Source organism: Gastrolobium bilobum, unplaced genomic scaffold, assembly GCF_033153095.1.
Source record: "Gastrolobium bilobum isolate Gb01-03AN ecotype WA unplaced genomic scaffold, APGP_CSIRO_Gbil_v1 utg13952, whole genome shotgun sequence".
Classification (NCBI taxonomy): Eukaryota; Viridiplantae; Streptophyta; class Magnoliopsida; order Fabales; family Fabaceae; genus Gastrolobium; species Gastrolobium bilobum.
The window spans coordinates 328186-400114 of NW_026898355.1; the positions used below are offsets into that span (position 1 = coordinate 328186).

General features: G+C 33.6%; 6 protein-coding genes and 1 pseudogene across 10 annotated transcripts; 4 read left to right on the forward strand and 3 right to left on the reverse strand.

Annotated features, from left to right (window-relative positions):
• The first annotated feature begins 5452 nt into the window (after positions 1–5452).
• Positions 5453–6384, forward strand: LOC133315196 (cyclin-dependent protein kinase inhibitor SMR6-like). The gene has a single exon (XM_061516774.1). The coding sequence runs from the start codon at positions 5824–5826 to the stop codon at positions 6154–6156; it is 333 nt and encodes a 110-aa protein (XP_061372758.1). The 5' UTR covers positions 5453–5823; the 3' UTR covers positions 6157–6384.
• An 8338-nt stretch (positions 6385–14722) lies between these two features.
• Positions 14723–17640, forward strand: LOC133315195 (F-box protein At1g70590). The gene is made up of 4 exons (XM_061516773.1): positions 14723–15374; positions 15847–15980; positions 16184–16366; positions 17061–17640. Exons 1-4 carry the CDS (start codon positions 14852–14854, stop codon positions 17223–17225), a joined length of 1005 nt encoding a protein of 334 aa, XP_061372757.1. The 5' UTR covers positions 14723–14851; the 3' UTR covers positions 17226–17640.
• A 3620-nt stretch (positions 17641–21260) lies between these two features.
• LOC133315187 (uncharacterized) lies at positions 21261–24034 on the reverse strand. Of its 2 annotated transcripts, XM_061516764.1 has the most exons (2): positions 23100–24034; positions 21261–22865 (listed from the first exon to the last, which is right to left on the reverse strand). In XM_061516764.1, the coding sequence occupies exons 1-2, from the start codon at positions 23784–23786 to the stop codon at positions 21966–21968; spliced, it is 1587 nt and encodes a 528-aa protein (XP_061372748.1). In that variant the 5' UTR covers positions 23787–24034; the 3' UTR covers positions 21261–21965. The 2 variants fall into 2 exon arrangements, with proteins under 2 accessions (XP_061372748.1, XP_061372747.1); XM_061516763.1 differs by having other exon boundaries at positions 21261–24034.
• A 4594-nt stretch (positions 24035–28628) lies between these two features.
• On the reverse strand, positions 28629–35998 carry LOC133315174 (amine oxidase [copper-containing] zeta, peroxisomal-like). 2 transcript variants are annotated; one of them, XM_061516744.1, is made up of 12 exons: positions 35597–35998; positions 34404–34504; positions 33955–34260; positions 33005–33117; positions 32576–32906; positions 32276–32491; positions 31937–32173; positions 31263–31448; positions 30601–30741; positions 29498–29766; positions 29246–29327; positions 28629–28943 (listed from the first exon to the last, which is right to left on the reverse strand). In XM_061516744.1, exons 1-12 carry the CDS (start codon positions 35790–35792, stop codon positions 28821–28823), a joined length of 2301 nt encoding a protein of 766 aa, XP_061372728.1. In that variant the 5' UTR covers positions 35793–35998; the 3' UTR covers positions 28629–28820. The 2 variants fall into 2 exon arrangements, with proteins under 2 accessions (XP_061372728.1, XP_061372727.1); XM_061516743.1 differs by having other exon boundaries at positions 34404–34513.
• A 5775-nt stretch (positions 35999–41773) lies between these two features.
• Positions 41774–42298, forward strand: LOC133315203 (metal tolerance protein 1-like; annotated as a pseudogene).
• A 1200-nt stretch (positions 42299–43498) lies between these two features.
• Positions 43499–44187, reverse strand: LOC133315184 (large ribosomal subunit protein uL15x-like). 2 transcript variants are annotated; one of them, XM_061516758.1, is made up of 3 exons: positions 44019–44187; positions 43885–43961; positions 43499–43800 (listed from the first exon to the last, which is right to left on the reverse strand). In XM_061516758.1, the coding sequence occupies exons 1-3, from the start codon at positions 44125–44127 to the stop codon at positions 43681–43683; spliced, it is 306 nt and encodes a 101-aa protein (XP_061372742.1). In that variant the 5' UTR covers positions 44128–44187; the 3' UTR covers positions 43499–43680. The 2 variants fall into 2 exon arrangements, with proteins under 2 accessions (XP_061372742.1, XP_061372741.1); XM_061516757.1 differs by having other exon boundaries at positions 43499–44183.
• A 912-nt stretch (positions 44188–45099) lies between these two features.
• LOC133315179 (ABC transporter B family member 26, chloroplastic) lies at positions 45100–52241 on the forward strand. Of its 2 annotated transcripts, none has more exons than XM_061516752.1 (18): positions 45100–45656; positions 45807–45934; positions 46319–46361; positions 46576–46620; positions 46718–46840; positions 46925–47028; positions 47406–47460; positions 47547–47617; positions 47712–47814; positions 47999–48209; positions 48910–48983; positions 49564–49620; positions 49710–49784; positions 50548–50622; positions 50702–50983; positions 51093–51157; positions 51233–51293; positions 51782–52241. In XM_061516752.1, exons 1-18 carry the CDS (start codon positions 45210–45212, stop codon positions 51860–51862), a joined length of 2100 nt encoding a protein of 699 aa, XP_061372736.1. In that variant the 5' UTR covers positions 45100–45209; the 3' UTR covers positions 51863–52241. The 2 variants fall into 2 exon arrangements, with proteins under 2 accessions (XP_061372736.1, XP_061372737.1); XM_061516753.1 differs by having other exon boundaries at positions 45451–45656; positions 45807–45945.
• The last annotated feature ends 19688 nt before the right edge of the window (positions 52242–71929 follow it).

A 71929-nucleotide genomic window follows, 5' to 3' on the forward strand; every position in this document is an offset into this window, starting at 1 on the left:
GTCGTCTTATTTTGTGCTTGCTTCCGTGCCCTAGCTTGGACATTGTTAAATTCAAGTATCAAAGAATAGATAGCTATGATTGCATCAAGAAGTTGCAAAAATGTGTTGGAATCTGTTTTTATTTTTATTTTTGTTTCTTTTGAAATTGGACTAAAATCCTTGCGTTTTCTTATTTCAAATTGTGAGGATATTTGTTCATATTTTAATCCAGATGGTGTTTGGGATAAAAAGCCCTTCCTTTCACAAGTTGTAAAGCTATGGGAATCAAGATGTAAAGATATTAAGATATGGAATATAGGACATTTAAAAGTAACTTTGATGCTTACAGCTGTTGCGGTTTGTTTTTACTCCTTTCCAACCCATATCGTTTGATTTTTACATAAAATTCATTAGTTTGTTCATTATTTTTAATGAATGTCTAAAATAGACTCAAAAGTCTTTTGCTTGTTTGTAATTGTTGGAAAGCAAGAAAAGAAAATAAGGGGCTGTTTGGTAGAAGGATTTTGTTAGGATTCTTGGAAAATTGAAAATGGTAATCTTATTTATCTACGTTTGGTACAAGTTTTTTAAAATAAATCTGAGAATCTGATTTTCCCGTGATTTTATTTTGTGTGTAATTTTTTTTGAAAAAATCATCCAGGAATACTATTCAAGAGGTGGTATTTTATGATTTTTATGAAAAGGAAAAATTTAATAGAACTATATATAGTATCAAGCAAATTAACTCAATATTTTCAGGAATATGTTAGTCTACCAAATAACTTTTTGATAACATTTTCAGAAAATTTATTTTCTCATCATATTTTTAGAAATCGTGATTCTCAGATAAAAAAACTTTTTCTTCTCTACCAAACACCCCTGGAGAATGAAAAAGAGTGATTATGCAATGACCACATATCTATGATCTATCCATAATAAGGCTGCAAATCTGTTACCAAGCACTCTGATATTCTGGATAATAAAAATTTATATATTTTTTACTTAATTAATTTAAATTTATAGACTGTTGAATTGTCGGTCAAATCCAGTTTTGACAGGTAGCACACTGATTAAAACCTCTGCAGATATTAAGAATCTTGACTCGACGACACAAAGTATTTCGGAATTGTTTGATGTATATATCAAATCGCGATAAATGGCCGCCTCGCTTCCGCTAATTTTTTATTATTATTATTTTTATATTGCAGGTATATATCAAACTCTTAGGGATTACAATATATCGAATATTAATGTATCGAAGGAGGGAGACATCATCTCTTAAATTTTAAATTTTTTATTCACTCATACTTTGAGTTTATATATAAGAATCAAGAAAAATAATTATCTCATGTTAACATGAGATAAACAAATCCCAAGAATCAAAACCAAGAGAGAGAATTACATTAAGTCTAATTTGTAAATAAAATCTTAAATTGTCGCATATTAAAGATTTTTATTTTAAATTTAAACTAAATAAACATAATACATGAATATCTATGTTTTATTTCAATTATTTCTGGTTCACCTTAAAGAAAATAATTATAGAAAATATTTTTTAATTGGGATAATATTTGAATATTAATTTTATAAAAATATGAGAATAACTTGGTTAAAGACAAAAAAAAAAAAAAAAAAAACTTAACCCTTACCTTAATTTTCTTTACAACTTGTATATGTATATACTTCAACAATGAAAAAATTATTTTCCTATCGACCTTCTATCTTTTATTGATTTAATATTTTTCTTGGTGAAAAATAAATTTATTTTCTATACATATATAAAAGTATTGTATGAAAATTGTGTGAGTCTATATAAGAAAAGAGAGAGAATGTATCCAAAAAAAAGAATGAAAAAAGAATAAAAAAATATGGATCACACACACTTTTAACTTTTATAAATGTATAAAAAATAAATTTATAAATTTATCTTCTATGACATGAAAAATATTACTCTTATCTTTTATGTGTCATTTTCACTGTGTAAAAGACGAAGTTTTGAAAAATCATATTAATTAGTCACGTCAATCAATTACATCAACTGTGTTAAGGTCTTAAGGGTGTTGTCAACAAAATCAGCTATTTCGTTAGCAGAATACTAGTATCGTGCCAGGAATTGCTTTCATACCACTATCTATTGTCATTGTTAAGGCGTTGAAAATGATATCACTAAAAAAAAATAAAACTCAAAACTCCCTTTATAATTTCAACTACTAGCATAAATATTTTTATAGTAAAATAATTATATTTGCACAAATTTTATACTTATATATATATATATATATCTATCATAGATCATCAAGTAAATTATTAAATGTCATCTTGATTCCAATAATGAAGGTGAATTGTTTGCACAAATTTTTGAATGGTCCAAATTATTTAACTATAGAATCTTTTGAGAGTTTTGTTAATATAAATCAACTAAGAGGCGCATGTATGAGATAAACTAGATATCTAGAGAGGTCCTTCTAATGAAGGTGATGTTGTTCTCGGTCATGTACATGGCGGAGAGAGAGGGTGTCTGATAGCCTGTATCGAGAGCTTAAACACATAGAAAGTGAGGGTGAACGAGCAATAGATGAATGAACGAAAGGTTCACTCCAATAATAATGCTCAACATGTGCTACATATATAGCTGGTTAGAAAATATTGTGTAAATGTATTGTTTTGTAGTGGAAAGTGAATATTATTGAGCTGATTGTCCCAATAATCCTGTCTAGTAAAGTAGTAAAGTAGTAAAGTCGTCTGATCATAAAATGAAACAATATTCTTTTCCCCTACAATTTTATGCTTTAAAAAAAATCGTGGAGCTTACATCAATTAATGTCTTTAATAGTGGAGTTTGAAAATGAAATGCTGAGAGCAAATGCGACCATATTATAAGTGACAAATCATAATGGAGACGCAGAAACATCAATCGCTAATACAAGAGTTTGATTGCATACGGAAATTCTTTGAAAAACGTTTGATTTCATTTTCAAAATAAAAGCCATGAATTCAAAAAAAGAGACCCGCGATTAAATGAAAAATAAAAGGTGTTTTATTTAACAAAAAGGAGGAGCATAGAAAGAATAACATGATAATATTACGAGAAAATATACTCTTATGTTATAGGAGAGTGTTTTTATCTTCTACACATACATTGATTATAGGAAAATATACTCTCATGTCATAGGAGAGTGTTTTTATCTTCTACACATACATTGATTTCTGTTTTACTTTTTCTTTTTTTTTCTTTTTTTATAAATGAGTGATCCCAAACATAATTATCTCTATAACACAAGAGAGATCGCATAAAATCAATAAAGCGCTAATATTATTGGTGATCCCGAAACCCTGAATTCTGGCTCTAAAGCCCATTTATTCTCTCTTATGTCCTGCCCTATGTTCAGCTATTGTCACGGGCACCCACATTTCCCTTTCTCTTATTTTCTGTCTCTCAGAAGTCTTATTTAATGGTCTGGCTTATGTCACCCCCTTCCTCGCTCGGGGGTTCTCTTTTATCTCTCCTCTTGGTTTAGTAGATGATATTTAATAAGAAAATTATTACAAATATCTAATTATTATAATTATAGGAAAGAAAAATAAAAATTAACTAAGAAATACAATATATATAGTATTAAAAAACACAATATATATATATATGTATGTAATTAATACAAATATAATGTAATTTTTAATTGTATTATACTATTATAAATAGTTTAATATAAAAAATTTCTAACTTAATTTATGCATAAAATTAATAACTTTATAATTTATGTGAATTTGTTATAGGGCATTATACTTCTCTTGCCACAGGAAATATCACTTTTCCTGTTGCAAGCACAATTTTTTACGTGGAGTCCATTTGTAGTTAAAAAAAACATTTCTACTATTGCGTGTATGCAAAAAGAGGGTGAGTCTCTAGAAACACGTGGAACTTAACGCCCTTTGTTATATCATAATTTACATAATTGTAATAATACAATGACTATAAATATGTGTGGTTATTTAATAATAATATCATATTTGTTGTTATAGTACAAAAATTATTCATATGAGTTAATAATGAGATCAAAATATAAGAAATAGTTAAGTGTTTATTAAAAAAATGAAAAGAGAAATTTTACAATTCATGATAGTTAAATTTCAAGTCATAAATTTAAAATTACATAATAGCTAAAAGTTGATGTCTAAAGAATAACACTACACGTAGCATTTCATGTCTATATAATGTTTATTATGAGTTCACTTTTTCTGCAGTTACTTCAGATAAGTTATCTACAGTAAGCTCAATACGACGTTGTTTTGGGGCAGAAATCATGGTATCTTTGCCATTTCAATTTATTTTAGCGTTATAATAGTCTTTGTATTTATAATTTTTTAAGATTTCAATACCAAAACGATGTCATTTTGAAAAAAATGTAGATAACTTATCTGCAGTAAATGCAGAAATATTTTTCCCTTTAATTAATGGGGAATGAGTTTATCCTGTTGTAGGATAAATCATTCCCCTCTTATACTCAAATCGAATATCTCGTTCTCTCCTCCATCTTTTTTTTTTCAAAGCCAATGGAAGTGTTTGCGATCTGGATTGGATCGATTTTGAAGCAAAAATAATCTGTTTTAGTACTTTCAGTTTGATTATTTAATCATCCATTCGGTTTGGATTTTGTAAAATCCGATCCAATCTAATTTTATTCGGTTTGAATTAGATCAGTTTTTAATTTTTCGAAAAACTTAAAATTTCAATCATACAAATCACTAGTTATATCAAAATAAAGTCATTCAAAGTTATAAATTAGCGAAAAATTCAAGTCTTCAAACTAAAATAAGTTTTAAAACTCATTAAGAGTTAAAACTCCGGATTAGTCTCATAGCCGGCTCAAAGAGTTGAAGCTCGTGGGGATACCGGAGGGAGCCAACTCGTCTCAAAGAGATAATTAGGGTTGGGTAACTCAAAAAAAGAAGAGTTAAAATAGATTAATAAATAATAAAAATATATAATTTTTATCAATTAAATCAAAAATCGATCCAATCCAATTAAAATAAATAAGCTATTTTTTTTAAATTTTTGATTATTTAATTATTGATTTTTCAATTCGATCACCAAAATTTAAATCGCTTTAAATCAAGGGAAAATATACTCTTATGTTGTAGGAGAGAATTTTTCTCTCATACACATACATCAATTTCTGTGTTACTTTTTTTTTTTCATAATAAGTGAATCTCACACATAATTATTTCTATTGCATAAGAAAATTCTCTCCTATTGTATGAGATTAATAAAACCGTTAAATCAATTAATGAACACGTCAAGTAAATCTCAGATGCTGTGCAGCATGACACAACGATGTCTCCTGTCAAGTAACTTGTATTCTCCTTAATTAAAACTCAACATTTTATTCTCTACGCACTTCCATTATGAATCTGCGAAGTACATGCGTCTTAGTACAATGCACCAAGTATTTTACACGCGCACCAAATGTCCTACAAAAGTCACCAAATTCTCCCACTTCATTTTTTCTTTGTCCCCTTACCTTCAACAAGCTTCAAAGAAACTCTTTCACTGAACCTGATCCAAAGCTCTTTACTTAATTTGTTCCTTCATCTTTCTCAGTGCAAACTTTTTTCCTTCAATTTCTGTCTTTATTCTTCATTCTCGCTCTCTTTTCCTCCACCCTTTTCACCAGTCACCACTTTCCTACTGGTTTCATTCGATTCCCCAGCCAGTTTACACCCAAAAGAATAGAGAACAAAGAAAAAGGAAAAATCAAACCATCTTTATTCCCTTATTCTTATTCCCTGCTATAGCTATACATAAATACATACATATTTCCCTAAAACACTTTTTGGTGGTTAAATATGGGGTTTTCTGAGAAGGCACAAGTGGAAGGAGGCTTAGAGTCAGATAGTAGAAAATGGGTCATCGCCGGAATAGCTTTAAGAGCGCCATTGAAGCCAATATATACCATCCCTGTTGAGAAAGAACAACAAGACGAAAGTGACATGGAGGAGGAGTGTTCCACAACGCCAAAAGGGGAACAAGCAAGGATTCCCACAACGTTGACGTGCCCACGAGCTCCTAGGAAACGAAAGCCTTCTTTGAAGTGCAACTATAGTGGTGGAGCTAGAGAGTTCTTCACTCCACCAGACTTAGAAACTGTGTTTATACGCCATGTTGAAAGGGCTAATTGATCATAGAGGTGGGAAATAACCACCTTCACCCTTAATTAGCTAGTTAGAGCTACCTAGCTAGTATTTGGTTCTCTTATGTAACCCTTTTTTTTTTTTTTTTTTAAGTTTTATATAAGTTGTTTTCTCTGTTAATCTAGCTAGAGTTTAATTAATTCAGTAGTTTAGAGATTAGGGTATTTGTATAAAGAGCAGTATAAATCAATAAAAATGACTTCTTTGCTTGCATGCTTGATCTTGTTTGCTGCGTGATTCTCTGCTTCGTTTCATATGGTATAGATTATGTGCGAATTTATTAACTAGTACTCCATTGATTCATGTATTTGTAAAAAACTGAACTAGCTTCCTGTATCTGTGTGGGCCTATATGTGTGCAACTGTTCATGACCATGCGCAGGAATGAGAAATTATAGGTAAAAAATCCGAGCTAAGAAGCTACATGTGTGCATGTGAGTTTCAAAATGCAAAGTAAAAGTGAAATCCTTTTCAAATTGAGGTAGGCAGATGCTGCACGGATGCTTCTCATCGTTGATTGACTGAGACCAAAGCCCCACTTGGTCGTGTAGCTATAGCCTCATCAGTAACTTTCATAGTATGTTGTCATCTTCTCTTTTTAGAGTTCAGGGTCTAACATGTAGTGCCCCACATCTCAATTTAATAGCCTTTTCCTCAACATTTAGTAGTGCACCAACAACTAACAAGTAAAATCTATAAATCTAGAGGTTTTTTTTTTCTTCTTTGTTGTTATACAATTTTTTCTTTTTCTTTTTCTAAAAAAAAAAGAACTCGAGTTTTTAAAAAAATGTATATTTTCTTAAAAATAGTTAAACTCTTTCGTAAAATTAACTTACATAATTGTTTATTGTAAGTTTCCCAAACTAAATATTTCTCATATAAAAAATGGGTTTTATAAGAGTTATGTTGTAGGAAAAGTGATTGTGTAATGTTATAGAGATTCGTTTTGCGTGCCTTAATTTTTTATTTATTTTTTTGTTTTAAAAAGTGTGGACCCCACAAAATATTGTGAGGGTAGAAAAGTTTGTTGTGTTATGTTAAAAGATAAAATGAAAACCCTTAAAAAATATTCAGAAGTGACGTGCATAAATATATGTGCAAATGACTCCCCACCCACCTCGGACTGGTTGTTGAGAGTGGGAAGGTTCTCTTTAAATTCTTTTTTGATATTAGCTCACGGAGTCATGTGGTAAAGCGACAAATCACGTGCCGGGGGAGATTAGAATCCTATGCTAGTTGAATGGCTCCCATTTTTGCATTTCTAATTAATAATGCTAAACTTTTGAAGGTCAATAATTGGTTGATTGTACATTGTCATAGTTATCTTCTCTTGTTCTAGTACTATCAAACAATGAATGTTCTTACAGACATGGCAAAACTTTCAATAGTTTACTTAGTAGGAATGTGCAAAAAAGGACGAAGCAAATCTTACAATATGGGGGTCAGGGGGAGTTCATCTAGTATTGTGAATTAATAAACAATGATTCTAGGGATCGGAGCCTGTGATTGAGGGAATGGCATTGGAACACGTCTAAAGATGACTTGAGAAAGAAAAAGAGTAGACTGCAGAATTTGCTTGGCTTGCAGTGCGTCATAGTGGATTAGATTACTTATACTAATCCTTAGTTGAATCTCATTATTGGAGACCACATGTAGAATAGCAAAGTTGTTTGGCATGTAACCACACTTGTGTATTAATTTTAGCAATTCGTTTATATATTTTTATTGGTTTTTTCATGTGGAGACAAGGAACAAAAAATTTATGTATTATATATACCTGTTTTTTTTTTTTCATTTCAAAATGAACTAGAAAAGATTTAAAGTGGTTGGTGGTTCTACAGCCAAGAATCACCTTACCATAATGCCATTATAATAATCGTCATTCAAAAAGCTTAGTATTTGAGTATCTAGTGACAGTGAGGTGTGGCCTGTTTGAGATTTTGACACATTAATGTAAAATAATTTTTCATATCATATTATGGGGCTTCACAGAACCAAAATGTTTGCTGAGTTAAATAAGTACTAATTAACAGTAATCAACAATCGGATAAGTAATCCTGATATTAATACTTGATTGGAAGAAGGATGCAAATAGAAAATGACAGCATTGTGACGTAGTATTGACTGCTGGATCAGTTGAATCACTGTTTAGTGCTGTTAGATTGTTCCGAGCATAACTTCCTTTGTCTGTAGATTTATATACCCATGGATTGCATGCTGCATTGCTGCATACTGCCAAGGCCATGGGTCTTATTCTTATAGGCTACCGACATTGGAAGGAGGAATTTATAATCATTATTATATGTAATTATTTCACGATAGGATATCGATTATGAAATGAAGATTTGTGGAGGTTAAAAGTAAAAATAAGCCTGGAATGCATATCTAACAACTACATATAATTTCAGTGTACAACATTTACTGAAGTTACATATGTACATTCCTTTCTAGCTGTTATAAAACCTATCAACAATAGAATTTGTATATCCTTAATTCTCTCATTAATAGTGTGGTACAATGACTACATGTTGATGTTGTCCTGTGCTTGTAGATTTTAAAGATGTTTTAAAACTAAAAAATATAATCCCTATCTAAAAGGATTGAAAAATTATTTTTATATTTATATTCTGAAATAAACATCAAAACAGAAATATCAGAACCTATGTGGTACTCTAAGTCTGATGCAATTTATTGTAGAAAACACATCAAATTAAGAAACAAATTAAGATCGGAACTCCAGAAGGACTGAACATATTGAAAACTACTGAACAAAGAAAATGCGGATAATTTTTGGAGAAATTAAACTACTGAAAATCACATAAGGGTGTATTTACTCTTGATTTTTACTTTTTGAATTAAAAACACATGTGCTTAAATTAAAGAAGAGTGAATAGACTATGAGTTTTATGTTTATTATTTTACATAACATAACTTCACTTTCCTGCACACACATTAAAGAGGTAGGGTCCACATATTTTTTTTTTTCTTTAATCATTCCACTTCCTCTCTTTCCATTATTATGTGTGTTGGAAATTACACTTATATTATGTAGCATAACATTAATAAAACTCATAGAATATTTATGTAGTTTAGAGATAAACTCACTTACAATCAATTTTTTTTTCCGAATGTGTACCAAATTTGGTTACTAACCATACACTATAAAAGCAATATGTGTACTGTGCAACAGCAGTGCTAAATGCAGTACACAGAAAATATCACTTCAGTGCTGTTACCTCAAAAACTTATATAGTCCCTTTAGAGTAACCGAACTTAATGTACATTGTGAATGTCATGTCATTACTCTTTGTAAATAAATCTTTGGGAAGGTCACAACTGGTAGAGTTTCATCAATATGGCAAGTGCCAAATTTGGTGAAAATTAAAAGCTTGGAGATGTTGACCGTCTCCTTCTACAAATGTAACTTTGTAGATCCAGGGGTCTTTAATTAGTTAGCTACGGATCCAGTTCTGGTTTTGTAGAGGTTCGAAGACACAGAAGCATAGGTCATAAGGGATAGCATTCTAGTTTTGTGCATAAACACAAACATAGAGAGAAGACACAGATCAATAGCTCAGGGTAACGTAGTCACTTTCCAGATAGAAGTTCTTAAATTTTTATTATTATTTAAATTCTCTTTTGGCTAATTGAAGTGTAAAATGTGAACCTCGGAATACATTCGTTTTCCCCTTAAATGCATACATATACATGTATCACACTCATTTTTGTCATGCTAGCTTAACATGCACTTAAGCGACGTTTAGTAGTGGAGAAATTCTTTTTATCAGAAAAATACAATTACTAGGAATATGATAGGAAAATGAATTTGATAGGAACGTTAAAAAAAGTTATTTGGTACACTGAAATTTTATCGGAGAAATTAGGTTAAATTTTTTGAGTTTATGTTGGGTGAAGGTAAAATATTGATGGAAAAATAGGTTAAAAATACTAAAATAACCCTTTTATACTTTTTGAATGTGAATAATCCTTGTATAAAGTATCAGTGAGTGCGTCTTCGACGTTTCTACCAACGTCAATATTCAAGTTTTCATATCTCCGTATTTCTCTATGTCTCTCCTTTCTCCGTCTATATATTTTGGAGAAAGAATTTATCATTGCATGAGGTGGTTGTAGATAAAGAGATAACTTTTGCAAATCACCTTAATCCACCTTGCAGGATGCAGATTAGGTGTTGGAGAAAAGAGTACGATCTTGTTTTTAACATAGAAAGGTATTGTTTTTACCACCTTCAATCGAAGACTCTGAGGTGGATAGATTGTAATTTTCATTGGATTCCACTGAATATGAGGTTAAACATACTGTTCTTCAGAAGAGGGTATTTTTATTTGCAATTTCTTGCTCTTCTTGCTATTTAGCCGGTGAACTACAAATACTATCTTCCAAGTGGTATTTGAGAGCAATGTTTTTTTATCCCATTTTACAAACATTTCTCAAATGCTGGGCAAATAAGTTTGCTGAGAAAATATTTGAATATTCTGTACCAAACATGGATTACACAAAATACCAAAGTCAGATGCATGGGTATTTTTTGTGAACTCTTATACCAAACACTACTTAAGGGTGCACGAGAAAATATAAACATATAATAAATACAAAAATTTATATCATTACAAAAAAAAATTGATCATAGAATTCTTATATTTTAATTTGGTTATACATCTTCTTAAATCCAGTTAACTTTGTATAAATTTGAGACGAAATATAATTACGATATTTTATCTCTAAACAATGTCACTATACAGCCTGAGTCTTATGACAGGTACACCTGAAGAAATAAATATTTATTATTATATGGAATGACATATATATTGTTAAGTAATTACATCAGTAAATATATAATTTTGTAATTACGAATATAGTGAGAAAAAATGAAAACATAAAAGTAATAAAATATAATTTTTGATTTCAATATAGTTATATTAAAGATGTATTTTTGCTTTAAGATGAACATTAAAGATGTAAATTAGATATAAAAAAATTTGTGTTTCTCATTTTTGTAATATTATAAAAAGTTTTTGTTGATTTTAAAATTAAAACTAATTAATAGACTTATTTGGAAAGAAAATAAATAATAAATAATAATTAGAATTCGATCAAATTTTATTTTTTCCGGAGAAAAATACAATTCAAAAAAATATAATAAACATATATAAATATAATAAATGTTTAACTAATATCTATATAAAATTAAGAGAAATAAATATATAATAAGTATAATTTAGATTTGAGTTAGATTTTTTTAAATGTGAAAATCGAGAGTGCTGAATATATAATTTTTTTTAAAAAGATACGAGATATTTTATGACTTAAATGAAATCAAATTAAATATGAGTGAAATTTGAATTGAAATTCAACATTGATAAATTATAATTAGAATGCGTGAAAATAAGCCTACATTGTGTGAGAGAGAAATTAGAAAAATAATTTTATATAACTAACGTATAATATCGAATTCACTTGTATATACTTTCTTTTATATAATATTTATAAATTGTTATTATTTACCTGTGTCTAAACCAAAAGGCTAGAGCTGCATGCCCTTGTCATTTTGGGCCCAACCAGGCCTACATCGAAGGCACTTAGCTGGGCCAGCCAATACACAGTTTTAAAAAACAAAAAAATGAAAGAAAATTTGTTCAAGAGCCATTAAGCGAAGCTAATTGACTTAAGTGAAAGCTGACGCAATTGTAATGGTGAAAAGTGAAAGGTGATGCAATTGTTAGTCAGAGGTGGCAAAATGGACGGGCTCGATTGCCTCACCCAGACAAAAAATGAACCAGCCCATCCCGTTACGTTTTTGAAAGTGGACTGAAAAACTCGATCCGTCCTTTCTTGTTTGGGGGCAAGGTGAGTTGGCCCACCAGCTCGAGTTTATTTTACACTGATCCACCTTGCCCCCACCTATATTCACCATCAACCCGTCAAAAAATGAGTCTGCCCCACCTCGCATTTGAGATGAGTTGTAAAACTCAGCTCACCCTGCTCCGTTTGACGAATGGAGCGGGTTAACTCGCCGAACCGAACCCATTTGCTGGCCCTATTGTTAACAATAGTAAGAATTCCCACCAGGGCAACTGGAGTTGCTTGCCAAAGTCTTCGTGAGCTACTAAGGCCACAATAATCACCAAAATGAAAATGGAGACAATCATTGAAGGACTTGTTCATAGTTTTTCTTCATAATTCTTTTATGCACGTCTAGAAGTTAGTCCTCTAACTATAATTGCCATTACTATCCATGCATTGTTACAACGCTTGTTTATTACCTAAGGGGGTGTTTGTTTCAGGTTTTTGTCACACTATCCCGAGGAAGTGATGCTGAGATTCTAGGAACTCCACGTTTGTTTGAGCAATTTCCATTTTTTTCCCTATCTTTCGTTGTTGCCCATCTATCTTGCATTGTGTGTGATTTATCTCAAAATCACTGTTACAGAATGCTTCCTGGAAGGTGGTATTGTGTGTAAAAATCGGAGAAGTTGAAAAAGTGGCAAAAGTAATATAATGGGTGACTGTATTGCCCCTCACACTTGGTGAAATGTATTTGTTCCTAAACCCATATCTGTCAAACTGGTTTTGAATGCAGGAATATGGTCAAGCTAATATTGATGCAGTCCAGAAGACTTGCAGGTGCGTGATGTTGGAGAGAATTTAGTCAAGTTCACTGTGTCTACTCAAAACCATAGCAACTGTGCCCAATTTGTTCCACCTGTAATGTGCAGTCTGAAGATGTCAAATGATGCTAAAGGTAGAGATTTTACTCAACCATAGACATTTATATGTTATTCCCAAAGGTTCCACATATATCATTTGTTGAATCTGCTCATAAATATTTGGTAGGCAATTAATAATAGCATAACATGGATCCTTCATAAAAGGTGGTACTTGTTATATTAGCTTGAACATGGACAGAACACTGCCTTGAATTGCCAAACAAGCTAATGACATTTATGAACATGGATCGTCCATCTTGGTTTGCAACAAACCCTGTAACTATACAACGAGGGAGACAGAGACGACACCCAAAGACGAAGACAACCGTTTGGACAATCGTTGGTATAAAGGACAATTTAAAAAAAAAAGGATAGTTTCGTAACTTCAATTACTTTCCCATTAATATGAAATATTCAACCAAACACTTCATTATGTTATTTCACTTAATTTTCTCAGTAATATTTTATTCAACCAAACAACTTTTTTTACATTTTCCTACCAAACTCACTTTTCAACTATTTCCCTATCAATTACATTTTCCTAGTATTCAAAAAATTTCTCCTCAACCAAACACCTCCTAAAGACCAATCAGGATGACAGTAAAACTTTGGAAAAGTAACTTTTTAGGTAGTGTTTGGTTGAAGGTTTATTTTGGGATTGATGGAAAAGTGTAAGTGGATATTGAAAAATATCACGTTTGGTTCAGGTTTTTTCAAAAAATACTAAGCAAATAGGATAGATGGAAAAATGAATTTTGTGTTGACTTTTGGATGAAATTCACTGTTACAAAATACCACTTGAGATGTGGTATTTTGAGATAACTGGGGAAGTGAAAAAACAGGTGCAAAGTTTCTCCCTAACATAGATTTTGCATATTTAAATAAATTTCCCTGGTAATATTTCGGTCAACCAAACAATTTTTTTTACATTTTCCTACTAAATTCACTTTCCGACCATTTCTCTAGTAAAAAAAATTTCTCCCGAACCAAACACTACCCCAACCATGCAAGTACTAGTTCAAGAAATACGTGTCCAAAATTTCGCAGCTCTTTTTAATATGAGAGTAAATAACCCTCAAGTAAAAATTCCAATATTCACTAAGGTGTCTTGAGGTACAAGTACAACCGTACAAGTAGCTATCTTTTAAGCTTACGGGTGTTTGTTTTAGGATTTTGTTAAATAATCCTTGGAAAGTGATGGCTGCATTATCATTAATTCATGTTTGGTTAACTGATTTTATGATTTTTACCCAGCTTTTCTTGTTCCCTATCTATCTTAATTGCACGCTTTTTGTCTAAAAATCACTGTTACATTTTCTTTCCTTGAAGGTGGTATTATTTCTAAAAACCGGATAAGTTGCAAAACTGGCAAAAGTTTTATAAATCGGTGAGCGTAGAGTTGGCAAAAGTTACAAATGTGATATTATTTTTAAAATGATAGTTTCGTAATTTGAATTAGTTTTCCATCAATATTTTCTATTCAACCAAATACACTCTTCAGGAATTTCATATAATTTTTCTGGTAAAATTTTACTCAACCAAACAATTTTTTTTACATTTTTCTACCAATTTCACTTTTTAACCATTTTTTTATTAATTATATTTTTTTAGTATTCAAAAAATTTATCCTCAACTAAACAACGGTCAAGGGCAAAGAACAATACTTCTTACCTCACACTTACCTATAGGAATATAATATTATTATTTTAAAAAATTGGCAGAAACAAAATAAATTTGAGATAATGCGTGTGAGGATCTTTATTTCATTAATCAAATCAACTATAGTTTGAAAGAGACTAAATGAACCTTTTTTTTAATGGATGTAATGTAAAGTTAAGGTAAATGATGACTCAACGACCGAATTACCGATAGTATCCACCGACGTCGTCTCTCTCACCCCTTCTCTCTCTCTCACTTTCACTCCCTACGGTTCAACTGCTACAGTTACCGAAGCAGATGAAGCACACAACATGGCCTCGTAGCTCCTCTTCCTCTCCCTTCTCCTCTCTTCATTTCCGAAACCTAACCGTTTCCGAATTCTCCGCCGCTTATTCCGCTCGCTCCGTTCGCCTCTGTTCCCGGCCTCCGCCGTCAACGTCCGGCGGAGGAGATTTCTCGGCCCTCCCCTACGATGTTCTGACGAAGATCGCCGCCTCCTTCGACCAGCCGAACCTTCGAGCGGCGTCCCTGGTGTGCCGGTCATGGGGGGAGGCGCTCCGGCCGCTGAGGGAGGCGATGTTGCTGCTGACGTGGGGGAAACGGTTCAAGCATGGCCGGCGAGGGGTCCGTCCGAATGCAGAGAAGGCTTTGGAGTCGTTCTTGAAAGCCGCCGCTCGTGGCTCCGCCTTGGCTATGGTGGACGCCGGCCTGATTTACTGGGAGAGGGGGGAGAAACAGAAGGCCGTGGATTTGTATTTGAAGGCTGCGGAACTTGGAAACCCTTCTGCACAGTGCAATTTGGGTATTTCATATCTGCAAGGTTTTCTTCGAACCCTTTCTATTTGTAGCTTCCATCTTTTGCAGCTGATCTTGTTGTTTCCGTTTTTATATACATGAAAGCATGTTGTGTTTTCACTTCTATTTACTTCTTATGGAAAATAATTAAATCTTCCTAACCACATGCACGTTTTGGATTTTGTGTGTGTGCTGCTTGGTATCCGGACTTAGGTTGTGTCCAAGTACATTGTAATAGTGTCTGTGTTCTTGATGCATAGTGCATACAGTATAAAAATCAATTTTTTTTATTTTCTAACAGTCTTTTTGTCTGCAAAATCTTCTTGGAAATTCATGGCTCTCTTTCTTCTGTGGTGTTCTGGGTAGATGGTGGCTGGAAATGAATTTTTTTTTTTTAATTTAAATTTTAAAAAATGAAATATAGGGTATGAAATTTTAATGAATATATCTTTAGAATGGCAAAGAACATTTTGATAAGGTGTACCTTTGCTATGCAGCTGAACCTCCGAACACTGAGGAAGCTTTGAAATGGTTGTATAAAGCTTCCATTAGTGGCAATGTTCGTGCCCAGTACCAGCTTGCACATTGCCTGCATCGTGGTGGTGGGATCAATAGCAACATAAAAGAAGCTGTTGGTGCTCTATCCTTTTTCTGTCCTCTTAACTTTTAATTATGAAATGGAACTTTTTCTGTCATGGAGGGTTTAGAAGCTGGGAAATCTGCTTGATTCGTTGTTTGGGAATTGTTTTATGATGTTGGATATTTTTGGTTCCTTTATTTTCATGAATATTCTGCTATTTGCTTTGAAGTTTTAACAAGTTTTCCTTGGAACAGGCTAATTGGTATCTGAAAGCTGCAGAAGGTGGGTATGTGCGTGCTATGTACAATATCTCTTTATGCTACTCCTATGGGGAAGGACTGACACGAAGTCATCGACTAGCAAGAAAATGGATGAAGCGGGCTGCAGATCATGGTCATAGTAAAGCTCAATTTGAGCATGGACTTGCTCTATTTTCTGTAAGTATTTATATACCCCTTTATGCTAGACCTTTGTACTTTGAATGTGTACCAAAGAATAAATTAAACACTGAAATGTCTGTGAACTTTTCTCGCTTTGTGAAAACTGGATGTCATGGCACTTTTTTGGAATCTGTGGTCTTTGCTGCACTATTTGTTGCTCAAGCTTGTTAATTAGAGACTGAAGTCATTTGCTAGACGTCTCTTGTATGACTTTCTCATCTCATCTATTTTGGTTCTCCTCAGTGTTACTTGGTTACATTGATCTCTATTTTCCGAACTGCTGTTCAGCTAGTATTCAAGTGTTATACGATAGATATGGACTTACGCACTGAATCATGCAAAATGTGATTTTGCATCCTCACTGCTAATTCTTATATGCTTTGAGGTTCTATTACAGTTCGGCATTCTGACATTTGTTCTTTCAGTGGGAGTTCCGATTTCTGTTTCATGATCAGTAGCCTCAATTTTTGTATTTGTTGATTTCATTTTTGTGATCTTATCCGGAATATATTTACACTATTGGAATAGCAGTCAGCAATGACTAAAAATATTGGTAGCTTATGGTAATAATGATAATTAACAACTAGCAAGTTCTAATATTTTGTCTGATATGGTGGATAATATTTGAATTTTTTTCCCCTAAAAAATTAGATTATAATGCCTTTCTAATAGAGGTATTATATCTGTACAGGAGGGAGACATGATGAAGGCTATGGTATACTTGGAACTTGCTACTCGTGCTGGTGAAAAAGGTGCTGCTCATGTCAAGAATGTAGTTGTTCATCGGCTTTCAGCAGCTTCGCGTGATCATGCCATGCATCTAGCTGAGAGTTGGCGTGCTTTGCCATCACGTTGAGCCAGACTTTATCTGGTTTGTCCGCAAGATGTTGCGTTGCCTTGACCCCTTGCATCTTTAGGGTGAAGTTAACAAAGAAAGCCTAAAGCATAAGACCAAGGAAAGCAGGAGTTGACCAATCGACTTCCCCTCTGCCTACTAATCCTGACCATTGTGGTCTTTATGCGTAATCTCTAACTTTCTAGTTCGTGCTCCAAGAAATGCATAGTATATTTCTAGGTATGTAAAAGCCCAAAACAAAACTAAGATGAATCCTTTTATATGCCATCCATTGACAAGTTAAAAGATCCTCTTCATTTCCCCGTAGAAATGTGCAGGATAGAATGTGATGGGCCTTTTTCATAAATGGCTGTATGGAAGATTGCAACTTCATATTACCCTTAGGGGGTGTTTGGTTCAAGTTTTTGGAGAGGATTACCGGTAATCCTTCTTTGGTAAATGTAATTACCACGTTTGGTAGAAGGAATAAATTACGATTCCCGGATATTCAAGGATTACCGGTAATTTGATTTATAAAGAAAAGTCACTATTCAGATTACCAAAAATAATATGGTAATTCGGAATACCAATCAGAATACCAAGTAAAGGGAAAGCACAACAATAAATTTTGAGACAAAAATACCCCAATAAACATAAAAATCTAAACCCAATCTATCAATTACAAAAGTAAAAATAGTTTGGGGTTATTTTTGTAAAATAACCTCATATTCCAAGTCATATTTCGTTCTAAACCAAATATGGAATCAGTAATTTTTACCCAGTATTCCCGGTAATATTTTGGCGAACCAAACACATCTTTCGTAAGATTCCAAGTAAACTCAATTTCTACTGAATTTTCATTAATCATGATTCCCGGTCACCAAAAAATTTCTCCGGTACCAAACACATCCTTAGATTATATAGGAAGAATGATCGTGAAGTAGCAAGCTGACGTCTGTAACTTTACGAGAGGATCAATTAACCTCTACCGTGGTTCAATAGCTACTCTGCAACTAACCATGTTTAGTTTTTTAGTTGTATGTTTGGCACTACAATTAGGACATATATGTCCTCTCTAGTATACATGAAATAAGAAGTGTATGTATCTGTATGTCCCTTCCCCGAAAGTTTCCTATAGCTTGGTGCATAGATGAGTTCGAGATTTGAATGCGGAAAATTTCAAGGTTTGGGGATCTGTTGTTTGCTCAGAAGTTTCGTATGGGCAGGTGCAGTGGTCAGCTATGTAGCATCGATACTGACACGTGATACGACATGACACTCCGATACGTTAATTTTAAAAACTGTTAGATTTCGATACGTTAGGACACGTTTTGATATTTAATAATATTTTTAATTTATGTAGTTTATATTATATTTAATATTCAATAATTTAACAAAAAAATAAAGTTAAACTTATAATACTTATCAATTTTGCAAAGAAATATAAAATATCTTAAATATTTATATTAAACTCGATAAAACAGTAATTGTAATCTAACAAATTTAATAGTTGAAACTAAAAACGCAACTCAACATAATTTTTGAACCATTTTTTGAGTTTTTATAACGCGTGTTGGAGTACAGAGAGTGTCGAGAAGTGTCGGTGTTTCATAGGTGGTCAGTGAGTCAAGAATGTGAAGAAAAATAGACGGGTCTTTTTGCCATCTAAATTGCCTTTGCTTGTTGAAGTAGACCAATAATGGGTAGATGAAGTGGAAAAAGCTTTAACAGGGGAGAATGGTCTGAAGATTGCAAGCATAGTTATCGCTTAGTCGATGCGTCAAATTAGAACAGAATGGTAGAATGTTCTTTCTACCCAAAATTCAAATCTATGCTTTTCATGAGACGGGTAGAGCTTCCATGGAATATCAAGGCATGCCGTAACAGCCAGACATTTGGAAAGGAACGCACGGAAATTGCATTTAAGTGTAGAAGAAAAATGGAATTATTTCCGAGTGCAATTATCCTTTACATCTCCAACATCTTATCCATGAAAGACAATCGACTTTCGTATTAGACTAGTTCGTATAACTAGGAACTATATTCAACACATTGCAGGAAAAGACATACAAGAAGGAAGGAAAACTCTATTTGCAACGTAGCAAATAGGGCCTCTCATCATAACCGGTTTAAATAACATTCAGGAAAAGGAGTACCTTGCATGTTCAATCGCCATCTCTTGTGCGACATATATCCTGCACCTTCTTTCCTGTGTAATATTACCTAAGCGATGCAGACAAGTTCTTTCAATTTGGAGCTTTTTACAGCAGAAGACAGCATAAGCACACAAAAGCTCTCTGCAACATAACAAAGAGCACCTATTAACGAGTTTATAAAATCCACAAAGTTAATCAGGCCATCAACTCAAAACTATGTCCTTAATAGTCTTAGACTCATTGCTGCAGGGACTCAACAAGATCAACAGTCGCGTGTTTGAAGAATCAGGAGAATGGTAACAGAATATCATATAGTTAAAATAGAATTAAAATAAATATGTATTTTAAGACAGTGTTAACTATATTAATTGATCTGGTAAGTGTAATTTTAGTGAGAATCACCCTATTATGTAACGGTGACTAAGTATTTTAACTACTTTTCTAGACATTAACTGTAAGAAATAACTTTATATAAATTTCACCGGTTAAAAAATTAACATGTACAAATACATCAATTGAAGTGACACGTAAGATTTACTTGAAAAATTCAACGGATAAGATATTATTATTATCAAATAAAGTTACTACTATATTTTAACCGTTGATTTTGTCAATCAATGGTTATTATTTATTGTGAATTAATAATTAATTAATGAGTTTAATTTGTGAAAATGATAACCATTAATTGACTGACATCAACGGTTAAGATATGGTAGTAATATTATTTGATTGTAACAATATCCTATCCCAAAATTCAATTGGAAAAAAAATTCAAAGAGCAAAATTATAGAAGATTTTCATTAAATAAAAGAAATTACAATTTTTCTCTAAAATATAAAGAAAGAATAAAATCACTTTTTCTTATATTAAAAGAATATATCTTACTCAAGATAAGAGAAATTTTCTTCTCTATTTTGGAATGTTTTGAACAAATGAGAAATTGATTCTATTTATTGATTAAAGGAATTGAATTATTCCGCATTCTTTTCTTGTGCATGCCGTGTATGCACAATGTCTTGTGCTATTTTTTCTTCAAATGAATCATCACTTTGAAAATTAAGCCACCAAATGGCTTTATATTGTCACTGCGTACGTCAAAAAGGAGAAATTTCGTAGACTTAGAGTTAGATGTTACAAAAGTTCAATTATTTTGAGGTTTGGAATGAACAGTGTCAAAGGTATTTGAAATTAAGAAAGAGAAAATTAGCAAATGTTCCTTCGCTGATACTTTTTTGGAAGCATAATTTTGGATGAATTTTTTTTTTCAAAAAAAAAAATTCAAAATTCTTGCTATAAATGTTTATGAAGTCATAAAATAAGACAAAATTTTATTTTTTTAAGCAAAATTCTTTGGTTTCTAAAAAAATAAGTCAAAAGTCAATTTTTTTTTAATCCAAATTTATCTCAACATCAACTAATCCCATCACCTCCTCCACCCAATCATCCCACCATTGCAACGGCAACCACCAAATTTTACATATTATTTATTTTCACACGTTCTTTTTAATAATTTTATGAGTTAATGGTTTCTTATATGAGAGGATTTTCTTGATGACACAATAAGTAGGTGGGGCCCACTGAAAACATGTAGGCCCACCTGCAAGAGAAGAAATCTTATCCTGTAACATAAAAAACCATTACCCCTAATTTTATACAATTTTTTTATTAAATTTTAATATCCAAATAATATTTTTTTAGTTTAAAGTGCATTTTACATAATATATCCAAATGCAAAAAATAGCTTAATCTTTTAAAAAAAAATAATTCTAAAAAGGCAAAGAATAATTTTTTTTTTCTCCCAAAAGTCCATCTAAATAAGCCACTTAAAAAAGTGCTTTTACCCATGTCATACAACAATTATAGCATATCTCATGAAAACAAACCCAACTAGTCCGGGCCTGCTGCAAATTAACTCCGTCATATCTGGCCTTTCCCAAGTTAAGTTCACTCTGCATAAATCACATGATGAGATACAGCACCATACAACAAATGGACATAAAGGGCAATGATTGATTCCTGTTATCGATTATAAGAAGCATAATAACGATGCTTACCCCATTATCATCTTCATTGGTCAAACAAGCTATCACAAAAAATAAGTTCTTTCTGTTAACATAAAATTGGAAGTGATGAACAAAGCACATTTCAGTTAACAAAATATCACAAACCTCGAACTGGTAAAGAGACTTCCAACAGCGGAACCACTGGACATTCTATGAAGCAATCAAACCTCAACCAATTCTATCCTACTATAAGAATTTGCATTATCAAAAGGCAATGTAGAGAACATATTTGATGAGGAGAACATATTTGATGAACAAAATAAGTACACAAACAACAAATTCAAATGACTAAGAAGAGTTGATTATCCAATATGAATTAATCTCTGCAAACCGCCACCCCAGTGGCTACTTTTCATGAAGTAAAAAATAAAAGAGAAGAGACAGTCTTAGTTGAAAAACTAATGTATTTACTTGAAGTATACTTTGTTCCTATGTATAACCAACCCCCGTATTCCCCAAAGGTTCTGCCAGATGCAACTAACTCAGCAGTATACCGATGAACCCATAAAAACACTGGGTACACAAGCTAGCTGAATTTGTGGTCAAGGAAAATATGACATCCTTTGAGAATTCATTCCTGCATGATACAAATTGAGGTGGACTATAGCCCTGGACACCAATTCTCTTATATGCTGAGGAAGAACTGTTCTATCTGCACCCTCTAGAGCCGTCAACACCCTTGCTTGTTCCAAGGACTCACTATTGCCAGCATGCAATGCAAGGTAGCAAAGGAGAGTTATCCCATGAAGCGACAGGGTAACTTCATTACTCCTTAGCAGTCTCATCAGTGCGGGGACTCCATTGAATTCAATTATTGCCTTAGAATGCTCTGCATACAGGAAATTATCTGGAGAAGCAAACTTGCAAAGAGCACTGGTTGCTTCTTCTGCTACATCCATGTTTCTATTACTCAGCTGTGTTACTAGAGGTTCGATTACTCTCGTCTCTCTAGCAGGAAATGTCCTAGCTAATGAACCAATGGACTTAATTGCTGGAATTTGCAAAGCCGGGCTGTCCACCTCTTTAATTATCCTCAAGAGCTGTTCCACAACAGCTTTAGCAGCAGGAGAGTTAGTCTTAAATGCTGCGCGGCGAAGGTCAGCATTGGATTCTGCTGCAGCTGTTATCTCCATTATCGTCATCAAGCAATTGCACTGCAGCTCTCCTTGTTCCTTCTCAACAATCTTAGCCAAACAAAGCATCCCTTTGGTCTCAGTTATCTTCCTACTGTTGGACACACTTCCTCTGGCAAGCATCCACAAAGCCTCAGCACAACTAATCTTCAGCTGAAGCTTCACTGCAGGATCCTCATTCTCCCTCTCTTTCCTATGGTTCCCTCCCCGGCTACTTCCCTCCATACTGAAATACAAATTGGAGTACGAATCCGCTAAGGAACGATTACTTGATCTACCTGATGACCTCTTCCCCAATTCCTTATTAATCTGAACAATGGAATGAATACTCTGCTTACCCAATTCATCCACAAAAGTATCAAATGACAAGAGTGTTACAAGTGGCCTGATCGCGTTCTCCCTAGCGAAATCTTCCTGTGCGACAGGGTCATGTTTAGCCATCCTGGCCACCAAATTAGCAGCCAGGGTCTGAACCCTCATGGGGGAGTCACCAAGCACTTGCACAACAAGAGGAACCCCAAGCTCATTCACAATCACCCTAACTCTCTCTAAATCATTTGCTAAATGACACAAAGCACTAGCAGCTGCAATCTGACCAACAGGTGAGGTGCCTTCCTTGAAAAGCTTCAACAATGGAGGCACCCCACCTTCCTCAACAATGATCTTCTTATTCCTATCATTATCTTGTGCTAAAGAAGCAAGTTCATTTGCAGCTTCAATTCTATCATTCAATTGACCCATTTGAATGGAAGCAATAAAAGACCATACCCAAGAGAGAATAGGGTCGTTGCTGGCAATCGGAGGGAGGGAAAGAACAATCCCGCCATCGGCGTCGAAGATGCTGAGGAGCCACTTCATGTCGCCAACGGAGGCGTCGAGGTAATTGAAGACCTTGCGGAAATCGGCGGCGCTGACGATGGTGAAGACACGGCGGAGTATGCTCCGGCGCTTGCACTTGCGGACGACGGTGAGGGCGCGCTCGAGATTCTTAGCTGTCTCGGAGGCGACGCGCCGGATGGGGCGTTCGTAGAGGGTTTGCGCCGGCGAGGCGGTGGCGGCGAAGCGCACGAGGGTTCGGATCATTTGGAGGAGTCGATCGACCTGCTTCCACACTTCGGAGCACTCGAATTTGAAAGACTCGGCCACCTCAACCGCCGAGCGAACTCGCTCCGCCACCAGAATCGGGTACGATAACTCGTCCTCGATTCGCTTCTCTTCCGACGACGCCATCTACGCCGCGCCGAGTCAGAACGCATCCAGTGAGTCCAGCCACCGAGTCAGAAAAACCCCAACCGAAAGCAAAGAATCTTAGGTTGTTGGATTGAGGAAGTTGAGTTCGTGATGTTCGATGATGGATTGCAAGAAAATTGTGTACTTTTTGCAGACGAGTCAACTGAGTCTACGCCGAGTTGCGAAACTGAACGTGCGTTTTTATTATTGTCCTTGTTCTTCTGCCACGCATGTTTTTATGTTTGTTTGTCCCAACTTCAAACGTTAGCAATTAATAACGTAAGTAACTTCTTCTTCTTTTCTTTTATCAAATTAGAACTAATATATATGTGCACATCATTTTGTTATTCCTTTAAATATTGGAAATCAAATTACGCTTTAAATATACTTTAAACTAAATAAATATATATTTTAAGGGGTTTGCATTTGTCATTTAACATGACACAACATTTTGTGGAGCCCACACTTTTTGAAGAAAAAAAAAGAAGAAAAAATTACGGCACACAAAATGAATCTTTATAATATTACACAATCATTTTTTTTACAACATAACTCTTATAAAACTCATATTTTAAATATCAAATTATCATATTAATGTCCCATATACTTGGTTATAAGATTAATTTAAGTATTTATCTTTAATTTATTTATTTTATGAACGAGAAATATAACATGAATTCCGCAGGGAATTACAACGCAAGCAATTGAATTGTTTGTAGGATGAATTGATGATTAGAGGAGCCTTAGGATTTAATTAGTGTAAGAGGGGATTTGATTTTATTAATTAGAGGTTTTGGAGGGCGGAGTGAAGTCAAATTGACTCGTACGCAACGTAACTTAACTGTGCTTACGATGCTTGTCATTCTGTCAAGCACTATACTGTTCATCGCACTCTCTCCCGACGTGCGTGATATTCAACACTTTTCGTGTTTCTTTTCTATTTTTCCTTTAACACAGTTTTAATCATTGGCATATTTAGCGTGAAGTATAAAGTTTGATAGTATAAGTTTATACTATACGTTATGATATTTTCAGTTATCTGGTGTAATCATCGTATAGTATAAACTTATACAGCAAGATCCCTTTATATATCAAAATGATGTATAACTTAATCAGATATAAAAGGAGTGGATTAGATCTGATAAGGGATTGATGTATTAATATTGCTTGTACATTTCCCAAAAATTAATATATCATTTCAATATTTATATATTAAAATAATTTTTTTAATATATTAGTTTTTAAAATATTATAAGATATTATCTTATACAATACCCTACAAAACATTAAATAATATTAAAATTTAATCAAATCTTATACGATCTTCTAACACGTTATCCTATACTACGGAGATACCCTTAATTTATCCTAATTTATCCCTTATTATATAATATAGTACTATTTGTCACCGGGGTATGCAGAACAGACTTAGGTTCTTTTTGCCAAAGTCGATTGATAATATATTAATATTTCAGCATTTTTGCATTTTTTTTCGGGTAAATACTTTTAAAAGGGGATATACTCATGTTATTTTAAATAAATTAATAATTTTTTCGATTTATATTTAAATCGAAAAAATTTCTCAATAACTTCTCACTCTCCCGTCATGATTTTTTATTGTGTTAATATTTATCTTATATTAAAATATAATAATTTTAATTAAAATAACATAAATTTATATCCTTTAAAAAGGTAAATAATTTTTTTTCATTGTTAGAATTATGGAGGTTTCTTTAATTCTCTTGCTTTATCCTTTAATTATTAGTAGTTAGTTGTTTATGATTTTTCTCATTTACATGAAATATAAGGAATAAAAATATTTGTATATTAAATTTTAATTAAATGAAATATTTGACTAAATATTAACTACTAATTATTAAAGATATAATACTTTATTAAAAATAAAAGATACCAAAAAAATCTCTTATAATCATATTATATATAACTATGAAACAAAACAAATGCAATTTATAAGATGCACCATGAAAAAAAACTGAAAAATTAAGTAATTTATTTCTAAAGTAAAAAATGAACCAGGAGAGCAAATATAATGATTTCATTCTTTGTAGGTTATTTTATTTTTCAAAATATTATAACGGAAAAAATGATATAATTGTATTTAATTTTATATTATTGTATCAATAATAATTTTTTTTTTTTACAATTTTTGTGTTAGGATATGAAAATGATGAACATTTAATAGGAAATGTTTTTCTCATATTGCATGAGACAAACACAAAAAGTGAATGAGATCCACTTTTTTCTTTCTCTCTCCTCTTTTTAATGGGTCCCACCCACTTTTGTATGTGTTGCATGAGACAATGCAACGTGAAAAAAACATTTCTCATATTTAATTACTTTATTATTAATATAAAATAAGTTATACCCACAAAATGTATGAACAACATATTTGGCGCTTGGTAATTTTAGATAATACTTGTCAGAAATTTCACTGCCTGACAAACTGTCAAATTTGGGTATGCTTCCCGTCCTAATTCTATACATTCATCATTGAATTGGTTGGAACTTGGAAGGAAAGATAGAATGGGAGGGTAAGGCGAGGCAAAACTCAGTAATAATATGCACAAAGTTAAATAACTAAAGAGTACTTAACGTCCGAATGGAAATATTGAACTCTGTTCACAGCACGCAAAGCACAACTAGTCCAAGAAACTCTCAGAAGTTTGAATCTCCACACTTCCCAATCCTATTATCCTAGTTGAAAAATCAAACTTTGTCTAACTATGACCTAAGAAGAAAAAACAAGGAAATAGAAAAGAAAATTAGACATATTGACTGTTCAAACGTGCATATTACGGGCAGAATTGAAGTCTGAAATCGTATTGTAACTTGGAAACCACGTTTGAATATACAAGATGACTTGTCATACCTAATTCGCTCCTTCCTAGCTTGTAGTAATATAATAATGAGTCAAGCCCCTTGATTCAAATAATACAAGTTATTCCTTCTCTCATGTTGATTTCACTTTCTCTTTCTTTTCTTTTTATTTACTCTTACTACTTATCATTATCAACCTTTGTCCTTACACAAATATAATGGGATAATTTAAAGAAAATATATCATGTTCCATCTTATTGTGTATACTTCAATAATTAAGCTGCTTTAAGCTCTGACAATATATAAACTTGTAACTACTGAATTAATTTATGATGTGTTCGATCTTTTCCCGTGTCATCTTTAGGAAGAATTTAAAGTCTTAATCCTGAAATCCATCTCGAATCAGACTAATCACAAAGCGATGAAATGATTGAAATAATCTAAAAAAAAAAGCATATGAAACATTATGGCATTGGTCCACAAACTGAGACAAACGAACTGCTGCAAAATGAACAAGAATATTAGAGGCACAAACACAGCCCAAAGGCTGGCTCAAATTAATTGTAGGTGTAGAGGACAGGACAGGACAGGGCACATTCTTGGCAGTTGGTTCACCCTGCTATCCTGTGCAAGCAACCCTTGAGACAACAGAACAAATTGTTAATGCCACAAAACTACAATAGAACAAAATGGAAAAATAATTTAACCATCTCTCTCTCTCTCTCTAGAAGCTTCCATCCCTCACAACTTGGCATGCGACTGAAAATAACAAGCCAAATCCACATGTGGCCCCCCATCTTCGCTGGCTTTTGTTGAACCAAGAAAAATCTTGGAGAAATTACATGTAATTTAAATCTCATTTCGCTTTTAAAACTTGAAACACACTTTTTCTCGTTCTTTTTTTTGGTTTAGAAAACATACTTCTTTAATTTATAATTTACATAATGAACAATAATCTCTTCTATTAACATTAAAAAGTATTTTTTGGTACAACATTGAAAAACATAATTAATTTTAATAATACTTGGTTTAAGTAATTTATTCGAGATTTTAATATAACTGCTAATAGATTGAGACAACTTATTATTTACGAGATAAAGTTTATGATGGCTAACTAACATCTCAAATTAATGCAGCTGCAGAGGCCGTCAAATCAAACTAAAATATTTGCCATATCAAATTCATTTTTCTACTAAATTAGCCTGTTAGGAGTGTAAATAGATTAGGTTGGTCTGACCTATATTAGATCAGGTTTGATCTATTAGAAATAGTAAAATAGAACAGACTTAGGCTTTTAAAAAAAATTATTTAAAAAACAGACTATAAGTTTTTTTGTACATGTCGGGCCTATAAGCCTACAGGCCGGCTATATCATATTATTTATTTTAAATAAAATTATTAAAATAATAATTTTAAATAATAATATTAATTATTTTTTAAATTTTTAAATGTTTAATAAACTTAAATAAACTAACCTACTTAGGTCAAGATTTTTATTTTTTAAATATAAATCAGACCAGATTTGTAAGTTGAGTCCTACACAAGCTAATAGATCAGGCTAAACTCAATATTTTTTACACAAACATAGCCTATTTAAGCCAAAATCTAACCTAACCTATTTACACCTCTACTTAAAGTAGTACACGTGTGTTCTCTCATTGGATGACCCTCGACCTTGAGCCATCATGTCTTAATTTTGGGATAAAAACATATTTATTAAAATGTGTTAAATTTTATTTTCTTAAAACTTGAATTTTAGGTACATTTTTTAAAGATTAGAAATTTAAATAAAAAACTACAGTAAATAAATTAATAAAGTAATTTATTTAAGCCTAAAAATACATTTAAAAATTAGAAGATCATAAATCCAAGTTGGGACGGGATCATCTAGGTTCAACTTACAACTTGGATCTCCAATCACAACAGCTATACTATTAGAATTTAGCAAAATAAAAACTCGTTAAGTATTTTAATTCTGCAAAGTGCAAACAACATAATACATGCAAATTTTATATTCCAACAATACAGACATTATTCCCCACTTTCTGTCGATAGTAATATCATATCAATTTAGAGAAACCGATAAAGTATTATTTTGGATTCATTTAAATTAGCAAGCAGTAATTTTAAGTAAATTGATGCACTCACTTAAGTATTTGATAAAAATAATTAAATATTTCTATAATTTTGGTTGTTTCAGAGCTTGGCAATCAGCCCATTCTGAATAGGCTTAGAAGGCAACCCATTATCCTTATCATCCAAATCACTTGCACTTGGGGGAACATCTACAGCTGGGGAGCAATTGAAAAACCCATGTGGCTGCATCATGAATAACACAACTGAATGAATTCCAACACTATGAACATAAAATTACTATCAGTTTGTTTGCAAGCAAACTACTTCGTTGGTTCCATAGATGCTACTGAAAACTGTTAACAAAGACTTGTGCCTAATTTTCTAACACAACATGGCTTATCAAATTCGAAGATGAACTTCAATTTTAGATGTTGTATGAGCATATAAGCTCTCAAGTTTTGTGTGCTATGTATATCAATATGAATCTCATTTGAAATTTGCATAGAAAGAATTGAAATGAAATAAGCTAATGTTGAGTGAAATACCATAAGCATAAAACCAATGCGTTCCACTGGCATTACAGGCCAGTCTTCCAATCGTGGAATGTGTGTCACTCCAAATACGTACCTGGAACATTTTAACAAATCAGATAACATGCACAAAAGAGAATAATCATCAGGCTACTTATGATATATTCCACTTCATATTCAAGTGTGAAATGGAAAAGCAAGTCTATAATTAAGAACATGTGCAAAGTATATATCATCTATCATAGAAATAAAATCAAGTGAACTAACCAAAGAACTATGTCAGCTTCCTCCAGTGATCTATTTTGCTTAACCCAAGTAACCAAACCCTCTCCAACACGTGGATTTTGATTAGGGAACTCTCCTCCAGGATGCATTTCATCATGTGCATAAGGAGTGACCCAAATATTGTGCTTCAAGAAAGCTGCTCTCCTCAGAAACTTGGCCTCTGAACCAGCTAAGGGTAAACAATTTGAACCAGGTACTAACTTGTAACCTGTTAGCTGCCCAGTTCGGTTCACAGTCCTTGTGTTCCTAACCTAAAAAAGGAAATTCCCTTATGTAACTCAGGTTACAAGCTATTAAAAGAGTGTTTTCAAACAAGTAAACAATCCCAAATTTTGAAAATATAACTGCAGAAACAGTGAATATGCGGCTAGCCGGCACCAATATGCACTTCGAAAACTTGAAAATTGAGAAGATAGAAGAAAGAGATTATGAACTAGCAAATATACACACATTCTCGTGACAAATCAGATTAATGGTTACTATATATAGTAACAATCAGGATTGATATTGACCTACTAGGAAACTTTGGTCCAGCTAACTGCTATAGTTTGTTGACAATACACTAAGGAGCCCCGGGATAGTAGTACCTTGCAATTAGAGGTGGCAAAGCGGGCTGCCCGCCCCGCCCCAGCCCGCCAAAAGCCCGCCAAAAAGCGGGGCGGGCTGCCTGCCAAGCCCGTCACATTTTACACTAAAAATTAAAAAAAAAAAAAAAAAAAATCAGCCCGGGCGGGCTGGCGGGCAGCGGATTTAGAAAACTCAGCCCGCCGGGCTCGGCCCATTTTGCCAGCTCTACTTGCAATCATGCAATCTCACAATGAAAAACATAAATCGTAGATTTTGTTGATTTAGGTAAATAAATTGAATATAAGTATGTAGTATAAACATTATGCATCATCATTTGTAATTTACAGAAAGGCAGAAGCATAAAAACAGCAGCCAAATTTGAAATTTTCATCGATTGTCCCTCCTACCACAATAACTACAGTGGACAGGAGTAGAAAATTTTTACTTTTGTCTCGGTTTTGTTTCTTTTTCTTTTCGTTTTTTAGGTTTTTTTTTATAATCAAGTGGAAAGAACTTACAATCCAATGCCGAGCAGATAAAGGGTTACAATCACGCATTGCTTCCAATTCTGATTTAAGCAGTTTTTCCTCAGCATAAAATGCATTGTTGTGAACATTATTCTTTCCTGGCTCTTCAACTTTGACATCCACCTCAACAACCTGGGTATGGAGAGGGAGAACTCTTTTACTACTTTGTCATATTATTAGTGAACATATAATGACAATGAACTTTGTAACTTAATAATGGAAGTGTACGACTTTTTTATATAAAAAAGGAACCTAGAATGAACTACTAAGATAAAAAACCAGAAGTTCAACATGACATATTCACAGGAAAACCAAAGAAAAGAAACTTCGTACAGCCGTGGGTGGCTATGTCAAAGATCATGTTATTTAGTTAATATGACATTATGAAAAGAGATACTGCTATGTACTCTTAATATTTGGCATTCTTCAAAACACAATTCATTCTGATGCTTATCTTTCCGTAACAAAATACAAGCCATCTAATTGTAGATTTTCATGCAATTATTTTTTTTTTTCTAGAAAGCAAGATTTGAGATGGGCAAGAATATTACACTGGCTCTAAAGATCAAAGTATGAGTCAACCAAAATATTTCTTTGGGCCTTGGCAATGAAGACCTTGCCTTGCCCACTGAAAAATATAGCTATACACTCACCTGATTAAATGCTTCACCAGGCTTGCAGTCAACTGCCATGTCCATACGAGCAACAAAAAAGTGTTGGTGGACAGGCGCATATAATCCAGGTGCAATAGTTGTGCCATATTTTCGAGTTTCACCTGGTTGCAGTGCTCCTAAGCTGAGAATTCCCGTGAGCTTAACCTCAGCTTCTATTTTTCCATCCTGAAAGAAGGAAAGAGCAAATACAAAATTAGAGAGACAATCAACTAGCATTCTTAAGTTTGAACATTGTAATCCACCAAAAAGCCATATGAATGCCTGGAGAGAGGTAGGAAAAACAAACGAGAATATCAGATTACTTGAGCAAGCAAAAGATAGCAATGAAAACCAGAACAAACATGCTTGAAGTAAAATAATAGATTACATAACCATGTAGTTAAGATGAAATATTTGAACTGCAGTATAATATAATAATGCAAGAAATGCCACCAATCTTCCTTTCTTTCTGGTTCAGCTGCAAGGATATACAGCAGGACCCTCTCTTTGAATCCATCCCAATACTCTCTACTCAAACTTAAAACCTGAGACACCTCCTTGTATGTATTTAAAATTTCAAAGGAGGTATTTTTCACTAGACCTCAACCACGGATATGATTCTACCAACCTCACTACACAGACTCAGATATAAATGAATCCAGACATTAACTTGCCTGATAGAAGTGCCAAAAAAAACCATACTCATAGTTAGCCACAGTGCATATAAAAGACGCTGTCAGCCTTCTAGACCGTCGAACTTCAGCCAAACCTGTTCTCCAATCTTGATGCTTCCACAAAATACCGTGATCCTCTTCATGCAAGCAAACACAATTCTCTATTGTTTCAACACCTCCATTAAAGTTTGTGAAGTGAGCATCAAAGTACTTGATATGCCCTAAACAATCACAACCCTGCAATAATGACACCTTGCAAAACAACTTTAGTTTCATATGCATTGAGAAAGAAGAACAATTTATGACAAAAAAGACTGGATTAAAAGTAAATGCCTTGACCTTCTTGAGAGAATGAGCATTTTTGCCCAGGCCATCTTCTCCAGCATCGAAAGCATTCTTCCTATAGTGAGGATCATTTGGATCTCCATATGGGACCACCATCTCAACAAAACTCAACCTGTGGGCCACTGGCCTTCGCCCTCGACTTCCATCAATATAGGCTACTGAATAAATAACCAAACCCTCCCTAGGAGTGAAACCAATACGGAAGTTCCACTGCAAAAAAGCATGTACTTTTACAAGTTTACAATATGGCTTGTATGAATTAGTTTTAGAAAAAGTACAAATACAAACAATCACCTTCTGCCATTGAATGAAGTGCCCATTGACCCGAAAACTTGGACCTTCAGGCTGAATAATCTGTAAGGGTTTCACATCACTTCTATCAACTCCTCCCCGGGATTCACCAGAAGTATAATTTCTTAGTGGATCAGCAGGTGGAAGGGGGATCAGTTTACGGTCTTCAAACTCAAGAACAACCATATTTTGCATGTCAACAAGTATTTGGATTCCTTCAACAGGACGGGCATAGCCATTTTCCATAGGGCAGTCACTCTCAGTTCTACAAAAGATTAGTGGTTTAGCAAGCCTGCGGCTAGGAACATCAGCTTCACTGTGATATCCAGCACACCTGTAAGTTTCAGCATCTTCCGTATTAAAGAGAGTAAGGCATTTATGAAATAAATTCTCATAAAATGTCATTCAAATCATCTCAAAGGAACAGCTAACCAGGCATCCACCATCACAAGATCCATGTCCTCAATCCCTCTTCTCTTCATTGCTTCTCGAAATGGAGGAAAGTCCTTCACGACAGCTTCACATTCAGCATACTCCACAGCATCCTGTATGTGTAGAGTGGATAACACAACCCTATGTTGATTGGAAACTAATGTAGATAAGGACTAACACGTGAGTGTGGTAGTTGCAGTAATTATCATATTTGGGTTATAGTTCTTAATACATTTATTTATCTGCATGCATGTGTACAACAAATCTGTTAGAATATTAACATTTATATTATAAAATCATTTATGATAGAATATACAGTCACTCTGTTTATGATGATTAGATTAAAATAATCAATTACTGATTATTAGGATAGAGATTAGTTTTTTTCAGTGGAGATTACTCTCGAATTGAGTGTAAATCAATCAATATTCGAACATGTGTATAGCCTAACACACAAGTTCTCTCAATAATTCGCCCTTTCAATGACATCATTTTGGATACGAGATGCGGAATGATGACAAATTTTGAATTTAGTTATGTTAGTGCAAAAAAGAAAACAAAAATCATTCAAAGAATTACTTAATAAAGAACCATCAGTGTTGGGCTGTTGGCACTGATTCCAATTCTCTAAGCTCTCTACATCAGTATTACCAAAGTCATTTAAATTCTGAAAGGTAAACAGACTCGCACCATGAAGTAATGTAAAACTAAAACATATTGGGCCAGTGGCTTCTGAAGATCAATAAAGAACCATTACTATTTGTTGTTCACTTCAATTCTAAAAGCTTTTCATGCAAGTTTTAGCAAAGCCATTTCACACACAGTGTCTCATAAAAATTTTGCAAAAAGAAAAAGGTTGTAGTTATCATCAATCTTGGGGACAAGGGAGACTCTACAAATCCTAATAAGCAGCATGATTTTAAGAAAGTATAAAATCAAATAGTATTTACCATTGGTGGCTGAACATTTGGAACAACTTTAGAAGAAATTACTTTGCCCCTATGCTGGCCACCTCGAGTTGCTGCATGAACTTCTCTAAGTTCAACAACCCAAATGCTTGTCTCATTAGACCTTTTGTTGTAAACAACCAGTCGTGCTTTCCTTAGGGGAAGTTTAGTTGGAATCACAGGTCCTCCTTTAGTCCTGGGAAGCAATGATGGCTGGAAAGGAGGGAAGAAATATGCATCTGCTAATGCAACAACTTGCTTATCTGGTTCTACCAAGACTACTTCAACAAACCGCATGCTATCCCTTACCTAACAAGATAGTCAAATAACTTCATTAACATGCAAACACAAGGATTTAGAGAGGTTACTTGCAATATTTAACATAATTTAACCATTACTTGTGATAAATTTAATCTTAATCTACACCAAAAAAAGACAATTGAGCAATCTACCTCAGGGGTTGCCCCAGCTGCCCGAACAGTTGCTACAGCTACTGATATTTCAGCAGCAGATAGTGGATCCAAAGGGTGGCAGGTTTGAGCTTTCGTCATGACTGGAATACCTATTCCCGTAAGTGAGCAAAAAATAATATTGATAGAAGAAAAAATTTCATTGAAGACAAAAGAGAAGAATAACTAGGGCAAGAAACGAAGTATGCAATGTTTGAGATATAAAATCAATCTTGTTCCTTCACATAACCCAAACAGATTGAGTTTTAACGTGAAGGCACAAGATTGGTATTATATCTCTAACATGCAGCAAGGCTTCGTAATCTCTCTGCAAATCCAAGTTAGCAACACCCTTGAAGCAGCCTTGAGCAGAATACCTCAAAGAAGCCAAAAACACGACTCTACCCCGTATCAAACAAAGAACCAACCTTAAAAATATAAATGTAAAACTGCTCTTTGTGACTGAAAGGTCATGAGTTTAAATCCAAGAAATAATTTCTTAGCAAAGATTTAAGGGTAAGGCTGTATATAAGAATTACTCTTACAGCTACCCTTACTAGTCGGAGTTTAATGGGAGTGGTTTTTTAATCAATTAAAAGCAGAACAGGCAGTTTATTCAACTAAGTCCTCCTGAATGAAAAGTTAAAAGCTCTGACTATCCTCCGACCAAGTATATGGAAATGTTAAACAAGAAAAAAGGCATGGAGTTGACACCAAAAATGCAAAAAAAGAAAACATAAGTACACTGAGACCCTTGAAAAGGGAACATGTAGTGTGTATTTTATCAAGTATGCTGATCTGTTTTGTAGCTGAAAATACAAAGTAAAACTTACAGTCAAATTTACAAAAAAATTTGTCTGAATCTGCTAATTAAAATATAGGAAGACAAATACATAAAACTTCAAATAAATAAATTAACTCAATAGTACTTCAATATGAAAATTACTTTTTCATTCTTTTTGCTAGAAGAGCGTTACTTACAATCATGGATCAGCAATCAAAGTTATTTATTCATCTTATAATTATCATATATTATTATCATTGATCAGCAATCCCAGAAAAAGATCAAGTCAGACAACAAACCAAGCACATCGAATAGCTCCTTAGTAAAAAAAAAAAAGAGAAAAAAAGAAGAAGAAACAAACAAATAAACGTGACACGAAAATCAGCACCAGAAAACTTGAAAGAGCAGAAACCTTTGGTAGTAGAGGTGGTTTTGGAAGGAGGATCAGGGAAGGAGTCGACGGCGGAAATCAAGGTGGCGACGGAGGCTCTGTTTCGGATCGGATCCCCATGCGGGTCGGGCCAAGTAGTAGAAGCTGGTGGAGCTGCGGATGAAGAAGCAGTGGGGTTGTTATTGTTTGGCGCCGTTTTTTCCTTAGCTGTGGCCATTGTAAAGGATTAGCGAGCTCACCGTAGAAAACTCCACTGTAGTATTCCACTGACATACAGCAATGCTTCTCTGTCTCTCTCACTCACTACACGACACCGTTGCTTCCACTCTCCGCCGCCACCCCAGAAAGAAGAAGAAGAAGAAGAAGAAGAAGAAGAAGAGCCTTCAGTGGTGTATAGGGTAGAAAAGGTGGATAGAGATCCCTTTTTAACGCAATGAAGAGGGATCACAATTCACAAGGAAGTTGCTTTTCCGTGAAGATTGAAAGCGATAAAAAAAAGTGGGTACGGTAAAGTTATCGTTTTGTGTATGGCTTTTGCTTCTTCTTTTTTTCCACCGTCTTTCTTCGCTGTCAGTGATAGAGAACGGCCACTATGCTGTTTCGGACATTGTTGGCAAAAAAAAACGAAGGTGACAGAATGACAAACACGACAAAATCCAAGGAAAGTGGAACGCGTAACAAGGTGCAACAGTGCAAGTTAAAAGTTGATTTCATGTGTACTTTAAAAATAAAAAGTTGATTTCATTTGTACAAAAATAAATAAATTTGATTTCATTTTATGTTCTATTCATATAAAAAAATGGGAAATGTATGTATCATGTAACATGATTTAAAGTTGTTTTCCTACCCAAACAAAAACAGACGGGACCCACAATTTTTTCTTTTCTCACTCTTAAACTCACTTTCTCTTTCTTCCTTTATATTTGTGCTCGACCAAACATTGTTTTTCATATAACATTAAAGCAGTAGAACCTATAAAAAATTTGTGTCGAGTATAAGTGCGGGATTAAAGTTTTAAATTTTTTCCAAAGAAGATAGTAGGAAGATCGAATATATATTCTTACTCTCAATTATTCAATTTTTTGCGTGTGTACATGACATGAATTTTGTCATTTTATATATATAAAGAGATATGAGTCCTACTAAAAAATAAAGACAAAAAAAAAAGTGTGGATTAGACTTCTTTATGTCTATGAAATAACATAACTTATCTGATTTAAAATCACACATATTTTTCTCTTAATTTAATAAAATATTTTTAACCAAATAAAAACAAATTAATTTTGAATGGTAAAATCATTTTTGCAGCCGCTTTATGTACAACAACGATATATGTATGGTTATGATTTTCCACATTTAATACTTTCATCTTTTGTATGATTATGATTCTTCGTATTTAATATTTTTGTGTATATATATGACAAGTATTTGATTGTTGTACGTACAACAGCAACTGCAGAAATGTATACCCCTTCTTATATTATTAAATTGAGATAGAGACAAGTTTGTTTATATTTTAGTGTAATTGAACGTATCGAGTGACTAATATCTTTTTTTTTTTTCTTAGTAACATAGTATATTTCTTTTATCTACTGCATTATTTCATTTCTCCACTTTTGTTTGGGAATGGCATGTCAACTTCTTCGCGGAAAAAAATAAATAAAAGAGGACATGGCAAGTTGGCAACTAGGAGTTCATAACTTGCACAAGAACCAATGTGTCATCTAAAGCATTCAGAGTTACATCATTATATATGGTACGAGAATGATTACAATTAAATCCAAATGCAAAAGAAATAGCAGATTTGATTGCAATAGGGTAAAATTTTGAAAAAAAATAAATTTGGCTTGATTTAAAATTAAGGATGTATTTTGAACTTAAAATTATAAGGTAGTAGATTAATCTAATTGTGATTAATTATGTTTATTTTTAGATTTTATTTTATTTTATTTTTAGGAAATAACTATCGTTATATTTATTTTTAAATTTTTCATTATTTTTAAGATTTTAATTTTGAATTGAATTGTACTTATATTCTTTCAACATCAAAAAGTTTATAGGATGACCCTAATAACATTATGTCAAATCTCCTAAAATCATCAATCACACCATAAATAAGGATAATTTAATAATTTTCCGCAAGATAACAAGAATACAGATATTTATAATAGAAGCATATGAGTAAGCACCAGCGGATCCAGAAGATATTATTTTCAGTATGTTTGCATGTTTAGTGACAGGGTTGGGGGGCATTGCCTCTGGATTTTTTTTAAAAAAATTCATTAAAAAAATAAAAAATATAAACAAGAAAAGAAAATTTTAACTTAATAAAAGAATATATAAAGTGATAAGTTTTGTTATATTTATATTAAAATATTAATCACTCAATCCGTGACAAGTAGTTGCTTCTAACATTTGTTTGTCATGGATTTCAATTCACCCATCATTAGGTAGGTGAAGCAACTAGGTTATTGATGGAATGGGATGTCACCCATTTGAAAGCATCCCAACCATCTTCATATGCGGCAGGAAGAGGGTGTTCTGGTGCAAAGGAATATACGAAGTAAAGGGATATATTTCTGTGTTTTGTTTGATTGGGTGTAATTTTTTTGTCAAAAGTTTGTGTGTGCAAGGACAGACACTGGCACATAGCTAGGTCCGCCACTGTGAGGAAGTAATGAAAATGCAATGAGTTGCTATCAACTTTACAAATGCACCATGAGCTGCTTTCTATTTCAATTTGCGAAAAGATTGAAGAAATTCAAATAAATTTTATTTTGGGTAACTATGGAAATTGTCTACACCTTCACTTGGTAGCTTGGGATAAAGTTTGTAAACCCAAGAAGTTAGAAAAGTGTGATTTAATTAGCTATGAAATCAAAACAGGGTATTCACATGCAAAATGATATTATATATGAATATCCATCGTAAATTGAATTATTATCATAGATTGCATAATCCTTATGTGCTAGCTAATATATGCTCGTAGACTCCAAAGTCAATAATGATATGCATCAAGATATTTTTAAAAAGTGGAACAATATCCAAGTCCACTCCCTAATTTTGCCCCAAGTTCATAATTCCCAAAAGCATTGACATCTTTCTTTTCATTATCAAATACATTCTTTGGTTTCATTTAATATGTGAATTGAATATACAACTTTGTCGTCATTCAAATCCAGAATCCGTGTTCTAACCATTTCATTTTCTATGTTTTGCAGGTATATTTGATGTGATTGTTTATTTTCTTCGTGAACAAATCCATATTCCTTGCTATCAAGATTCAGTATACTCAATCTTCAATATTTTGTTAAGCTATTTGTTGAAGGCAACCTAGTGTTTTGATACCAAATGATGCAAAAAAATAAGGAAGCGATTCTATTTACTACTAAATTTTTTTACAACCCTTACTGCTAAATTAATCACAGTTAATTGCCATTAATCTAAGGGTTATAATTTATTGAGAATTAATAATTAAAGTGTGTCCAATAAATTATAACCATTAGATTGGCGAAAATCTATGGTGATTACTTTAGTAGTATAGTTGTAAAACTTTTCGGTAATAAATATTATCTCTCCCAATAAACAAATAAAAATGTGGCTAAATAGAAAGTTTGGATAGATAGAAAAGAAACACTCGGTTCTTAATTAGGGCTTACCAAAGTAACATAACTACTAATTGTACTAACTCTTTTATAGACTAAATACAAATTAATTTAAAATTTAAAATCTTAAACATAAGAAAAATTCCTAAAAGTAAACATAATGATAGTTTTCTTCTATCTGCAATTAAATCAGCTTATTATACCATAATTTCAAGTTTAAAACACGTCCTAAATCTTAAAGTTCAAATCATGTCAAATTTGTTTCTTTCCAATTATTGCCAAACAAAGTGCAATCAAATATGTTGCTTCATTTGAATTTGGATTTCATTATAATATATTAGATTTTAAATTATTGTTTCTTTGAAATCTAGATTCCTTAAATTAACATATTAATTGCTTGGCCATGTTAATAAGTCATTTCTAAGTGCATCACTTGGATTTAATTCTGCAAGGTGTTATGCCTTCATTTATTAAAGAAAATGAAAAAAAGGATGTTTTACAAGTATTGTTTTAAAAACTCAACTGGAGATTAAATCAACAATAGCTTTAAGCCTAGCGATAGTAATTCGGGATGACACAACGTAATACGAATACTAATATACTTAACATGTGTTTGGTTGGAGGATTGTAGTGAGATAGATAGGCAAATTAGAAGTGGGATTGTAAGGTGTCCATGTTTGGTTGACCAGCTTCCAAATTTGCCCACCTAAATCAGTTTGCTAGGTGACACATTTGCATGACTATTTGGATCGAAATTGATGGGCAAATATTCCCACTTTAGATGTGGTATTCCGCCTTATCTACCTAAATTTTCACATTGTCTAATAAGCAGATGACGACCTTACTCTGAAGAGCGCGCGAAAGAGTGAAAATCTCGTACCAAATCAGAATTGCAGAGTTGTTAGTTGTCACTTTCCAAAGACCATAGACTTGGACAGAGGAACCCGAAAACATGCAAGCGGAATTTTATGAAAAAATAGTCTCCACCATCTTCTTGTTTCTGGTCTAAAACCCAAAAGAAACCATCACTGAGCATGAAGGTTGGTTACTGTGGGAGGTAAGTCGGTGGAACAAAATTGTATATCATCTGTGTTTCTCGGTTTTTTCCACACAAGGATTGCGTTTTTCCCTTGATCCATGGTGTTAGATATTAATTTCATAAATTGCATGTAGGTGAAAAAGGTTTCTCAAGTCTTCACCTTGCGTTTTTATGTTTTGGATTTTTTTGGTTGGTGTCTTTGAATGTGATCGTTGATTAAGTTGTGATTCTGGGTACCCTTCATTTTGATTACTGGAAACTGATGATCAAAAGATTGTAACTTTGTATTGCGAATAATCTGTTTGTATCTGTGTCTAGTGCCTAATGAGTGTGATCCAGATTGTTGTTGTTTTTCTTTCAGCAAGTTATTGATCTACAAAGTTAACTTGTAACATTGTTTGCCTTTGATTTGTTGCGATTGGATCTTGCCTAAGCTAATTTGCTATTTAGACATGTCAACATCTAATAAACCTTAAGTAATGGAAAAGGATGCTTAGGATGAAAAGAAAAAGGAAGATGATGGGAAGGGTGGATTCCTTGATACGGTAAAGGATTTCATTCTGTTGGTGAGAAGATTGAGGAAGCAATTGGATTTGGAAAGCCAACTGCAGATGTTGCAGGGATACACATTCCAAAAATTAACAGGGATATTTTCGTAATAGCAACTTTTTTCCCATCTATATTTTACCTACAACCAAACATAGACTTTATAAAAGTTACTTAATTTTCCCGGTTAATTTTTTTTCAACCAAACAACTTTTTTTATATTTTCCTACCAAACTCACTTTCCTACCATTTCCTATGAATATCATTTTCCTATTATTCATAAAATTTCTCCTCAATCAAACGTCCCCTTGATATAAATATGACGAATTTGAAAACGGGTCAAAACTTTTGACATGGACATGACTTGTTTATTTTGTGGGTTGACATGACTAGACACGAATAATCTGTTAATCCCAAAATGTGTCATTTATTTTGTGAGTTGACACTACACAAAATAACACAATATGAGACGTCACAATACAAATAACCTGTAACAAGATTAAGGCAGATAAGTTTTGTATTTGAAAATTAATATGCAATATGATATGAGTTTTTTTGTGTCAGATTTTACCAACACCAACATAATATGAATTCGAAAATGAATCAATACGAATACAAATTTGTGTAGAAAATTGCCACCCCTATTTGAGCCATACTTTGATTTGTTTAACCAGTTAAATTAATAATTAATTAAATTGAACAACGTAAGAAATGATCAAATTAAAAATATGGCTGATTCATAGTCTAATTGATTATTTACGAGAGCAAAAACTTTACAAGGAAACTGTAATTCATTATTTCAAGAATATATATTGTTATATTATATTTTAAAAATTGAAATATTTACTGACAATAAAACTTATACATGAAATCTGATAATGGAAGTAATTTAAGCAATTTTTTTTATAGAAAATTTAAGCAAATTTACTTTCATTAAAAGCATATGCAGCCGTTCCATGGATGACTATAGACAAACATTGTCAATTATTTCAAGAGAAAATTGACATGATGGCCGTTCTTCGAATTTCCTCCGCATTTGCCATCTCTATACTTTTTTTATGGGCTGCTGGGTGGGAAGCCGATCGTCTCCAATCATATGGATTTTTCAGAATAGAGATTCTTGGTGCTTTGGTTTCTATCCAGTTGATATGGTTGCTTGCTGGGATTCTGGTATACGAAGACATTCATGAGGTGAATGGCTTTTAATGTTTATAGTTGCTGCATTTGGTCTAGTGGTTAACATCATCATGACTCTGTTATTGGGTCATGATCATGGCCAAAGCCATGGACTTCAAGTGTCTACTCATCACCATCATCATGATGTCAATCATCCAAAAGATTGCCACCAGCATGCTCATGAAGATCACATGCACCATCATGCTCACGAGGTTGCTAAACCGCTTCTTGGTGAATCAAAAGAGAAGGAAAGGAGATGGAACATAAAATGTACAAGGTGCTTATCTCCATGTACTTGGGGACTCTATCCGGAGTGTTGGAGTAATTAATGGGTGGCACAATGGGGCAGGGTGTTAGTTTAGCTTGATACTCATTACAACCCATTTTGTCACAAAAACGTAATGTTACTAGTTACAACCCATTCCGGATTCCGGCAGGTTTCAGCTGTGCATTCACTGGGCCACACAATTCCCCAGAAACACAGTCACGCACACGATTTCTCGACACGGTGAAAAATGGTCACATTTCAGCCTTTCATATTGTCAGATCCAGAGGAAAAAATACCAACATGGAGAAAATTCATAGAAACGTTTTTAACCAATCTTTCAAAACATGGAATCAATTTAACCGGTAGGAAATATCAAAATTCATAAGGAAAAACCTCCTTTAAAATGAACTTGTTTGTATACATTCATTCTTAATTTGGTTTAAAGTTGTATAATCACGGCCAGTATAGCCCAACTTAACACACTAAAAAATATGGCAAATTAGAGATATCCCAATTCTTTTATTTATTTTAACTTCTCGTATGCGAAGGAATAAGAGTTCTTAGAATCGTAATTCCTTATTTTGTTCCGTATGAATGATCATTCATTACTAATGAGGTGGGGATGATAAATTCTCATAGAATGGAATGAATTAGCTCTATTATATATCAATTCCATGTAAATAATTGAATGGAAACTCTTCCTAAACAAACCAAATACTTACAGGACACTTGATGGTATCACACATTATTTAGGACGCATAGCTAAAAGAACCATAAAAACCTACTAGACCACTAAAAAAACGAGAAGAGTTACCCCAGCTGACTCAGTTATATACATTGTACAAGGCGGTACAATGCCAAATAATAAAAAGGAAAGATACTACACCATTACTCACAGGAGAATATATACTGAAAAGAAGCATGCGAGGAAGAGAAAGGTAGAAAGGAAATGGTGTGTGCATTGCCAAATTGGTAGACGCGCACTATGATAGCAATCCAATATGAGTAGGAAAAGATAAACATGCTTTAATATATGTGAAATCCTACTTGGGCAAAAGCATGAAAGGCTCGAATAAACTCCAGCATCAAAGTCAATAGCTCAATATTATTTTCCTAGGAAAAGGCTAACAATCGTGTCATCCACATTAAGACAAATGCCTAATATCGAAAGAACATGATTTAATGTTTACCTGAATAAATACTACATTAGACTCCAAAAATTGTTTGAAAAACTCCAATAGATTATAAAACTCAAAATCTACTGTGATTAAGGATAGGGGTATAATTAATAAAACTAGCAAACACAAACTTGTACCTTCATAAACCAACAACTAGGTACTGAAAACATAATATATATCATTCGGAATATGTAAAGATTAAAAATTTAAACAAAACAAAACCACAAACATCTCAAGTTCGAATGTATGAAAACAACTAACTCAAAAACGGAAGGGCCAAGTAACATTAAAAACTAAGCGGTAAGAAGGACAGCACCACCGGCCTCCTTAATCTTCTTCTCGGCGATCTTGGAAATGAGCTTGGCCTTGACGACGAGTGGCTTGTTTTCCGGCAACACACCCTTCCCGAGAACCTTAAAGTATCCGAGCTGGGTGACGTCGATCAAAGGGGCAGTGTCCGTGGACTTTGAGGCCTTGTCCTTAACATCCTGGGGGACAAGAGACCAGAGCTTGTCGATGTTGACGATGGGGCAGTGGAACTTGTTGCGAAGCTTGTGAAAGTACCGCATGCCCACTTTCCCGAAGTAACCCGGGTGATACTTGTCGAAGAGGATGCGGTGGTGGTGCATGCCTCCAGCGTTTCCCCTACCGCCGGGATGCTTCCGGTGCTTCCCGATACGACCGTGACCCGCACTCACGTGCCCGCGCTTCTTCCGGTTCTTCTTGAAACGGGTCGTCATCTCTGTGTCTCTGCCCTCAGGTTTCGGCGCCTGAACGAAGGAGAAAGGTTAGGGTTTGGGTGCGATTTATTGAATGGGATGGGGGGAGGAAACATAAAGACTCTTTTACCCCTAGGGTTTGGAGTTGGGCTGTGTTTGTGATATGGATATAGCCCGTCAAATTATTACCCAATGGGCCTCATCTATCTTACTCCTTACATTCTAATATGAATTTTGCACGTGCTTAATTCGTACAGTTACAATCAAGTGCAGATTGAATCTAAGGTACTCTTTGTTTCGAGAAAAGTAAAAATTTGTCTCTAGTGCAGGTGGGATTGCTGAAACCCACGTTTGGTAGAAACAATTCTGTATATTTGTCCGTCAATTGGCTTTGCATAACAATCCACGAAAATAAGTAAAAAACTTACTAAAACACTGTTTACAAAGCCGTCTGATATGGTGGTATTTGTGTGAAAAGCGGATAAGTGAAAAAGTAAGATAAAAACTATAACAACTTTACCCCTCATTGTTAACCACATGTGACCAAATGATATTCGTGAACTACCCCTCATTGTTTTTACAAAGATACTTTTGTAATTTTATTAAGTTTTTCATCAATATTTTATCTTCAACCAAACACACATTCAGAAATTTAATTCAATTTTTCTGGTAAAATCTTGCCCAACCAAACAATTTTTTTAAAATTTTCCTATCTAACTCACTTTTCTTGCAGATCCCTAGTATTTACATTTTACTAATATTAAAAAATTTCTCCTCGACCAAAGAGTACCTAACGCTCCGCGAACAAAGTCACAAACACGACAGCATTATCATTATTAACGAAAAAATCTTATGTATTATTATTACATTATTCCTTATACACTTAAATTAATATTATTAAAACGCTGTCGTTTGGATGCGTTCTTTTGTGGTAGGTAGATGAAAGAAGAACCAAGCAAAATTCAGCTTTGAAGCTTAACCGCAACCGTTCCATTGCCTCGTGCTCGTGTTCTGATACACATGAACCACAACACAGCTTCCTCAAGCTCGTAGCTTTATCCGAACTGAAAACTCATCTTCTTCCTCTTCTCTTCTCTGCTACCATGCCTCTTCTAATAGCAGGAACACAACGTTCGTTACTTCCTCCGATCCCTCGCCATCATTACCACAACAACAACAACAACAAGAACAAGCTTCTTATCATAGCCTCTTCTCAGAAGCGCTTCCCTTTTGCCCCAACGCGAATTGTTTTCTCGAGGCACATTCGCGCAATCCCTCCTCTAAAGTCTGCGTCCATCAACGGGGTCTCCGTTCCAGAAGCTTCCAGCGAAGGCAATGCTGTTGAGTTTCTTGAGACAATACGAAAGTGGATTCGGTTCCTTCCTTCGATTTTTCCCGGTGGAAGTTGGTGGGACTTCTCAGACGAAATCGACGTTCAGGTACTGGCTCAGCCGGTGACCGTATGGCGCGCTCTCGCCAAAATGTGGGACCTTGTTGCTCGAGACAGATGGGTCATTGTCGCCGCGTTCTCTGCTCTGATTCTCGCAGCAGTGCGTGGCTTTCTGTTCTTTCTTCTTCTTCTGTTTTTCTCTCAATAATTTCCATGTTTTCTTCGCTAATCTTTGCGATTCATTTGGTGCCCATTTGGTGTATTTTGAAGATGAGATCAAAGTTGCGAACTTTTCTTATGTGGGTTTCAGGTTTCGGAGATTTCCATACCACATTTCTTGACAGCATCCATCTTTTCGGCACGGGGTGCGGAAGTTACAGTTTTTCATCGGAATGTGCGTTTGTTAGTTCTGTTGTGTGCAACTTCGGGAATATGCAGGTCAAAATCTTGTATGGTCAAATCTCCCTTCTACCTGCTAGCATTAACATTATTCTTCTTTTTTTGTTCCTAATTGCTGTTACTGAAAGAACCTTACATAAAGAGCGCAATGGAGTTGCTCTCCATATATGGCATTTGACCAAAAGGGGGTCATTCTATTTGCCTCTGTGTGTGTGTGTCCTGTGGTAGATGATGCGTTATGGCTTCTAAGGTTCTGATGACAGCTGTTTATTGTGACTAATCATATAGCATGTTGGATTTGTTAAGTAGATCAAAGTTAAACTTTTTTCTTTATTTGATGATTTTTAGTTCTGCTTCATTTGAAACTTTTTATCTTGCACGTGGGATGTGAGGATTTGTAACAAGTATTTTCTTGTGCTTCAGTGGGATACGAGGTTGCTGTTTTGGCATTGCAAACATGATTCTGGTTAGTTTCAGTGCCTGATATTTGTGGAAGGGGATTTCAATGGTTCATGTCAAATAGACAAGACCTTAGTAAAATAAGAACTATAATTATCAAATTAAGACTATTTTACTTGAGCAATGGCCATTCTGCAGCCCTCATTTCCAAATGAATTGACTTTGGGTTTTCTTCAACTCTATTATGCAAATAATTTTTCAAACTTTAAAAATATGTGCAGGTTAAGAGAATGAGAGAAACATTATACTCTTCCCTTCTTCTTCAGGTTCTGCTGCACTTAATAACTGATCTCTCCTGATGCATTTATTTACTTTCTGCTTTTGGTGTATGGTTTAACTCATTCGGCAGTGCCCTTATTGTAGGATATATCATTTTTTGACACTGAAACAGTTGGTGATTTGACGAGTAGGCTTGGGGCAGATTGTCAACAAGTGTCAAGGGTTATTGGAAATGATCTTAACTTGATATTGCGCAATTGTCTTCAGGTTGATTTAGTTATGAAAGATGTAATGCTCAGAAAGGTCTTCCCTAATGTTGGAGGCTTTAATTGGGTTTTTTTATCTTGTTAGGGGACAGGTTCACTAATCTACTTGTTGATTTTGTCTTGGCCTCTTGGTTTATGTACATTGGTGATATGCTCCATATTAGCAGCAGTTATGTTACGTTATGGAAGGTATGTTCTTGGCTGACCTTGATATTGCATTTTTTGTGCCTTACAATTGACTAGTGAAAGTTAAATGAGCACTGCTGCAGGCAGCATGTCTGAAGATAAATATATCAATGAGAATGTGCATCAATGCAAATCATATTGACTTGTTCTAAATTAATTCGTGTAGTAGACTCGAAAATATGTCAATCTGTAGAAGCAGAAGGATTCTCTGCCTTCTTCCCTAAACTTTGTCTGCTGCAATGATGTTTTCTGATATATTTATATATTGCATTTGAAATTTTTTTTTTGATTCTTTTAAGCTCCCTTCCAGGCTTCTACCTTTTTCCTTGTTTGTCTCTTTTATTTCACTGGTGTTAATTTGGTTATATATTTCTGCATAGGTACCAGAAAAAGGCAGCAAGGTTGATCCAAGAAGTCACTGCTTCTGCAAATGATGTAGAATAAGATGCCTTATACTATAATTTGTTTTATATTTTCCTAAATGCCATTGCTATAACAATTTTCTCATTATTGAATCAAAGGTATCTCAAGAGACATTCTCTCTTATTAGAACAGTTCGAGTTTATGGAACAGAAGAAAAAGAACTTGGAAGGTGATAGTGCTATTACAATTATAACATATTTATTATTCATTTGTTTCCATTTTTTTGCTTTTTTCACATGTATCTCTTCCATCTCTATCTACAGGTACAAATCGTGGCTGGGGAAATTAGCTGACATAAGCTTGCGACAAAGTGCTGCATATGGATTTTGGAGTTTTAGCTTCAACACTCTTTATCATTCAACTCAGGTATAGCCAAGGGTTTCTAAAATCATGATATTTATCTATTTTTATTTATTTCCTTTTTCCTTTTTAAACCTCTAATTGTACTGTTGGAAGAAAGTTTACTAGGATTGACAATTAATAATTTTTTTGAAGTTCAGTTAAACCTTTGTACTTGACTTATCTCTTATTGAAACATCTGCTCTTATAGGTTATTGCTGTGCTATTTGGAGGAACTTCTATCCTTGCGGGTCATATTACAGCAGAGAAACTTACTAAGTTTATACTATACAGTGAATGGTTAATTTATTCAACCTGGTGGGTGGGAGAAAATATATCCTCTTTGATGCAATCTGTTGGGGCTAGTGAAAAAGTATTCCATTTAATGGATCTCTCACCTAGCAGCCAATTCATAACAAGAGGCAAGCATTTCTAGAGCTATGTTCAACTATTTAATGAGTAATCAACTTCATTTGATTTAGTCCTTTTCATGCTTCCTTTGATTTTGCTAAGTTTACCACCTTTATGGGGACTGCATATCCCTGCATCTTCAATTCTCTTTATACTTGTGGATCAAGCATGAATATTTTCCCAATTTAAGAATTATGTGTTAGCTGAATTATAATTTTCATAGTGTAAATATAATGAGCTAGGCATTAGGCATTGACTAAACTGCATAGTTTACTTGTAAGGGATGCTCACGCACTGGTTATAACTTATAAGTATAAATTTTATAACTTAAGGTACTTGCTAAGATATTTGACACTATGGTGATTGTAAGCAATAAATGGGCTTTAAATTTTTTTTTCTTCCAGTGACACCTATACTGAATAGACTGGGTTGTCAGAGAAAGCTGACTCCTGCACTTATGGTCATGTGCAGCTCTCAATATATTTTTATTTTTGTGATAATAGTAATACATATTGGTTAGTTCTCGGTGCCCTTATAGTATGCAACTCCAGTATATGTGTCTATTCTTCACTTCACTTCTCTACCGATAGTATTATATAAATAAATAAGAGAAAAAAAAAATTCAGATGGTAGAAATAATGAATTCCTGCATAACTTTTTGTCCTCGTTTTAATTATAATATATTGAAGGGTAGGTGTAACTTTGTTGCAGGAGTAAAGTTGCAGAGGTTAATGGGGCGTATTGAGTTTCTAAATGTAGCTTTTCACTATCCTTCAAGGCCAACGGTAGGCCTCCTATTGCTAACATCTATTGGTTTGTAGATTTGAAGCCTGTATGAGATACTGTTTTTGTTTCTCAGTTAAATGAAGGATGAGTGCTGCTACCAGGAATAAAAAAACTTAAATTTACAGATTTTTAAACACCCCCCCCCCCCCCCCCCCCCCCCAAAACCCCTAAAACCAAAAAATGTGGATGCATACATTTTTCCCTTTTTAATAGTGTAAGTTGTGTGACAGGTATGTTGTGAAATGGTGTAGTATCTTAAGTCCTTTTAGGAAAATGAATGTTTAATATAAATAATGAATGCAAATGGAATTTATTTCATTTTGGAGAGCAAAAAGGGAGAGGGGGAGAGGATTGTTGGATCATAGTGTATCAGGATTTATCTAATTAGTCCTCATTATTCACACTTTGCTGCACATATCTTCAATAAAAATGCAATTCTCGAGTGAGCTCTTCTGGCACCACTTCTCTCTTTGGCATGACATTTTAATTAGTGACATTCAATTTGATTCTCCATCTACATGGGGTTAAGATTATCATTATCAGTTATTCAGGCTCAATTAATGGCAGACATTGTAACAGGTATCTGTTGTGCAACATGTAAACTTTGTTGTCCATCCTAATGAGGTGGTTGCAATTGTAAGAAACTGCTTCTTGTCTCTTAAATTAATTCCTTCCCTGCACTATGGCTAAGAGATTAATCTGCTGTTTCTTTTGGTTTGGCATAGGTTGGTCTTAGTGGTAGTGGAAAAAGCACATTGGTGAATCTTTTGCTCCGTCTCTATGAACCTACAAATGGTCAGGTAGAGTTTGTTTATCTCATTAAAACTGAGAGTGGATTTGGATGGTTTGGAATATGAGAGAAAAAGATACTGATCTTTTTTTGTACTTGGGGAGACTACTGTGTTTTTGCTAAATTTATGTAAATGGCAAAGTTGCTTCTTTGTGACCGAAAGGTTAGGGTTCAAATCCAGGAAATAGTTGCAAAAATACGAGGGTAAGACTGCGTACAAGGATTTCCTCACTCTATTCCCACAAGTCGGGGTTTAATGGGGGGTACCTTTTTTACTTTTTTGAAATCTATGTAAGTGGCTAAAATGAATTGTCTTCTACCTTAATAAAATGACCATCTTCTCTTCAATTAGATATTTCACATAACATTGTTGGATTAACCTTTAGAGTTGGAACAAGAAGTTTAAAGAGAGGGAATGGTTTTATGTTTCCTTCTTTTTAAGAACAAGGGTAAATGATATCATGGTCATGGGTTCTGAATCCAGCTGCTTAGACATTAGTTCTAGATTTCTTACTGCTATGTTATCAAGTTTCTCTTACTTGATTGCATTACATTCACCCAAAAATAACTCTGGTTGATTATATTTTATTTTATTTTTTATAATGTGAACTTGTTGAAATTAAGTGACCATTTTTCTCAATTGCAGATATTGATTAGAGGGTTCTCTCTCACAGAATTAGATATGTAGTATTTATTGCCAATTATACTGGCAGTATTCTGAGAGTGGATACGTTTTTACTTGAATATTATCTTAACACAAGGTCTTATTGCAGATTTTGATTGATGGTATCCCTCTTAAAGACTTGGACATCATGTGGTGGAGAGAGAGAATTGGATTTGTGGGACAGGTTCTTAAGTCACCAACATGGACAAAATTCAGTGACTATATATGTCTCTTTTCTTCTAACTAAAATTTTGTTTTTACAGGAACCCAAGCTCTTCCGGATGGATATTAGTTCAAACATTAGATATGGATGTACTCGAGATGTAAAGCAGGAGGATGTTGAATGGGCTGCGAAGCAGGCCTATGCCCATGACTTCATCTCAGCACTGCCCAATGGCTATGAAACACTTGTCGATGATGATCTGTTAAGTGGGGGACAAAAGCAGCGAATTGCTATTGCTAGGGCCATTCTTAGGGACCCAAAAATATTGATCCTTGATGAAGCCACTAGTGCACTGGATGCTGAAAGTGAACATAATGTCAAGGTCTGCTTTTGGAAACTACTAGAAGCCAGATGGCAATTAGTCACGCTAAATGTTAAGTGAGAGAAAGATTAAGAAAATATATTGATGCTTCAGTTTCCATTATATGTAGGGTGTTCTTCGATCTGTTAGAAGTGACTCTGCAACAAGGAGAAGTGTAATAGTCATTGCACATAGGTGATACTCTGGCTCTCAGTGTGAATTAAGTAATATTTTGATTATTAGTTTTGAAGTGTATGACTTGCTTTACAGGCTTTCTACCGTACAAGCAGCTGACCGGATTGTGGTGATGGATAACGGTCAAATTGTTGAGGTTTGTAAATTGTTGATTCACTTTGGATGTCCTTATTCTTATTAATATTCCTTTGTGAAGCTTATTATCCTTAATATTTTCATAAGCCTTTTTTTTTTGTCTTCATTGATAATGTAATGCTCACTCATATGAAAGGTTGGGTTAGAATGTCATACATGTTCTCTGTCTGTCAAATTTTTTATTCTTTTCATTGGATTTGACTCCTCAAACTCTTCTGCTGGATCATGATGGACATAACATAGGATAGGATCCTCCATGAAGACAGTAAATGTTGCCATATTTTTATCCGGTTGTTCAATAATGTGGGGATAAAACTCGCATTAAGTTGCTAACATAGAACTTATGAGGAGAATAAGGCTTCTGTAACATCCATGTGACACTGAGACTCTTTGGATTTCATGTGTTTGAATGAATAGCTATTTATTCTTTCATTATCCTTTCTTTTCCCTAATCTGAAACATAAATGTCATTAATTTCTGTCCACGCAGAACGGAAGTCACAGGGAGCTTCTCTTAAAAGATGGTTTATATGCACGGTTGACTAGAAAACAGGCTGATGCCATGGCATGATTTGGGTTTCTGTGGCAAACATTCTATTTTTCTTCTGGCTTCTTTCTTTTTAAATGCAGTATATTGGGGCAAGCAACTTTTTTTTACTTGCTGACCCATGTATTTATAGTATTATACAAGAAAATTGAAGTTTAGCAAAGAAGGAAGCTACAGCAGTTTTGGTTCGAAATGCATGGCGGCTTCAGAAAGATTTCCCGGTATCAGGTTCTTAGGCAGATGTAAAAACATGAATGTAGGTCCATTGGGGGGGTTATTCATAGTCAAGATGCTTTTAAGCGTCAGCTGTACTATAATATAAACTTTTTATTGTATAGCTGTAATTTAAATGTTTAACGCTTCAAGACATTTGATTTGGAGAATACCTCTTGCCCTTGTTTGATGCCACTTCATACTCAAATTGAAGTCTATAAAATTTTAGTTTTCAAAATTCTAATCAACATTGCTTTTCCCATTTCCATGGATGGAGAACTTTTAATGTTAAAAAGGGCTATATTACATGTTGAAGAAAACAAGTTTATCAGTTATATACAGTCAATCCACAAAATTGATAAATATATGAAACACCTTGAGGAATATAAGGGGAAAATACTTCTTTTGTTGTTGCAGAAGTATTTTCCCCGGCAATTGACTCAAATTTTTTATTTTTTTTTTAAATGGTATGGTGGATTCCACCTTTTTTTTGTCTGCTGTAAATCCCCAACTTCTGCAGTAACAGCAGAAGTTGCAAACCCTATAAATAATTGCTACAAGGAGTATGTATATTAGGATGAACATGTAGCTGCTAAATCATAGACTTGGTAAACAATTAATTCTATTGAAAATTTGAAACCACCGGTAAGTGCACCAGATGTTCCTTTCCTCACCATCCTCCAATAATCCAAGACTCTTTAGATATCTGATATAGGGGGTATTGTTGTTTGGACTGTGAATATGTGGCTACAGATATCAGTATGCGAGTCCAGTTGTTTTCCCCACATTACCACAACTTCTACCTTCTTCCAAAATTGGATTAAAATCTACCTCAAGCAAATTATAAGTCAATTTAAACTACTAGAAATAAAATGTGTGCTAACCAAACACGAAATAAAAGATAACGGTAGCCATGAATAAAGCAAAGCATATATCCATCAATCAGTATTTTCTAGGCGAATAATTATTTTTTATAGTAACAATATTTTCTTATAGAACGAGATTAAAGTAAAACTGCAAACCACTAGGATTGGTATAGTAATGATGGATTTGGGTAATTTATATAAGATCATAGGTTCAAACTTCAGTGTCATTATTGTATTAAACAAATAGAATTGCCAAATAAGTGGATATTTCCGTTAAAAATTTCTCTTTCCATTACAAAGTAATTCATCCTACGAAATGATTTAGGAGATACACCAAATCATAACACATCAGCACCTCCACCCTCAGCTCCAATTCCTAAGGTGAGAATCAATTCCAGCTCTCCTTGAGATGTTTTAGGTCTTACTGATGTTGATGATGAAGATGATGAAGATGAGTCTACAAAAAATGCTACTCATCAGTTGAAGATGTGAATGTTGTACCTGTTAATAATTTATCACAACTTGAAGAGCATATTAGAACTAAAGCTAACTTGGTCAAAACCAGCTCATTAAAGTCCAAAACTAGCAATGTTATTGACCAGTTGCATGATGATAAGCTTGATGCTTTTGAAAGAAGGCACAATAGATTTAATAGTTCCAGTTCTGAAGATAATGGAGGGATAACAAGATCTGAACTGCCCGGAAAGAATGTTGGTGTTGAAAAAGCAACAGATTATGAAAGCAGAAGATCAGAAAAAACTGATCAACGTTAAAATCAACAGATTACAAGAATGTACATGCGGAGCTGGCACAGCATCAAACCATGAAGTTAATTTTAAGGAAGAGTGGATGCTTTCTTATCTTCTCACAAGGAAAACTTTTGTTCTCACTCTAGGAAGTCTGAAGCAAACAAGCCACTTCTTACCCTGTGTTTACTAATGTATGAAGCATCGGTTTCATCACTGTCTTATAGGGTGAAAATATCAAGTTATGCACAGCTGGCCATAAGAAACAAAAATCACCTTTAGTATATAATGTTTAAATAAACAAGAATGAGGCATTTGGATTGCACAACTTTCAGTTGGAGGCTATGCTGAAGCGTGTTGTTCACTCGTTAGGCCTAGTGGAGCACAAAAGTCCAAGAAGAAGAAAGAACAAGGTTAGAGGAACAAAGGCATCCCCTGACTCAAAGGATTTTGTTGTGAGGATAGCTCATCAGGGTGGACAAAGGGAAGTATATCAACAAGCATTCCCTGCATCTAAGTTAATGGCAAAGTATCCTGGTATGTGTGTTGCCCTGCCAGAAGTCTTCAAAGCTCCTCATCAATCAGTGTTACAACCAGAAGATCGTTTGTTGCTTGGTCACAAGTATGTCATGATCTCATGTAAAGATGTGGAGAAGCTTAAGCGTAAACATCCACAGCAAGGAAAAACCAAAGAGCCTATTGGGGTGGTGACACTAGAGACAATGGAAGCAAAGATCACTGGGTCTCCTAGAGGACACAAACCCCAAGAGATGGTGGACACAAGTATAACCCTATCTCTCAATGAATGCAAAATCCTTGAGAAAGGGAAAGAGAAAGACAATGTAAAGATGAATCTGTCTCAAGGTAGAGGTGATGTAAAGGAACCTTGTTGCCCTGCAAAGGACTTGCATGTTCCCAAGGATATGTCGATTAGACATTCAAGAAGAAAAGGAATAAAAGGGAAGAAGCCTTTTGTGCCACCTCTTCCTAAGGCAAGAACATCTCGGGGTTTGGGATGGCAACCAAGCCTTGCCACTGTGCAAGAGCTCTCCCCATGATCTTTGTTATGGTTTTTCTTTTACAACTCCTATTACGGTATGGTATTATGCTAGCTACCATTTTTTCATGTTGTTCATTTATACGTAAGGATCTTTGGTAGATTTGAGAAAGTAAAAAAAAAAAAAAAATCGTGTACACAGATCTAATAGCACAGAAACGAGGTATTAGTTTTGTTGTATGCGTTTACCTTTGAGAAAACATTTATATGCATGACAATTGACATCTCAATATTAATGATTAACTTTCATCTTTTTTTCTCATATGGGATTGGTGTAGCAGCCCAGCCTCACCTCCGTGCAATAGCTCTCACCCATGTTTAATGTTTTTGTTGATAATCCATGTTGGTACTAAGTTAACTGCTGTATTTTAAAAGAAATGTGTACCTTAACAATAAAATTGAAATTTCACATCCTTTTGGATGTAATTACCTTCTATGTAAGCCCCTTTTGCTAAATTTCAGAAACCAAAGGAGTTTCCGATTGCCATCATATATTATGTTGAGACACATTTTCTGCCTTCCAGTCACATTGTTCAGCTATGATCATATTTATTTATTACTCTCAAGAACATAATTACTCAAATGAAATCACATTTTCTACAAAGAGCTTGTGTAGACTTCAAGAAGCCTTATTGAATATGACGAATATCAAACATCCAGATACAGGTTTATGTCCCTTGACCCATTGCTTTGTTACTCTATCACCGAAGAATGTTTTAACTTGTGGAGATAAGACACTGAATGAACATGAAGTTGTTAAATCCAGACGCTTGGGTTTTTCCCAATATTTTTTTGCAGACATGTCTCCACTCTCATTTTCTTAATTATTAAATTCCCGTCGGAGAGGAAATAGGCATAGTAACAGACTTACAAGTTTGAACTTTTAGGATCTAAACATAAAGATTCATCATTTGCCAAAATCAGGAATAAAGAGCTTCATCAACCAGGATACTGTGTCACCACAACCTCCCTCTTCTCCAATGTGTACGTACCACAACAAAAAATGATGTGAAAGATCACTGCTCGTGAATTGAGACAGTAAAAAATTTAAAATCAAAAGTATGTTTGGACTTTGGAGACATGTCGTTGTAGTGTCAAGGATGAATGTTCGTTTCAAATTCAACTACTTATATTCCAAAATTTGATCATGAAAATTATTTTGGACTACAAGGCTTCTTCTTCTTTTTTCCTTTTTTTTTGTTTGTTTGTTTGCATTTGATTTATTTTTCCTAGACTGCTGTTGAAGGCAACTCAGCAAGTGTAAAACCGTTGACTATGTGTGATGTATTTCAGTAATCATGTTGCATTAAAATCCTAAATAACAAGTGCGTACCCTCCTAATGCATTTGTAGACAAGAAATGACATAGCTGCTCCCATTAGTGGTGAGATAACCCATAAAGAAATCACCCCAGCCACTGAGCCCCAGAAAACAATCAAATAGCAAATAAATTCGTTGGATTGTTTGAATATATAATTTAAAAATATTCCATTTTTTCTTTTGGGTTATCTTGGCTTATTGCCTCACAAAGCTCTATGACCAGGTCCATCCTGAAAAAAGGGCAAGTAGATAGTAGTGCACGTGTTGCTTCTGTGAAGAGACATTCTGTTTTCTCTTCAGTGATACAAAGCAGAGTTCTATGTTTCCATTCTCCTCAATCCTTTAAAAGAGAAACACAATGTTTGAGTGCAAATACGAAGATAATTTAGTTTGCAAAAATACTAATCTTCAACCTCTGAGAACTTCTGACTGGCATGGAAAAAATGCATAGCATACACGTACGGACGTACCTATTCTTAAATCATCCTACACTGAATGATTATTCACTTATTGTTTCTAGCTACTACCTCACAGCAAGGAATACACCAATGTCTTAAAAACTCATGATCACGTGTTGACAATAGCCAAAGAAATGATAAAATGGAAAAGGATCACGTGTTTCCATGTCTTTCAAATCCCAACTCATACAATTGACCAAATCAAACACCTAAACAAGCATCTAAGAATGAACACTACAAAACCCTTCGTTGCATTATACCTTTCACATTGCTTATCTTATTCCCTTTCCACTTGCTTTTCGCCTTTACCATATAAGAAAGAAAAGAATTGAGCAAAAACTAACTACCCAAATAAGAAAGAACTTTCTGAAGTGTTAACCGGATTTGACATCTGTATTCTTGTAACTCCTGATATAGATTTTGGTTTTTTTAATCTCACTGAAAACTTCAGCAGAAGAACTCAATAATAATGGCTTTGCCAATGTCATTAACAACATATACAGAACCAGATCAACATATATACAGCCTAAAAATACATATCGGAGCAAAGTAGTTACCAGTAACCAAGTACCAACAGCAGCAAGTGAAAGAGCAAGCCAGCGAATAGAAGAGAATCTTTCCCCTGAAACGCATCAGCTACGAGAAGACCCTTCTGCATTGTGTTGCTCACGTGAGACCCCATCAACAATGCCCCTGAAAACTCCAACAGGTGCTGCTGTCAACACAGCCTGCCGAAGTGTCAAGGCACAGCAACGCACTGAAGTTCCCAAATTGATTTAAAAATAATTAAAAGTTACGAGAATTATAATTAAATTGTTATTTTATTTTCAATAATATTCTCATTTCTTATATTTTGCAGTAAATTTTAGCTCAATACAAAAATAAATTGGAGAGATCAAATAGATTGCTTTAGATTTCTGAATCAAGATTTTATCAAATCTTGATTTGAATATTTTTAAGGAAGGCTTTCCATTAAATAAAAAGGAAAAGATTTCAAAGATTGGATCAAAGATATAATTAGAGATTTTAATGAAGATTCCATAGAAGATATGATGGAAAATTAAAAGATATGATTTTCATCCCTATAAAAAGGCATCTCTTGAAAACTCAAAGACACAATTCGACGGAGACAACAATATTTAGAGGAGGAGACTCACGCTGGATAGGAGAATTCCGGAGAACTTGAATATTGAAGACCATTGATCTTTCTTCTTCTTCTTTTTCTTTTCTTTCTTTGTTATGAATTCTTTTTACTATTTTGATTTGTTAAAGCCAGCTATGTCAGGCTAATTTCTTTTTGTAGTTGGGATCATGGATCCAATGTGAATTCTTTATATTTCTTATATTGTTTTTATATGTTAATTAGTTTAGTTAGTTTTATTATAACTGTGTTAATTTTTTCATATCCTTATTAGAAATCACTTTAATTATAGGGCTTTGAGGGTTAGGGCTCACAATAGACATATTTGAGTTTTAATCCGGACAAGGGTAGAATAACAATTTGTGCATGAACTAGACATAAGCTTACATAGATCGCAGATTTTTAATTCATTTGCTTAATGCTTAGTTCAAGAGGAATTACTAGGACACTAGGATTCTAATTGGGTTAAAGAGTTGAAATCCCTAAGACATTAGGGTGCAACTATTTTATAGGGATATAGTAAATTGTCTGAGCTAACAAATTAATTAATTATAAAATACAATATAGGAATATAAGGGAGGATCGGAAATGAAGTTCAACTTCTACCCTTTGAGCTAGCTTTTGGAGTGGTGTATTCCAAGGTTCTTTACATGGTATCAGAGTCTCGTCGTTCTCCATTTTCTATTGTGGAGTTTCTTAGCACAGGTAGGCTGGGCCTATTGCACTGTCCACTCTTCAAGCCCAATGGGCTCTTATGTGAGGGGGCGTGTTGAGTTATATAGTCCCACATTGATTGTATGTGCAACTAATGTGGAGTTTATAAAGTTTTGAACACTCTCACCCTTTGAGCTGACTTCTGAGGTGGTGTATCCAAAATTCTTTACATCCCAAGATTCTTTAGAGCAATTGCAGACACAAACATGTAAGAGACGAGATTTTAACAAGTTTTGATACGGAAACAGAGAAAGACTATAGGTATGGTTAGACGCTGAATATATAGAGAAGAATGAAAACAATGGAGAGAGAGAAATGATATGAAGTTATAGCATGCAGCTTTAGTTTACAGTTTCGGTGTTTGTGCCAAATGCCATCCTTTCTATGAATGAGTGCTAACAGGGGCCCTTGAATTTTTATTAATTTTTAAGCTTTATCTCTATACGTGGATGAAAAAAAAATTGTTCATATTTATAATCAAACCCCCCCCCCCCCTTTTACACGAACATGCTGTCTTTTAATTTTTAATGTGTCTAAACTTTTCTTAAAAAAAAATTCGAACCCTTACAAGTAAGTTTGCAAACATAAACAAAATTTTCTGAATTCGTTACTGCTGATAAGCTTGGCCTATAGAATTTGTATGCTGTTATTGTCATGAAATATTGGGCTCGACATGTGAGCCCAGCCCAACTTCTCATGCAGCCCCAAGTCAAAATAAAATCGGATTGAACTCAACTAAATAAATAGATTTATTATAAAATTTATGTTTTAACATTTTTAAATCAGAATTATAATGGAACGATATATAAATAAGTTTACAATTTAAACACAAAGCTTTGGAGCTCGAGTTAGATTATTGTTTCTTGTCGTACAGGGCCTACTGCCTAGGCATTTTTTAGCACGAGTTCCTTCAAAGGCAAGGAAATATAAAAATATTATTTCATAAGATTCTATTAGAATAATGATTCATTAGGCCAACTGATAATCCCTTTGCAAGATGAAACTCCAAATCTAGTTTCAAATAAAGCTCGGATTCTATTCATTCGGGAACAATAATAGCATTATACTTCTTTTAATGGAAATCAACGGAGTCTGGCACACCGTGCTTACTCCACAGAAATGGTTGCAAAATGCAAACAGTGGATGGTTTTGTCGTTAAGCTTTTCTCCGAAATTCGTGTGTTTAAGGTTCATTTAAGGGTTTTATTAGTCTCATTTAACATAAAATAGTTATCTTATGTTGTAGATAGAAAATAAGAGGGTCACCATAACAAGAAAAAAAGAAAAAGGTGAAATACGAAAATCGAAGTGAGAGAAAATGAGAGATGATATCTCATGTGAAAGGTGAGTAATATTTCTCTTTATTTAAACGATATTATTTACAGTATTTGAGAGTTTATATAGTGCGACAAATACTTAATAAAATAATTTAAATAAAAAAAATAGAAGATTATAGTTACTATCACTTTTTCTTACTACTAAATTTTAACTATTGATTTTCGCCAATCTAACGGTTATAATTTATTGAGTCATATTTATTAATTAATTATGAATTTCTAATAAATTATAACCGTTAGATTAACGGAAATCAACGATTAAGATTTAGTAGTAAGAGATAGTAAAAAAAAGAAGTAGTAAATATAACCTCTTCCAAAAAATAATACTAACATATTCATTACATAATTTATATTTTTTTGAGATGTCAATCAGTATCCTAAGCTCTAAGGGATCAAATTAATTTAATTTCGGATTTGAGTTTTTTTATCTTTCTTGAAAACTGCTATTCTCAATCGAATTAACTATTCTTCGAATAGGTCACTTCCTAAATTTTAATTAGGTCGGTACTTGATCAACCACTCTTGGGTATATTTTCCATCTAATTGCTATTCTCGTTCATAATATATTTCAATATACACTTATAAAGTAGTATTGTGACTCCTAACTTAATCGACATGGTGATTAAAATGATGTTTCTTATTTCTTATGTATTTTCAACCACCAAGACACACTGGAGATATTCAATTGGCAAACCACATTCCTTCCCACAAATCAGGGAAAAAAAAATAAACTAAATCAATTTAAGCAACAAATTGGTCCAAAACTCTTACCTTTTATTTTGAATTAGAGAAATCCTTATCTTGCCACAAAGCGAGCGACGAACATTGAGGAAATTAAATGGATATTTACAATGAAAGGAGGTAACTTTGTGATTGTATGTATGTCAACCACTAAAAGAAGCATGCTTATGTAACATGTATCCTTCCCTTGGTCGCATACAGTCAGAAAGTTACCTGCCTTCAATGTAAACATCCACTTGATTTCTTTAGTTGCTGAAGTTTCACCAGTTGAATCTTCAATAACCTCCCCAACATTCTTGATGCGAATTTCACCAAGAATAACAAGATTTGTTACCTATATTGAGGAGGTTAGAATCTTGTATTCTTGAAGACACCATAAACGATGGTAGAAATCCAAGATTTCATGAAGCTATCCTTTTAAATTTTCCCCCTACCAAGAATGGAGTGTGTTTCATCTTATTTGAATTCGTAATTCAAATGCTCCAAGTTGTTTATGAAACTTTATCCAATCTTATTGGATAAGTTTCTTATTTACTATTAAAATAAAATGATAAGATAATTCTCATTCCAATCTAATCATAATGGATAATTAGAATTATCCGCTACCTTATCCTCTTATCTTAGATTTAAACTTGAATTTAAATCCTTTCTTATCATAGTTCTTATTTTTAATTTCGAATTCAAATTAACATTTCATCAAATCAAAAGTTTGACCAAATCAAATCATTAAGTTTCTAGGATCCATGGCCCAATACCCTATTGGGCCTTCCAACGCACTTGGGCCCACTAATGGAAAATCAATTTTGCCACTAATCACCACAACAAAATTGTTTTTTAGCCACGGCAAAAACTGTGGCAAAATATGATAAACACCGTGGCTAAATGAGTTGTCCACTGTTTCAAAAATCGTGGCTAAAACAGGCGTTGCATTATTTTAACCACGATATTTTTTGCATTTAAGCACGGTCTGTATGAGTGTGGTAACATTGAGTTAGCCACGATTTATGTTATATTAGTCACGTTATATTCGTGGCTAAACGATTTGGATCTCAATGATGAAAAATTTTATTTTGCCACATACAAAACCGTGGCTAATTATACGGAATTTTTTTTAAAAAAAATAAAAAATATTACAAATTTTCCCAATCATATAAAAAAACATAAAAAAAATTGCATTTGATACAAGAACCAAAAACCAAATTAAGGGAGATAATCAAATAAAATGGAGTACACAATTCATTTTTTTCTATTCATATGAGTAAATCATGTTTTTTACACAATTTCACAAAATTAATATTTTTTTCCATTTCATATAAGCTAAAGGAGTTTCCTTTAGCAACAAAAGGAGCTAATCAAGTTTCACTTACATCATTTAAGAGAAATAATTGTCAAATAAAGCTAAAACTATAAGTTTGTGATTGTCACTAGACATCTATACAAAATATTAACTTCATTGTTCAACTAAACAAAATATGACAACACATTTTTATTTTTTTTGATAGACTGACAACACATTTTTTTAATCTGTCTTCCAAGAATTGTTGTTGTATGCATCCTACCCTTTTAAAAGGGTTTATCACCAAATCATACTTGTATAAAAAAAAATTAAATAAGATATGCTAACATGTCACATAACTTTTCAATGTCAAGAAATTACTATCAATTATTTTTTAGATAAAATATGAACAAACCTTAAAAGCATTAATTCTGTTAAGAGGAGGAGCATAAACCTTCAGGCCCACCTATTCAAAAGTAAACCATCAAACAATAAATTAGTAAGCAATAGAAAACAAATATAAATGTAATTTTTTTTTTTTGGTATCCTAATATAAATGTAATTAGTTAAAAGACAAAATGCAAAAAAAAACATGTGAAGAAGCCTTGTGGCAATACAACATCACTTGGTATGATTATGACCCATTTTATACAATATGTTCAAATTATATGTATCAGTACAACATAATTGCCAAGTGGCAGAATAAATAGAATTCAAGCTCTAAACTAAGCTACAAGGATATCAACTCTCCAAGTATTGACAATAATATAAGAGTGTATATATAAATATTCAAGTTTCTATAATACACACACAAGCCTCAAAATAATAAACCTTAACTTGTAGAAATAGGAGAATAGGGATTAATAATAAACTATTAATCATAAAGGACAAATCAATTTATAAACATCAATTCATGCATATTCTAAGTTTCTAACAAATTATAACAAAGAGGGTGAAAATGTATAACTCACTGCCAAATTTATCTAGTAGAAATTTGTGAAGAGTAACCATTTGTTTTTGGGTTTGTACAAGTTGTTCCTTAGTCTCTTCATATCCAACCTTCATTTCCTCATATCCATCCAACTTCACTTCCAAAGATTTTACTTGCTTTTTCAAGTCCTCAACACATTGTAAAACGCCTAGACATTCCAAATATATTGGAAGGACAAATACCATTGCCTAAACCACGCACTCGGCCAGAATGATCAGCTCCACATACTTTTCCAATAGCATCATAGGATAAACATTTACCTTTGATGGAACACCTAAAGTGGCAGCACAGTCTTGATCTTGAGAGAGGTGCTCTGATATCTTGTCCTATAAAACAATTAGCAAGAAGCCATCAAATAAAAGAAAAACCTAAATATGAATAATAATGGTGTCATATATTTTTCATTCTTCATTTACTTACCGCCAAACTCTTTCCTTCTTCATTTATGTAGTTTCCATCCTTCGTCATTAAAGTCGACAAAATAATTTCTCTTCGACACACAGGTCTTCCCAATTGTAACTCCTAATATCATTAATAAAAATGAATGAACAAATAAAATGCATATGCAAATATTTATAGTACAATATATGCAGGTTTGAAGAATCCTATATTTATATATGCACTTGTGTATAATATTATATAGAATGGGTGACAGTGGAGTAAATAAAAAAAATCTTACATTAATTCATAACTTTCTATATTATAAATTGCATAAAAAAATCCACCATTGGATTGAGAGATTGTATTATGGACATCATACACATGCAAAGTTTGAACGGTCAAGATTTGCTTCTTTCGCATGCCCAAAAGCTACAATTAATTATTAATAATTAATAAAAAGAGATTGAAAACAAAAATTCTGATGGCATCATTAAGGTACTAGTCTTTGAGGCACGAAAATCCAAATGGGTGTAACTATAGGAACCAATATCCGAAAAATAATCTATAAGAATCAAAATCAAAATCGGGGAAAACTATACGGACTAATTGTTTATTTTAACCTATATTTTGCATAAGTAATCTAATTGTCTATGTCAGATTCAATCTTCTCTATTTATCTCTGGTTCTTTGTCTCCAGTTATCTAGGTTTTACAAATAAAATGCACATGCAATACAATTAATTTGCTAGAATAAGATAATCCCCTAGAACATTTTATCATTTCACAACCTCTTCTAGCATTTCTCTGTCTACCACCAGCATGTGAGACTTTAAGCTTTTTACGATTTTGTGTATTTTGCAAACTTTGTTTCTGTAATTTTCAAATATGAGTCATTATTACCAAGTTTTCCAAGACATGGATAAAGTAAAATAATTTCTAATAAAAAAAATTCTTACCTTCATTTTATCACCCTTATAGTGATGCACAAAAGCAGTTCAATCAACACAATCCACACCTGGAGGAGGATTAGCAAGTATTTCTTCCTTACTTTTATTAGGATAGAAGTGCTTATTCCTTAGCTTATATTTGTGGGACTTCCATCTTTTCCCTAAGATACTCATAGCCCATTTGATTCCAGCAGCATAGTCAAACTCAAAGTTTTCCTTCAAATATTATTATATGCAAAAATCAATATTCAATAATATTGACAACCTTGTATTAAAGAAACAATTTGACTGGAAAACCTATTACTGTGAAACTAAAGTGGGGATTGGAGTACAAGGGTACGGTCCCTTATTATGGCATAACTTTTTTATTGTTAAATATCACAGTAACGTGTTTCATTTCAGTGTTTATTCAATAAACATTTCCGTTATCAACCTTGTATTATAAGTATCACAACATGACAAGGTTAATTAAATGAAAAAAATGTTCTTAATATTAAAGAAAGAGCACAACCAGCCCCAAAACTTCTATTTTCCTTAATATTCCTTATAATAAACGGGGATAGGAAGACTTGTTAGGTTTTTACGTCAATATATATGATATGGATCAATTTTATGGGCCTCAACGATTATTAAAAGCTCGCTGAATTAACGCACAGACCCATTATGGGATGTCAAATCAAACCCAATACTATCTTTAACTAATAAGAAATGTATTAGTTGCACGTACACGCTATCCCGTGAAATTACCTTTAACTAATATTAAAGTCTAGTTATCCTGGTTTGGTCACGTGGACACCCCACAAAGAAAATGACAAGTCAAAAACTCAGAATCATAAGCATGGCAGACCTTTTCAAACTAATGTTTCTAATTTTATTATGGGTTTTATTTTTCTCATGTTGCATGAGACAAATTGTCTCATGCAACACACAAAAAAGTGGATGAGACCCACTTTTTTTTCCTCTCACTTTTTATATGTTGCATGAGACAAATTGTCTCATGCAAATGAGAAAAATAAAACCCTTTTATTATATATATATTTTAAAAAATTGAAGTAAAAAAAAAAGAAATTTCTTTTCTTTATTTGTTTCTCATTGCATTATTTATTAAATACCAATAAATACAACAGCCATTTTACATATCTAAAATTCAACTGATCATCATTCTTATTTGAACTAGTCTATTTCAGAAGCAACCAAATATTTTTTTTAAGCAGCAAATAAACATAAAGCATAGAAAAACAAAAAAATATTATAAAATTAAGTCAAAGGAAATATAGACAATTTCACCTCAATATAATTCCATTATTGGTGACTATTATCATCTGGCATCCAATTCCATCTTTGAACTGATATGGGACAAATGGTTGAATTTTGGGAAAGTTTCCCAAGAAATCTTACCAATAAATTTGAACTGTTGTCATTGCCTTGTCCATTACCATTGATTTCCACAATAACCTTTTCAGTCTTCTTCAAATGCCAAATTTGATTTGCTTGCATTTTTCGAGTTAAAATTTCTCCAGTAGAAATATCTATCATTGTATACAAAAAGCAAGATTAAGCAACATTGAGGTAAAAAAAAGGCTAAAGATAACAACAAATACTAAAATGATAGAAATATCTTCTTGTTTTAATTATATCATGTTCTTACCTTTATCCTGGACAACTAAAGGCTCATCTTTTAGTTGGGATTGAGTTTTACTTCGACTTGAGGAGGAGTCTAAGTCATCATCATTGGATGAAGTAGTTGTATTGACATTTGTTGAGTGGGCATCTAGATGATTGTCATTAATTTGTTGTTGCATATCTTACAAAGTTTCACTATCATTACCACTATATGGTCCTCGTAACTTCTCCAACATGGCTTGTCCTAAATTTTTGTACTTTTGCCTTATTTTGAACTAAATACCCGCCCACTTTGATTCATAATTGCTTAGCCATAAAGACAATAATAAGATATGCCTGTTGGATTGGAATTTATAAAATAATCTACATTCATTCAAAGATGAAGCAATGATACTGTAGTTAAATTGCATGAAGTAATGAGTAGAGTACAAAGTAAATTGCATGATAAGAGAATATACATACTTGTCATATGGTAGATCAGAACATTTCACAAAGGTAAAATACACAATTTCATTACCATACTAAATGATTCATAATATGGTATTAACAATCACAATAGTGTAAATTTACAAAGTATGACAAAAAGTAATAAACTATTCTAACATTCTTTCATCATGTCCATCACTACAACTATTATGATCTTCATCATAATTTGGTTCATCTTGTTCTTGTTCATGGGCATCATCCCGCACTAATTGTAATTCTTCAATATTCTCCAAATGTTGCTCACAGAATGGTATATCCTCCATTAATGGCTTTTCTACTTCCATTAAGTTCACATCTCTCATATCATATATGTCTCTAGGCTTCATATGGCATACACAACACCAACCTTGATCAATTGAATCATCAACATAATATACCATTCTAGCATCAGTTGCAAGGATAAATGGTTCATCTGATTCATGTGCGCCGGTGTGTATCAAGCGGGAAAAGTTTGCAGTTGTCATCCTAAAGTGATCTATCTTGATTCCCTTGTTAGGTTTAGTGTCTACCCAAATACATTTGAATAGTATAACCCTTAACCTTCCATAGTAATCTAACTCAATAATGTCAACCAATTTCTCATAGTACATAACATCGCTTGATCTTTCAATGGGTTCCCTACCAGTTAAAAATCTCTTAGTAATTGCAGACATAGCAACACCACTATTCCGTGTTCTCAATCCTTGCTCCTTACTAACTGTACAAAACTTAAATCCATTAATATTATACGCATCAAATCTCCTTGCAATTTTATTTGGTCCTTTTGCAAGCCATTCAATTTCAGTCATAATATCAGGATCATCCTTTCTTGAAACCTATTATTTTTTGAAAGGTATTAGGACAATTATATATGCGCTTCTAAGGTAAACAAATTTTAAATGAAATTCAATATAATTCTTATATATTCTTTAAACCACTCGTGAAAATGATTGGCATGTAATCTTCCACACTTTTGGAGGAGTTTCTTTTACCACGATGCATCCTTGTGACCTCAATTCTACACTTCCTGGATGAAGAAGTTCTAAGTTATTACATGTTGTAAGCTTGTATGAACTATGAATAAGATCATAAAACTTACTGGCGAAATGCATCAACTAGTTCAATATTAGTTAACACATAGTGATGAGCTTGCATCTTCTCCAAAGTTGATAGGGGAAAAATCTTTGTAGAACCAACAGGTTTGCCTAACGAAGGAGATAAATTCCTCAAAATAGTAGATTCACTGCTAGCATTAACTTCATTGACATCGTCATTGCGTCTTGGTCGATTAAACCTTGTCTCAATGTCACCATCCTCCAAATATCTTGAACAAAAAGTCAAACATTCCTCCATTATGTACCTTTCAGCTATACAACCTTCTGGTGCAGCCTTATTACGAACATATGATTTTAAATGGCCAAGGGTTTTAACAATAAAAAGGAGACAACCTATATAAAAGTAAAATCATTAAAATATATCAACAATTTAATAGAACAAAGAATATACCTTTCAAAAGGATACATCCATCTATATTGTACTGGACTAGCAATCATTGCTTCCTCTCCAAGATGAATGGCTAAATGAACCATAATAGTGAAAAAAATGGAGGGAATATCATCTCCATATGGCAAAGGGTCAAAGCAATTCGTTGTTGGAGTTTCTCTAAAGAATTGACATCTAAAACTTTGCTTGATATTTCTCTAAAGTAGTTACACAGCTCAATCAACACAGAAATAACTTCTTTCGGGAGAGTTCTTCTAAAGGCAATTGGCAAAAGATGTTCCAACAGAATGTGTGAATCATGGCTCTTTAGACCTGAGATCTTGCGTTTTTTAATATCAATGCATCTTGAAATGTTTGATGAATAACTATCTGAAAAATCACATTTTTAAGAACTTTTAGGAAGATATCTTTCTCTAGATTTTTCATTCGAAAGCATGATGGAGGAAACTTAGAGGAATTAGGATATGGATAAAGCTTTTCTCTAATTCCCATCTCCTGTAAGTCTCTATGAGCTTGAAAATTATCCTTTGTTCTACGTTTGTTATCAAGAACTGTGAACAATACATTGTCACAAACATTTTTCTCTATATGCATCATATCAAGGCAATGACAGATAAGATTATGCTCCCAATAAGGTAGATCCCCAAAAAATACTTTTTTTCCTCCATTGTTGTGAGCCAACCTCACTTGTACATTCATCTCGATCCCTTTTACGACTCACTTTGATTTGTCTCAACATGTTTGAACCTATTAGTGGGATAAGAGCAGGTCTAAGCTCAAAAAAACCATCAAAAGAATGTCAAATATCGGCGATGTCCCATGAAACAATTTTTTCTGCCAAACTTCAGTCTTTTAGACTCTGTGTTAAAATTACACGATGGACAAGCAAACAACGTATGTGTGTTCCACCCATATAAGTTATCAAGACCTGGAAAGTCACTAATAGTACAAAATAATGAAGCACATAGTTGAAATATTTCATCAATAGAGGAATAATAAGCATCTACTCCATTCCATAATTTTTGTAGCCCTGCAACTAAGGGTTGCAAGTAAACATCAATATTATTGCCAGGCATATTGGGACCAGGAATTATCATCCACATGATAAGAGAAGTTTGCTTCATACAACACCATGGAGGATAGTTATATATATATAGCATCGCAGGCCAAATGCTATTATTGGAACTTAAAGTTCCAAATGGATTGAAACCATCAGTAGCTAATGCAATGCGTACATTTCGAGGCTCTGAAGAAAAGTCTGGATAAAATAAATCGAACTCTTTCCAAACTTTACTATCTCTTGGATGCCTTAAAAACCCATCTGGGTTTGCCCCCATAGCATGCCATTTCAACAACTCTGCAGTTTTAGAGCACATGTATAGCCTTTTCAACCTAGGTATAAGAGGTATAAGAGGAAAATATCGCAATACTTTTGCTGGCTGAGGTTTCTTTTTCTTTTTTCCATCTGTCAAATCATTTTCACCACCACCATTTTCTTTTGTTTTCCACTAGATGTATTGCACTTCTTGCATATATCTCTCTTCTCGTCCTCCAATGATCCCCAATACAACATGAAATTTTTCGAACATGCATGAATCTTATCATAGCTTAGACCTAACCTCTTAATCATCTTTTTTCCCTCATAAAAAGATGTTGGTAGTTTAGCATATGGAAAAGCATCATTTAATAGCTCAATAATCATTGAAAATGTCTTATCAGTTGCACCACATAAGACTTTTATATGATACAATCTAACGATGAATGACAATTTGCTATATTTTGTGCATCCATCGTAGAGATTTTGATTCCCATCCTGTAGCAACTCTTTAATTTTTTCTAGCTCTTCTTTACTTGCATCTTCTGAACCCCTAGAGTGGACGCCGTTAGGTATGTTTGAGGGACTAGAATCTTGAATTTCATTTTAAACAAAGATGCCAAAAACATCATTTAACCTATCTTGCATTGGATATTGTCTAACCGATTCTTCTTGTACTTGGTCTACAGATTCAATATTGGATTCAATATATTTTTCCCCATGCATGTACCATGAAGTGTACTTCCTTGGAAATCCTTTTTGAAGTAGATGACTAAACACTTCATTTCTATCAAGCATACGATGAAATCCACATGTAATGCAAGGACAAGATATCTGTCCATTTATAGATGCATTTGAAAAGGCAAAGTCCAAAAATTGGACTACCCCATCTAAGAACTCTTTCGAGTTAATTGGTTTCTCAATACAACTCTTATCAATCATAGTTAGATAAATCTGTTTTCAAATTCAACAAATAACACGAATTAGCATTCAAACAATAACAATATTCATGTATAGGAAAGTTCACAAAATTTGTGAACATTAAAATTAAAATGAAACAGCAAAAATATTGGATTTTACTTGATAAAATTTGGTTTAGATTTAAAGTTTGGTGGTGTTTCTTTAAGAGGTGTCACTCACTCATCCTTCTCCTATCCCAGCCTTTATATAAATCACCTACCCATTTCCCCTACTCTCAATCTCATATTTATTTTCTTTAAATAATTAAAACATGTAATAAATAATATTCTTTATATAAAAGCTACTATTTCAAAACAATTTATGCAGACAGCATCAATTTGGCTTCACAACAATACTATAATATTCCACCCTTTGGCTTAATTTATGTCATCAATGAACTACAACCAGTAAAACTGGTATTTGAGTAAATAAGGTTTATTGTAAGGAATAAATTACCACAAGGACTGGGTTGAGAGGTAGCTTTTATTAAGTTTCAGTGGTCCTGTGACTGCTGTCTGCACCCTGCTTTCGGGAAATGACTACAAGCATATAAACATGAAGAATATATAAGCCTAATCCTCAAGCATTTCTAAAGTGTTTACTGAACTATTATATAGTATAAATAACACATAATATATTACACTACATTATAGCGTTAGAAACCATGCATGTTTATCATGGCTATGCATCTGTGCGTTATTTTGTCTATTATTTTCCAACTCTTCATTGTTAATTAGTTTCATTTGTTATATTTTAAACTGAAAAGTACAATTGAAAATGGGCATTTTTTATGGATGATATAGGAAGGGTTAGTGGTTTTGGTGGGATGCAATCTTATGTGAATGCTTTGTGGTCGTGGAGGATAATAGTTACATAAAAGATAATTATAAAAAACCATCCCAATGATTGGGTGCAAAAAAAGTGTCTCATGTTTTTAAACATAATTCCATTGTTCCAAAAGAAGAATGAACCTGGTCAGAAAGAAAGGTAGCATATGCTCGATCTCCTTTGGTATATGTTGTTGCAACCTGCAAAATTATGTCAACCTTTCATGTTCTCAACTGATATCCGAACTCTACAACAAACTAGCTTAAAGATCTGAAAGTTAAAATAATCCCAGGAAAAGGCCAAATGCAAAATTATACTTACTTTCTGATAATAAGATTTCACCGAATCTCATTCATGCTTAGCATCTTCTCTAAACACGTGATATTCATCTCCTTTAGCTACAAAACAGAAAAATGAAAAAAGTAAATGATCTGTCAAGGTTCAATACCATACCATCAAGGAAATCATCAAATTCAAGCATACAAAAAGAAAGATAATCCGAACTGTTATGAAGATTAAAGTACATTAACTGTTATGATTGGATGGCTTCAAAAATTCATAAAGAAGAGTTAAAATTTATAAATCATTGAAGAGAATTGAAAACTCGAAGCTTAATGTGAGACATAATTGTTCAACCAGCTCATCTTTTGTGTTCAGCCCATATCTTCTTTAAGCAGAGCTCACACCTGACATATCAAGAGGGAATCTAATTTGACTTAAGCAAGCACCCAATCACTTTTAACATTATTGGATTTTTAAGAATATTCTAAGTTAGATTTTCTAGTGATGTAGACTGTCCATTAATGCTTTTTTTGTAGTTTCTCTTTCACTTTCTGAGAAAATTTCCATCCTTTATCTTGTTTCATCAGTCCTTAACAAATTCTTTTTTCTTATGGGGGAAAAGAGAAATGATTTGAAGGATGTAAAGTACAAATAATTGGAACAATAGCAAGTGCAGATTGATTCCTCTTAAAGAATAAAAATGATTTATTTGCATGTCAGCAGCAATTCTACAAATCAATGTACTGCAATAGAACACCATTGCCTCTCCCTCTCACCCCAAGAAAAGGAGCAAACAGGAAAACATAACAGTGCTGATAATTTACGTTCAAATACTTTATGCCCCAAGGAATATGGTGACTATAACTTGAAATAGTAATTCATCCTCTAGAAGATGTTACTATAAACCCTCCTATAGCCATAAATACATAT

Excerpts from the sequence above, each read along its gene's own strand:
- LOC133315196 (XM_061516774.1), top strand. The coding sequence starts at position 5,824 with ATGGGGTTTTCTGAGAAGGCACAAGTGGAAGGAGGCTTAGAGTCAGAT.
- LOC133315195 (XM_061516773.1), top strand. The coding sequence starts at position 14,852 with ATGAAGCACACAACATGGCCTCGTAGCTCCTCTTCCTCTCCCTTCTCC. Across the intron at positions 15,375-15,846 it reads GGGTATTTCATATCTGCAAG|CTGAACCTCCGAACACTGAG; the intron begins GTTTTCTTCGAA and ends TTTGCTATGCAG. Across the intron at positions 16,367-17,060 it reads ATGGACTTGCTCTATTTTCT|GAGGGAGACATGATGAAGGC; the intron begins GTAAGTATTTAT and ends ATATCTGTACAG.
- LOC133315187 (XM_061516763.1), bottom strand. The coding sequence starts at position 23,786 with ATGGCGTCGTCGGAAGAGAAGCGAATCGAGGACGAGTTATCGTACCCG.
- LOC133315174 (XM_061516743.1), bottom strand. The coding sequence starts at position 35,792 with ATGGCCACAGCTAAGGAAAAAACGGCGCCAAACAATAACAACCCCACT. Across the intron at positions 34,261-34,403 it reads CAGCTGGGGCAACCCCTGAG|GTAAGGGATAGCATGCGGTT; the intron begins GTAGATTGCTCA and ends CTATCTTGTTAG. Across the intron at positions 31,449-31,936 it reads TTTTTTGGCACTTCTATCAG|GATGGAAAAATAGAAGCTGA; the intron begins GCAAGTTAATGT and ends TCCTTCTTTCAG.
- LOC133315184 (XM_061516757.1), bottom strand. The coding sequence starts at position 44,127 with ATGACGACCCGTTTCAAGAAGAACCGGAAGAAGCGCGGGCACGTGAGT.
- LOC133315179 (XM_061516752.1), top strand. The coding sequence starts at position 45,210 with ATGCCTCTTCTAATAGCAGGAACACAACGTTCGTTACTTCCTCCGATC. Across the intron at positions 47,815-47,998 it reads CTCTTTATCATTCAACTCAG|GTTATTGCTGTGCTATTTGG; the intron begins GTATAGCCAAGG and ends CTGCTCTTATAG. Across the intron at positions 50,623-50,701 it reads GAATTGGATTTGTGGGACAG|GAACCCAAGCTCTTCCGGAT; the intron begins GTTCTTAAGTCA and ends TTGTTTTTACAG.